General features: G+C 42.9%; 2 long non-coding RNA genes across 2 annotated transcripts in view; one reads left to right on the top strand and one right to left on the bottom strand.

Moving 5' to 3' along the window:
• Positions 1–16,519, top strand: part of LOC309532385 — a 22,156-nt gene extending 5,637 nt beyond the window's left edge. The window contains exon 2 of the long non-coding RNA XR_014219838.1: positions 16,218–16,519. This is a non-coding gene — a long non-coding RNA (uncharacterized lncRNA). The remainder of the gene's footprint in view (positions 1–16,217) is intronic.
• Positions 16,520–39,548: 23,029 nt separating this feature from the next.
• On the bottom strand, positions 39,549–51,724 carry LOC309532394. The gene is made up of 4 exons (XR_014219841.1): positions 51,666–51,724; positions 42,876–42,962; positions 42,329–42,464; positions 39,549–39,739 (listed from the first exon to the last, which is right to left on the bottom strand). It is a non-coding gene; the product is annotated as an uncharacterized lncRNA (long non-coding RNA).
• Positions 51,725–72,089: the final 20,365 nt, after the last annotated feature.

The raw sequence follows: 72,089 nt of genomic DNA, 5'->3' as shown, positions 1-72,089 counted from the left end.
TTACAGAGGAAAAAGGAACATTGACAGCTGAAATTAACAATAAAAAAATCCATCAATCCTCACACAGATGTATAAATTAACATGGATTGTCCATACGTCCAAAGAAGATTGATGGTTATAAGCTATGTATTTAAACAAGGAATGTTTGTTGTTTCAAATGGGTTAGCGAGATTTTGCTTTCAAGGCTAACTTTCTGCAGCAAGGCAAATGGCTAAGATTGTGAAATTGTGTAGTGGGAATTGGGACAACAAAACAAAAACTCTCCCTGTGTTAGGAGGGATTGAAGGAGAGTCATATTAGTACAGGCAGAATTGTAGGATTCCGTGACCATTTCTTTGGGGCAAAAAATATGATAATTGTTTTGCTATCTTGACAGAGTGGAGAATATGTTGGGGCAGAATGACTCCACAATTTGCTATGTGAAATATGTAAGATGGCTGCCATTTTAATTCACAGTGCATTGCAGAAGTCCTAGGAAGGTGGTTTTAGTGTGTAAATAGGGGCATTTTGCGCCAAGGAATTCATTTCGTCAAGACATCAACTGAGACTTCAAGAATGGATTGCTTTGAAAGTGTATAACAATATTGCTTTTCATTTTTCAAATATCTGCAACTCTGTAGTTCAGTGTTAATTTGTTAATTTCAATCTACAAGGTGTCCCTGTGTGTGCATAAACTTGCAGCCTTAAGATGTCTGACAAAACAATGTGCAGGGGGTTGAATTTTGGGGTTATTTTTGTTTTGTTTTTGTAAAGTTGGTGGAAAATGGGAAAGAATTCTGAGGTCCAAATAGGTGGTTTTAGTCAATATGGGTCACTGCCCCTTCTCATTAAGAAAAATCCCCCTCCAGCGGCATAGCCAGGGAAATTTCAATCACACTAATATATAATGCAAGACAGAAAGGATTCAGGTGAGGATTCCGCTATTGATTTAAGATCAAGATGAGGTGAAGACATGAGGCCAAAGAAACCATGCTCTGAATTATGATGCTCACATTGTAGGAATGGTCCCCAAGAGGCTTGTTTACTGAAACAAGAATACTTAACAGTTGCTTCAGAAGGTGGTGACTCAGGGTTGTTATTCAAAATCGTTGTTTGTAATTAATTACCCTCATCTGCATCCTTTATTACATAGATACGAAATCCCAGTGTGTATTTGAGCAGAGTCTTGTTGAGATCTTTTTCATAGGTCACAGTTTGCTCACAGTCAACTCCTCTGCACACTTGTAACAAAGGCCATGATTTTTCTATTTATCCATTTGGATGGTTAATTCCCATTTGGCCTTCAGTTAACCCATGTCATGTCAAAGGTGTCTTGGGGGATTTCAAATCTGAGAATGGCTCTTGAGTTCATCAGCTCATTTGTCTCACTCATGGAACTATCGGGTATTGTGCAAAACAGATATTGTATAAAACTCCCATCATCCCCGGCCATTGGCTATGTTGCCTTGGGCTTATTCATTAACACACATGGAGGGCACCTGGATAAGGAAGGCTGGGATAGGCACACACTGTTTCTTAGTATCCTGTTCTTACCCTTTTCAGTCATTTAAAAGATGGGGCCAACCTTCTGGTTCCAGACCCTCCAAGTATCCCTATTTTCCAGGGACAGCCCCAGAAATTTGGAAATCGTCCCAGTTTCTGATTTGATCCTGGAATGTCCTGCTTTTCCTTAGGACGTCCCTATTTTCATTGGCAAAATGTTGGAGGGTATGCTAGGATGTCCCTATTTTCATCAGCCATGGGCTTATGTGACCCCCGAGCCAAGGACATAAGTAACTATACAACCTTTAGAAGACATCTGAAGGCAGCCCTGTATGGGGAAGGGTTTTTTTTTTAAAAAAAAAAAAGTTTAATGTTTTTATATACAGTGGAACCTTGGTTTTCAAACGGCTCCATTGACCAACATTTCAGAACTTAAACACTGTAAACCCAGAAGAAAATGATTCAGTTTTCAAACACTTTTTGGAAGTCTAACATGCACGTGGCTTCCATTTTGAGTTTTCTGTATTGTATTGTTTCCGTATTGAGTTTTCGGTTTTAGAACTCGAACGGTGTTCCGGGACGGATTACATTTGAAAAGCAAGGTTCCACTGTATGTTGAAAGCCACCCAGAGTGGCTAGGGCAACCTGGTCGGATGGTCAGGGCATAAATAATAAAATTATTTTTATTGAATAGGACATCCCTATTTTCATCAGAGAATGTTTGACCAGAACCAGGACATGCTGGTGCCCAGCAGGCTCAGGTGTGAGTCTAGAACAGGGTAACCAACCAGGTGGTGTTGGACTCCAACTCCCATCAGCCTCTGGCAGCATGACCAGTTGTGAGGGATGATGGGAGTTGTGGTCCATCTGTGGGGCATCAGGTTGGGGAAGGATGATCTATGCCAACAGCTGACAGTTCCATAAGTTTGAGACTGACAAATAGAAAACATGTATAGAAACAAACAAGCACACAAACCCAGGCATTTTCTCCAGACTCAGTTGCCTGGAGCTCTTGGTCCTCTGGCCAAGAAATGGGGCCTGACTGGTCTTCTCATCATTGCTAGATAAATAGGATAATCTGCTCAGAAAGCTGTCACAGATGCTCTTGCCAGAAGAATCAACATGGTCTGTCACTTATTGTCCTTTCCAAGTTTGTACTTTAATCCACCCCATTGAATCCATGAGCAGCTAGTTTCATGGTGGAAGGGCAACAAGACTGCTAGTGCCTTTTTCCTTGCAAGAGGAGGAAAAGTCCTGTGGATTTCCGTGCTCTGGTTTGATCAGCCTGCCCATCAATTTGTACTTTCCTGGCGTTCATTTCCGAAAGCTTCAAGGTTCAGTCTCTCCTCATTTGTCTTGTGTTCCCCCCCTCCTCTTGGTAGCGGAGACGCCCTTTTGATGAGCAGTTTTAAGAGGGGCCAATAAGAAACCAAACACAGCAGTACCACAGGGAAGCATTACAGATGGTCTAATGTAGTGTTCTGACACAGATTACTGTGGAATTGATTGTACTTGCTGTTTCCACCTTGGTTGGGGATTTTTACAGTGCGAATTGTTTGAGGTTTGCCAGGATTTTCCTTTCTTCTCTCAGACAAAGCTCTCAAAGTGTTTCTCGTTTGGCAAAGGGGGAGGATTTATTTTCTTTTGCTACCCTTCCACATACTAAGGTGTGCGTTTGGACTTGGGGAGACAGCTAAAGCCACTCAAAGCATATCTCCTGTAGCATTATGGAAAGCAAGAAAGCACCAGCCTACTTGAATTCAGTAATGTTTGGGGAAAGGTTTAACCCCCTGGAAGAATGCCCTCAGGGCTTCTTCTTCTAGGTTTAGTCTCTGCAAAATGCAGATGATCCCAGCAGCATTCATAATGCGTTTCTCTGAAACTCTTCGCAAAGCCACTCAGTAGTAGACCTGAGATACAGGACTCCATCATGACAGCCCTGGAGAAGTGCTGGGATCAAATCGCGCGCGCGCCCCAGGTTCTTTAGGTGTGTGCAGGCTGGATAAACAATTGTGTGTGAAGGATCCTTCATGTTTTCCTCATGCACTCTTCCTTCCTCTCAGGCAGCAAATCCTTTGTGCTTCTGCAATGTAAAACCCAAATACAGATATAAGCTGCCAAGATAATCTCAGATGGCAGCAGCAATTGCTACCTTAGAAATGTTAAAAGAGAGAGATGGATATGCTGGCAATCAATGACAGACAGACAGACAGACAGACAGACAGACAGACAGATAGATGATAGAGTGGTACCTCAGGTTACATAACATTTCAGGTTACAGACTCCACTAACCCAAAAATATTACCTCGGGTTAAGTACTTTTCTTCAGGATGAGAACAGAAATCATGCTCCAGCAGTGCGGCAGCAGCAGGAGGCCCCGTTAGCTAAAGTGGTGCTTCAGGTTAAGAACAGTTTCAGGTTAAATACAGGCCTCCGGAATGAATTAAGTACTTAACATGAGGTACCACTGTAATAGATTATTTCCCACTGCATTGATTTTATTACATCTCTCCCTAAGAAATAGCCAAGGTCCAGTCTGACCAGTTGAACATTTTCCATTCTACACACCAACCCTAGTAGTTTTCTAGAAATTTTATCTTGAATTAAGAATATGCAGACTCCACTCTGGAGAAATTTGTCTAATCTTATTAGAACTCTATGCTTCTCTCAGTATTCCTCCACTGTTTCTCCTGAGCAAGAACTTTCAAATTCAGCATCAAACTTCCCTTTCAATGAAATTTGGGGACTGTTGCTTTGCTGATTGCACAGAGAGTATGTCCATTGAACCTGGGCTCCCCAAAGGGCATCAAGTATTGAGGAGAGGCATTTGTGTGTGTTGTCCTCAGTACTGACTGACTGCCAACTTGGGATGGAAGAGAAATTCATTTCAGTCCACATTTCAAAATGAGTCAACCTAATGTTATGGGCCCAGTGTGATGGGCAGATCAGAATACTGCTATATTATTTCACACTTCTCAAAAATTTGCAATGCTTTTTTGGTTCAAAAATGCACATATCAATGCATATTTTATGGGAATAATGCATACAAAATATATATTTTAGGAAAAGATGTACACATCTGTAAAGTACGTCCCTGCTATCAGCATGCTTTAATGATTCTACAAGTCCCATCCCAGAGAAGGATATGGAGCAGGTACGCCTCAGATATTTCACTACTATTACCCAAAGACTTCCTACTTCTCTTCAAAATTTCCTCAGATGTTTTCCAAGGAGAAGTTCCATGTTCACCTTGAAATTTCATTTTGAAATCCCTCCTGAATTTCACCTTCTCTTGAATATTTTAAAAAGCTGTGTTGAGACACTGCTGTGAATCTTCTCGATGAAATATCTCCCCATCACTTTGAAATCTCTCCTATAAAATAACAAAACTGGAGAATGGCTGTAGCACAAAATTTAGCATGCACAAAATCCCAAATGCCACCTTATTAGTACTGAGTACTGAGAACTGCTGTTATTTTGAGAACATTGGAAATGTTGATCCTTGTAAGACATGTAAATTCATGCCTTTTCTCTGTTTATTGGCGCCCCACGGGGATGCTGTCAGAAGGAGCAATAGCAAGTCCTTGAATGGAATAGACTGCCTAGTAAATGGGGGTGGATGTGTGGGGTGCGGTAGGCAGAATATCCATGAGCTAAGAAGGGAGAACCAGTGAATGAAAGTATGGCATTGGTTCCTAGCAAAGAGAATCTTTCTCCCATTTAAAGTGCCAAACTTTATTCCATCTGGCACCGGTGACGGAACAGCTGTCAGTAACTGAATCTGGAAGAGAGACAAAGAAATTCTTGTATCTGGAAGGTCATTGTCATGGTAACTACATGATCCGATCTATTTTGGATCAACACACCTCTCCACAAATTAGCGATAAAGTACTCTGCTATGTCAAGGTGTCTTGCAATTTTGCACAGCTACAGATGCTGTGCTGCGTCATACTAAGGAAAATCTGTTTCTCTTTCTGACTTTTTTTTTTTGTTGAGGTGTTGTGGTACAGATGATACATTTTGGCAGTGCTTTTTTAATATAGTTGTTACAATAATTGCCACACATTTAACGTTTGGGGGAAAGTGGTGGTACTGCGTACCCTTGAGTGCCCCGGGGGGGGGGAGCACTGTGTTTTGGAATTAGTTATGATAACAGAATCATCCAATGCTTTTTTTCTGGGAGGACACAAGGGGTCGGATACCCCTAAACATTTTGTGAATCGGGAAGAAGAAACTATTTTTTTAAAAAAAAATTATTTTAAAAAATAGTTTCTTCTCTAGCACGGTGAATCGTCAGTTCTGTTGCTACCTTCAATGGCAGCCTCATTTCCTATCATGGTGTTTCCTGAGTCTCAGACAGAAGTAAGCGTTTAATGTGTGAAGCAGTGTGGCATATGGATGTGTGGTGTTTGTAAATTCACAGTTTTTGAAAGGACGGTATTTGAAGTAATGCATGTTCTTTGTACTTTTGTCCATTTACTGTATTTACTTTTCCTGATTTGAACTATTAAATGGTGATTTTCTTGAGTCAAAATGAGAGTACCCCTTAACATATTTTTTAAGGAAAAAAAGTACTGCGATCATCTAATCTTTTTTCCTATCTTGGGCTGCATCTTCCTCCTTGCATTGTTTATTCTGTTATCACCAGGTTGGGCACTGCTTTCCCTTTGGGTGAAGACAGAGACAAAGTAAAGGTCAAGGTAAAGGGACCCCTGATCATTAGGTCCAGTCGTGACCGACTCTGGGGTTGCGGCACTCATCTCGCTTTATTGGCTGAGGTAGCCGGCGTACAGCTTCCGGGCCATGTGGCCAGCATGACTAAGCCGCTTCTGGTGAACCAGAGTAGCGCACGGAAATGCTGTTTACCTTCCCGTTGGAGCGGTACCTATTTATCTACTTGCACTTTGACGTGCTTTCGAACTGCTAAGTGGGCAGGAGCTGGGACCGAGCAACGGGAGCTCACCCTGTTGCGGGGATTCGAACCGCCAACCTTCTGATCGGCATCCTAGGCTCTGTGGTGTGAGCAATTCTGCTTTCTCTCTGTCACCTGATAGCATTTTCCCATCTTCTTCATGCACCTACTGCTGCTTATTCTTCCTCTTCCTTCAAACATAGCCAAAGGAAAATCATCATCATCATCTTTCTCACAAGCCCGATTTCATTCTGATGTTTGGCACTCCTGAACTTCTCCCTGCACCAGTTGGCTACTTGCGTATACTCTTCTTTTGTGATTTCTCCTTTCTTCCATTTCTTACACATGCATGTTGGCCGTCGTGTTGTCACTCTGCTCCTATAACTTGATATTGCTGGATAGTTTTGATGAACTGCAAAAGCATTTTTAGTTTGCTTTCTGTTGCCACCCTGGAACTTTTCTTTATTAGTGCCACTTTGTTTTGTATGATTCCTTGCAAATGAAGGAAAACAACTTTTCCCCTTGTATATGTTGTTGATATAATTTTGGTTACTGAGGACAAACAAGATTCTCCAAAAACACGATTGGGTGCAGGCCTGGTCAGGACATAGGCATCCTGACTGACAAAGGTGACCTGTGTGCTTGCTTGCTTGCTTGCTTAACAGCTGTTGGGAACTTCAAGGTCCCTGCTCTCCCTTCTTATGGTCTTTGTACTGGCCCTGGAGACTCCAATAAAGAGCATTCCATGTCAAGAAGGAGGGCAAGTGGGCACCCTATCAAATGACAGGGCAGGAGCTACACGGAGCAGGGCCTTTTCACTGGTGGTGCCCATTGTATGCCTCGCTCTTCCCAGACCTGTTTTCCTTTGGCCTGTATTTTGGAGCTTTATAATTTAGGAAGACTTTGGAAGAATTGGTTGACAAGTCTTATCAGTCATATGAGCAGATTTTATTTGATTCTATTCTGGGCTTCTAGTGCACCAGGGTTTACACTAGTGTAATAGAGTTGGCCAGGATGCCAGAAGGGATACAGTTTACGACTTTCTACATTATCTGCACAGCAGGGCGCGTTCAGTCAACAGGGCAAAGGCTGAGCTGAAGCGACCCCTGCTGGTTGCCTGCTTTCAGCAATAGGGGTTGCTGTTTGGTAGTACCCAATTGGTTAGCTGTCAGATTCTAGAGCTCCCTATTAGTGGCTCTTAGGTAATTCACAAAATATAGAGTCCATTCATAAAACACAGTGTTCATTCATAAAGCAGTAACATAAATCTCCATTGGTACATATTGGGTGTATATTTCAGTTGTTGAACGTACAGGTTTATGGCCATGCTGTAGTGTAGGGTAGGGAAGAGGTGACAAAACTGATTTCCAATAAGTGCCCCCTCTTTATTTCCATAACAAGTCCTTGAGTCTGTACTCTGAATAGTGGCATGAGGGACCCAGAAGGTGCAGGGCTTGTCAGTCCAACCCCTGCACAGTCTAATCAGGGCTGACCTTAAGGCAATTGGAGCAATTTGGCCAAATTGGGCCCCGCGTGCCACTCCTAAGGGGGCCCTCACACCAGGGCAATCTAGATGGATTTTATTTATATCTATAAGATTTTGCAGACTTTGGCTTTGAACTGGGGCCCTACAAAAAAAAAAAAAAATCAAGTTGTGCCCCACTGCTTCAGATTGGGCCCCACTGGCTAGCCCCGAGTCTCATAGTTGTTGGATCTGAGTTGTCCTGCCCTCACATGAAGTCTTGGGTTTGCAATTTTGGGAGAGGGGAGACTGCGGCACTGGGGAGAGGGCAGGCTGGTGAGGCCCCCTAGATTTAGAGACCCTAGGCTTCAGCCTACTTAGCCTATAAATAAATCTGGCACTGATTCCTTAAAGTGTCTCCCATCCCCACATAAACCTTTTGCCATTTACAGATAGCGTGGACAATTTGAGGAAGCCATATTAGTTGAGCCTCCACCTTTCAGATCTCATTATGATCTGTGGAGACAAGGTACACACAAACCTGCTCACCTGCTTCCATACATGCTTGCCTGAAAAGGGCTAACATCTATAGACTAGATATTCTGAAGATTGTTTAGATTAATCATCTATATCCTATATGTAACTTAATATAGATTGTAGCGTACTGTATTCCACACATGCACCCAGGATATTTCAGTGCTGACAGTAGGTTGTTAGGCAGGGTTTGGCGGGAGAGAGGGAAAGAGAAAGCTAATTTAATGTGACAGCAACAAGAAATCCTTCTTAGTTCAACAAGCTTTTTCACCAAAAGAATCCAGAATTCTTCAATTAGACGCGGCCACTCGGTGTAACAACAATTTTGCTCAGTAGTAATGGTAATGATTTCATCTGATCTACTTCAGATAATTATGTCTTTCTTCCATGTTATCTTTTTTTTTCCAGTGTAAAACACCGCCGAGTTCTTTTCTAAAGGAACAAGAACATCTGACGGTTTGTACAATCTTTTCAGTACAAGAGAAGAATTTATTTGCGTTTTCATTTGGGTAAAACTACCACTGCTGGTGGAACAACTCACTGTGTCAAGTTCCTGAGCAATAACTGAAAGCTTGAGTTTGCCACAGCTTCTGTTCTTAAAAGGGGACATGTTCATTTATCAGAGGACATGTTCACATATGTAATAGTTAAGAATAAGAATCTGTCTCTAAGGTGCCCTCAGCAGTGCTGTATGGCAAATTCACGCGGGTTCCAATGCATGCGCGTCTCTGCCCTTGTATGTCTAATAAGGTAGAATCTGTCACACACATTCTTCTGTTTTGTGAATTTTATAGTGAAGAACGAGTTCAACTTATTTTTCCACTTCTATCAAAATTTATACCCCTTCAATATTATTTGGAATCCTCCCCTGAAATTCTTCGAAAATACCTCCTGGAAGATTCCTCAAGCTCAATATCATATGAGGTGGCTAAATTTTGCACTTTAGTAATTAGGAAGCGTAAATCTCTTCTGTTGAATGGCACACTGCGAAGTTCCCTTGTGTAACCTTTTTTCTTTTCTGAGGTTGTTGCTGATTTCTTGTTGTCTGATCTTGTGGTGTTTAGTGTCACTGGCTTTGGCCGCAATAAACTTGACTTGAGAGTGCTTGAGAATCTGTCTCTAGTGCTGAATTGTACAGTAAGGACAAAAGCAGGTAAATTACTGGGGGTTCACTAGCACCAAAAGGGCATCAACAACTGGTGGGGACCCTGCCAATTCTCTGCTCTGTAGAATTACACTCGAGCAGGGCTGTGAAATAGAACACAGGATGGAGCTATGCAGAATTGCCATTGGCTCCCATTGACTTCTACTAGGAAAAGTTGCAAGGCAAATGGGCTACATTTGGGGGCATAGTTGGGGCAAATCCCAGTCTCGACCTTTGACACTTGGTGGCCCGGCCTCAACTGACAAGGATTTCCACATGCATGTTTGTGTATGTGCGTGTTCTGTTCCCACACTCTGTCCTGCAGAATTGTGCCCATTTCGCTGGCTGAAGTAAACAGTGTGGGGTTTGGGACTTCACACTTTGTCTTTTGTTCCTTTCAGGTGGCACTACTGCAATAGGTTTTTAATGGAACTGCTACAGGACAACGATAACTGTGACTTGAAAGATGAATGGGAACCCTTTCCAAAGTATTTGAAGACACAACAAAGTGAACTGGACTCCTTGGCTGGCTTTGAATAAACATTCACAAACTTTTTATTGATAATAATCAGCTAAATAGTTTGAGGATCTATACAACTTTGTAACATGCAGAAAACAGCATTCTCAGAGAAACCAAAGACTGAGACTGAGAAAAGCTGGTGGGTGGGGGGGTTGTGTGGGAGGGTGGGAGGAGGAAGGAAAAATGGGGGGGGGGAATAAGGATGATATGTTTCTGGATAATATGTTTTGTTTTAATTTTGAATTTTTTTTAAAAAAAATGGAACTGCCTCTGGAACATGCTTTCCAAATATCAGCAGAATTTTATTTTATTTTTTAAAAAGGCATGTTTTTAACACTGTTCTGCTGTGATCTGCTTTGAGCATATTTATATGGAAAAACAGCATATAAATTTAAATAATAACTAAATAAGCATTTAACAGTACTTTGGGCTTTAGTGTTTTCCCTGAAAAAACAAATCACTTGCTGGAAACTACTGGGCAGGATTCCAACTAATGAGTCCCATCAGCATAAGCCCTGTGTGAGGGCTTCCATTTATGCAATGGGACTTCCACCCTGATGCTCCCATCATCCCCCCTAAATTGGCTCGAGAGGTGTTGGGAGAACTGCTGAAACAATGCATGAAGGGAGGAGAAGCGGTATCCTTTCATCTGGCAAGCCACAATGCTTTCCCTATCTCAGTGTGATGTAGAATCATTGTTGCCCTTTGTTCCAAGAGTATCCAGTCCTCTGGGGTTGGCTTCTTGTCTTTGCCACATAGTGGGGGAAGGGAAATCAGGATGGGGGCATGGGAAACCAACACTGAATCTATTTAGTGAAACTCAGTATCAGTCAATTTATTTATTTTTTATATATAATTTTATTAAGTTTTCTGTTTTACAATTTAAAATGCTCATTTTACATCCTTAAGATATCAATGACGTCCCTTCTACTCTTCCCATGATTCATTTAACATATAATAAATTCCTGCATATTTTATAAAAACTATACCATTCCATTATTGCATCCATCAAAACTTGTTTACACCGTTGAATTTATCTTAATGCTGCCAGCATTTTCAACTGTACGCAATTATTTCCCATATATTCAACAAAAGTTTTCCAATCATCTTTAAATGTATGCTCTTCTTGTTCTCTTATTCTGTATGTTAAGTCTGCGAGTTGTGCATATTCTGTCAGCTTAAGTTGCTATTCCTCTTTTGTTGGTACCTTCCTCGTTTTCCATTTTGGGTCTAACGAAACATGGACCACAGTAGTAGCATACATAAATAACCTTTTTTCGACACCTGGGAATTTCAGTCTGAATTACCCCCAACAGAAAAGACTCTGGTTTCAATATCAGTCAGTTTAAATCTTAAACCTGGGATCCCCAGTGATTGGTTTCGGTTTCCTGCTGGGTGTGCAATTGGTGGCAAACCTAGATTTGCTTCTGTGTAATGTGCTAAATGGACCTTGAAAAGAGCCACCAGTGTAGATTATATAAACAAGAGGAAGAACACTCTCCCTAGTCTTTGAGTTTATTGAATAAAAGCAACAACAGGTTGAAGATAGAGAGGCCATCTTCTTTTATATCGTTTGAAGATGTACCTGCCCTAGGGAGATCTTCCAGTTAATTCTCACATCCCTGTTGTGAAGATGGAATGCCATCCATTGCAATCACATTAACACCCTGCTGTCCACTGCTGCTCAGAACAGGTCTGATTTACATGGCTTTAAAATGCCAGAAGCATCCGTCCAGCCCATCAACTCTAAAGCCTGACTTTGATATCACCAGTGGAGTTTGAAGCACTTCAGATTGTACGGAAAGTGCCCTTGTACAGACAGGACCATTCTTTCTGCAACTTCAACTTCTTTAATTGGGCCTTTGACTTCAAGGACTAGTACAGAACATTATCTGGCGGCAATACTTGTGTGATATTGAAACCTATTGCATGCTCCTCCTTAGAAGAAATAACTACAAGCACCTCAAGTACAGTTTAAAAAGTTGACCTGTCTGGGGTTCTGCAGCAGGGTTTCAAGAGACCATGAGTTGTGATATGACGGGTAAACCAAAGGCTGGGTCATTTGAGATGCATATTCGTCAATAAAGAGAAGAGCATAAAAAGAACCTTATGATATCAGTGCCGAAAGTATGCAGCTTTATTGAGGCAGCACCGGGTGTTGAAATTTTGCACCCCCTAACAATCTTGCCCCCAGGACAACCGCCTCTGTGGCCCCCCATACTATGCCACTGTTTCTAGACAGTTGTAGTGTTGTTGTTTTTTTAAAAAAACATGTTTTAAAAAGGCAGCCCTCAGACCACCTTTATAAATCAGTTAAGGTACAGATTCCTGAAGGGGAACTATCTTTCAACCCACCCATCATTCCAGGATCAGGTGAGTTTGGAATATGGACCCCAACATTACACAAGCATCCCTATTCATATAGTAAATTTGTTTTAGACCTGTGAACAAGACATTAGCATCAATTGTTATTCCAAGTCACTGATGATCCCTTAAGCAAAGCAAACTGATTGCATGTCATTGTTGGGTTTCTGTATTAGGCAAGCATTTGATTTTGAGCCAGGAAAGCGCAGCAATAATTTCATTTGGTGTGCAAGTTCTTGCCTCTCATTGCTTGATTTCAACTTGCTACGTTCCTTCATGATACAACAGCTTCTAAATGCTTCATGTTGAGCACAATATTTGCACAAATTGTTCTGGGCAATAATGTTGACAAGATATTCACTCTTATGCTCAGGTATTTCTGCATAGTTACATCCAGTCTATTGCCACACAATCCATGCTCTTTTCCTCAGTTTACTCCAAAAATCCCTTGTTGGTGGGAGAATATCATTTTCATACAATTTTTTCCCCATTGCTGTTCTTTTAATAAATCCGTAGCCTCTGCTTTGTCATTAGAATGGATGTTACTCTCACAATGATCTGATGCTTCCCAAACTTGGGTCTCTAACTATTTTGGGACTACAACTCCCATCATCCCTAGCCAGCAGGACCAGTGGTCAGGGATGATGGTACCTGCAGTTCAAAAACAGCTGGAGACCCAAGTTTGGGAAAGACTGGGCTAGGGGATGCCCAGAACAATCCCATGTCTACCTGGAAGTAGATCTGTTGATTTTGGGTTCTCTCAGTTTCTCATTTCCCCCTCAACCTTCCATTCTCCACATTGCCACTTCAATTTGTGATTTTCATTTAAAAAGCGCTCATGGGTTTGTAGTGCAAATTTCTCCTAAGATGCACATTTGTGCATATAGTGTTGCATAATATGCGTCTTTTTCAAAACAATTTATCCAATATGGGCAAAATTGCATGCACACATGTCCATATTGGGAGAATTTTCTGGTGAATTTTCATGAGGATTAATGGCTTTTCAAACGGACATGGAAACATGGAGAACTGGACTTAACATGAGAAGAATGAGAAGTTGAAATGGACAGATTCCCCCATCTCTGGCTGTGAATGGCAGGGGCAGAGCAGCTATCACTTTCTGCTTTGATATGGGCTTGTGATTTCTGACCTGGTTGCAGCTGCTTCAGCCAGTGACAGCCATTTACATGGCAGCCATGATAGACAGTAACCTTGTCAGTTTGCCTTTCTTAGTGCAGAAAGTATTGATCTGATGTGTAGAGCTCTTTCCTATTCTACTTAATTCAAGAGGGTTCTGGAAGCTTCTCTGCGTGAAAGAAACAAGCAGAAGGTTCGTGATGTTTGGGTTATTCCTTCAGAGAAGCTGAGTACAGCTGGTTTAAACTGGTTTTCTTATCTCTTTCAGTCAAGGTCATGCTGACTATAAAAATAGGGCCAGAAGGAGCCTGGGTTTCACTTTCTCTTTCTATCTCTTTCCCTTCTGGTGTGGTGTTTTGTACATAGAATGCCAGTGTGGTGTAGTGGTTAAGAGCGGTAGATCCGTAATCTGGGGAACCGGGTTCGTGTCTCCGCTCCTCCACATGCAGCTGCTGGGTGACCTTGGGCTAGTCACACTTCTCTGAAGTCTCTCAGCCCCCCTCACATCACAGAGTGTTTGTTGTGGGGGAGGAAGGGAAAGGAGAATGTTAGCCGCTTTGAGACTCCTTAAAGGGAGTGAAAGGCGGGATATCAAATCCAAACTCTTCTTCTTCTTCTTAATGTTAAGGTTTAGACTTATTATAAAGCATTGTAAGTTTTAACTTAAGTGCTGCAACTTGATTTCTTATGGACAGTGCCAATCCTGAATATATTGGATTTGTGACCATTATGCTCATTTGCCTTCAGTCGCAGTAAAACTCTGCTGGATGGAATACAATTCATTCTGGTCTATTTTGGGGGGATCCTGCAATGTGTTTAAGTTTTTACTCTGCTAACTTTACACTGGAATCTGCTCTGGATCAATATTGAGTAGAATTTCATTGGCAATCCTGACCCCAGGTATACCTGCCATGATTTCAGAGTCGAATTGCAGAAATTGTTTTATTGCTTTTAATTTATTGGGTCTGTTGTCTGTTGTATTTTATTTTATCTTATCTGATTGTATGCACAGCACCTGCAGATTTGGGCCGTGAAGCAGTGTGTGTGTGTGTGTACACACAAACAAAAACACACACACACACAGAGAGAGAGAGAGAGAGAGAGAGAGAGAGAGTTCCATAGTCATGCAAACACTGCTAAGCTGAATGTGGATCGAGCCCAGAGTTGTTTTCCTCATGCTTGGTTATGTTGAAATGACTTCTTGACTAGGCCAACTTGGAGGAAATTCAGAAAACGATAATAAGCCTTGGGGTATGCATATTGATTCTTCAGGCTAAATCCTAATAGTTAGCAGATATCAAAGTCGGCAAAGGAAAAGGAAAAGGAAAACCCAAACAAAATAGTATGTCAGGCTGTGCTGGCTGTTGTGTTAATAAACATCTCAAATGCAACTGTCAGATACACCATTGATTTTGGAAGCTTTGATGGATGTTTCATTAGAAGGAATGTTACGTGCTAGGAAGGATAATCTTATTCTTTTAGATTAGTGTGGTTAAATAATAATGCAGAATTTGACAATGTAGTTATTTGGAGGCTGACCAAGGATTCCGGGGTTTGACCATAGACCTTCCAAGGCTGGGGACTTAGCCAAGTGAGTGACGATTACTGATGCATACTCAAGGCAGAAGGGAATAAGGGTGTGCAGCATCAATTCCTGCTATTGGCAGGCAGTATGAAGTCTCAGGTATGTCTCAAGTATGAAGGGACGCAGGTGGCGCTGTGGGTAAAAGCCTCAGCACCTAGGGCTTGCCGATCGAAAGGTTGGCGGTTCGAATCCTGCGGCGGGGTGCGCTCCCGTCGTTCGGTCCCAGCGCCTGCCAACCTAGCAGTTCGAAAGCACCCCCGGGTGCAAGTAGATAAATAGGGACCGCTTACAAGCGGGAAGGTAAACGGCGTTTCCGTGTGCGGCTCTGGTTCGCCAGTGCAGCGATGTCACGCTGGCCACGTGACCCGGAAGTGTCTTTGGACAGCGCTGGCCCCCGGCCTCTTGAGTGAGATGGGCGCACAACCCTAGAGTCTGGCAAGACTGGCCCGTACAGGCAGGGGTACCTTTACCTTTACCTTTATGAAGTCTCAGGATTGGTTAGGTATGGCGTGATTGCAAGTATGCTGTCTTTCTCTCTTTGTGGCACTCAGCAATGCCTTCTAGGGACCTACCAGAATGTCAAATTCACCTTATCTCCTCCTGGGGGAGGGCGACTTTAATTCCCCAAAAGGAACATGGAAAGGTGAAAAAACACGTTAGCACAAGACTTTGATGTTCCCTTAGGCCAGGCTGGTGCTATTGAAAGCAATAACCAAATCTAGATGGCGAACACACTAGGTTAGGAACTGGCAGCTAAAGTCCAAAGAACAGAAAGCCAAAGGTGTTGCTTTATTTACCACAAAGACAGAAAGACAGGGATGTTGTTGTTGTTTATTTTACACCCATCTTATTTAAGAGATAAAATAAAACTGAGATTCAAAATAACAAGGAGAAGAAAAAAACGCAGTATCAAGAAGGCACAGAGAAATGCCCCAGAATTATCTCTTGCTTTCAAACTCGGATGAGCCAGTATCTTCTCCAATAACTCAACAACTTACTCCCTCTAGACAAAACTATATATCCTGTTTTGCCATTGATGCATAATCCCATATTTGATTATGTCATTCTTTATATCAGGCCTGACCTATCCTGAGAATACATCCTTGCCTGCCGATACCACAAACTGATGGTCTCCATGTGGTCACAACAGCCAGCTGAATCACAGAGAAGGATACGGGAGACATTTTGCAGTAAGATTCCTGATAAGTTTCAGCCGGCAATGTAAAGATAAGGCAGCAGCAAAGTAATCTTCGCTAACATATCATATGCCTTCTTCAGGAGGAGTTGCAACTCTGGAATGATAATTGTGACCCAAATAAATGTGCAAGAATTATCAATCATTAAAAGCTGCTGGAGGGAAAAATCCAGCCTTGAAAATTCTTAAGTCTTTTTTTACTGCTTGGGAATTTAGTATAATTGGCAATTTGTTCTATGAACTTTGTTTACTGATGTCTGAGGATTTGCATATGTTGGTGTTCTGTATGAATCACTGCTTTCCGCATAGCTTCCCACAGATAACTTGAGGTTCATCTTCAACTGGAGGGTTGTTTTCTTCATATTTTATTTCCCAGACCAGCCATTTCTCTCAGTACAGAAGACAAAGTTCTTAGATGAGAACTTCTGACTCAGATGTTTGTGGGTTGAGGTAGAGATAGTACATGCACAAAAAAGCCAATTGCTTTCCTTCATTGTTTTGGACAGGGCTATTTCAGCTCAGCCCTAATTTCTATCTGCCTCATCTGCCCTCAGTATTTTTTTCTTTTGTCACTTTCTATGCACAACTACTTGCATGGTTAATCAGTAATTCCCCCCTGCCCCCAAGAGGATTGGTTACATGGTTTCGGCCTGTATATGTTGGATTTATGCATGAAGGCCAAATCTGGACATACCAGCCTTCTGTGGTTGCTAGAGCCAATGCCTGTGTGTGAAGGGGGATTTGTCCTAACTCTCACATTTCATTGTCAGTTCCAATACAGCATTCATTTATATGTATATGAAATGCAGTTATTTCCCTGGCAACAGTAGAGTTTGAAAATGGCCTCTGATGGCTGACAGGATAATGGCATCACCATTCAGCTTGCTGGCCAATCTGCAGTTACGTAACTGAGTTTTTATTGTTATTATTATCTTCTGCCTTTCCCCACGTAGTTCTTCCCCAAAGTATTGCCAGACCTTTAAGGTGGGCATGTTGAAATCTTCTCAAGAGGAGGATAGAAGCAGAGAGTCTTCTTCCACCAGGTAATATCACTAGGCTGGGCTTCCACTATGTCTCTTCTCACTTTCCTGATCAACCTGTTGTTGCCTTTTGTGGGCCACAAAAATCGTGCCTTAATATTTGGGGGTAAGATGTTGGCAGTCCTTATTTTGAGGCCTCTTAGTTAGAACCAGTCCAGTAAGTGGTCCTGGCTGTCAGCTTCCTCCTCTTCAATCTCATTTTGGCTTGTGTAAAACTCAGCAGGGAACAGGATGGGGATCAAACTAGAATGAGCTGGCCCCACCTGTCATTATCGTTGGCTGCCTTGCTTTCCGCCCTTTTAGTCTCATTGGGACTGAGGGATTCTCTTTTTCCCTGCACAACTCTCTAGGAAATCTGGAAGGTAGATGGATTGGTGGAGATCAGGAGGCAGAGAACAGCATCCAGGGAGAGGAATTACTAGATCTGAGTTGAAGGTGAAGCCATCAGAGATGTGCTTGGTCTACTGCAATGTGCTCTACATGGGGCTACCTTTGAAGGTGACCCAGAAACTACAACTAATCCAGAATGTGGCATCTAGACTGATGACTGGGAGTGGCGACTGAGATGATCTAACACCAGTTCCAAAAAACCTATATTGGCTTCCTATATTGGTTTCCGAGCACAATTCAAAGTGTTGGTGCTGATGTTTAAAGCCCTAAATGGCCTCAGCCCAGTACACCTGAAGGAGCGTCTCCACCCCCATTTTTCTGCCTGGACACTGAGGTCCAGCACCAAGTGCCTTCTGGCCGTTCCCTCACTGCAAGAAGTGCAGGCAGGGAACCAGGCAGAGGCCTTCTTGGTAGTGGCACCCACCCTGTGGAACACCCTCCCACCAGAGTTAAAGGAAATAAACAACGAGCTGACTTTTAGAAGTCATCTGAAGGCAGCCCTGTTCAGGGAAGTTTTTAATGTCTGATGTTTTATCACATTATCATCATCATCATCATCATCATCATTAATTCTGTTGGGAGCCATCCAGAGTGGCTGGGAAAACCCAGCCAAATGGGCAGGGTATAAATAATAAATTATCATCATCATCTGATGTCTTTGATCATCTCCCATGCCAAAGGTGGAAAGAGAAGGAAAAGGGTGGATGATCTGTGAACTTCACGTTGTTTTCATACTTCTCCCATCAGCATCAGCCAACATGGACAATGGTCAGGACTTATAGGAGTTGCAGTTCATCAATTTTTGGAGGTCCACAGGTTAGCCAATCCTTGTATACACAGACCCTACTTATATTCCTGCTGCCAAATTGTTTTTGTACATGACAATGAAACTGTTGCACACTTGTAAAACGTAACATAGGGCTGGTGTGGCTTATAAGATCTATTTCAAATTCTGGTTTTAGGCTAACAGCAGAGAAGCATAAATAATAATAGTTAATTAATACTTCCCACATGTGATTTGCAGAAAATCTACAGCTTGGGGATTTGCTGATTTATACTGTAGTCTTCTGTTCCTGCTTTGTAACATCTGCTAATGTATCCTTTGGCATAATGTACTATGTACTTCCATACAAGCCCCACTGAGATGAATGTGTGCTTGCTAAACTCTCACTGATTTTTTTGGAACTGGCATGGGAGAAGATTCCAGTGGATGGCATTCACAATATTGACTAGCTTCACCTTCAACTCATTTATATTTCAGGTCCCTAAAACTGAATTGTTAAGTTTGGATAACAACCTTGAAAACTCTGCAGTTATTATTCCGCATATACTCTGAACGGCCATGCTTTCCGGGGCAGATATGAAGAGAAATGCAAATTGCTATCAATATTTTAGTATTATTAAATTTTCTGGGGCTCTCTACAAGGGGGATTTTAAAATTGCATTGTATGCATATGAGTCTCCCACTCTTGAAAACTCTCGCTGCCTTTGTCCTGCAGTTATTTCCCAGCTCTGAGCTGTATTATTGTTCTATATCAATATGATGACAGTGCTGTCAGATTGGAGAATATGATCTCACTATTCAAACGACTGTCATGGCAGGAAAGCTAAGCTAAATTGCCCAGTGAATATTCCAGACTTGATATCCTGGGGAAGCAGGGCAATGTTTTGCATAGGACTGTGTTAATTTTTAAAACCTTGCTGGTGTAATTTTTTGTGCTGTGGTGATCCAAATTCTGAAGGGATCCCATACCTTAGCTCTGGCTACAGTTTCACATGGTTGTACTTTACTTCCCAGAAAAATATCCTAAATCACAGCAAACATTAAAGGACAATATTCAAATCCTTATTGCTACTACTGTGCATATACCCTCCTTCTAAAAGTGGGAAGGATGAGAGTGCAATTCTAGAGACTGATTCTAGAGCTCTGATTGGGCTTGGATGGTTCCAACACTTGTTAACTTTTCAGTGTCAATTGAAAAGCTGGCTTTTTCAGAAATCATTCTCTGTTGCCTAAAGGTAAAGGTACCCCTGCCTGTACGGGCCAGTCGTGTCCGACTCTAGGGTTGTACGCTCATCTCACTTAAGAGGCCAGGGGCCAGCGCTGTCCGGAGACACTTCCGGGTCACGTGGCCAGCATGACGAAGCTGCTCTGGCGAGCCGGCACCAGCGCAGCACACGGAAATGCTGTTTACCTTCCCGCTATAAAGCGGTCCCTATTTATCTACTTGCACTTAAGAGTGCTTTCGAACTGCTAGGAGCTGGGACCGAAAGACAGGAGCTCACCCCGCCGCGGGGATTCGAACTGCCGACCATGCGATCGGCAAGTCCTAGGCACTGATGTTTTACCACAGTGCCACCCGCGTCCCTCTGTTGCCTAGCGGGACATATTTAATTGTTGCTTTTCATTAGGATTATGGAATGTGTTTATTGGGCAGCTGTATGTTTTATTGATGCTATTTTTTATGAATTACAAGTCACACCTGCAACAAAACTGTTGAGTGCCCCTGTTTAAACAAGGTCCTCCAGTGTAGACTATACTAAGCTAGATATATAATAGGCTTTCTTAGTGTAAGACATAAGATGCTGTAAATAAGCTACAACCACGGAAAGTTTTGTACCTGTGAAGGTTTGCAAATAATGGGCAGAGGTAATGAAAACCGAAGATAGTCTTCTTTGTTTGGGTATGTAAGGTGGTGGTTCCCAAACTTGGGTCTCCAGCTGTTTTTGGACAACAGTTCCCATCATCTCTGACCACTGATCTTGCTCACCAGGGATGATGGGAGTTGTAGTCCAAAAACACCTGGAGACCCAGGTTTGGGAAACATTGATTCAAGGTATTCTTACAGCACAAAAATAATTTTCCTGTGGGGCACTAGTGTGCCCAACACATTTCGAGTGTTACTGAGTTAAGGGTTCAGAACTCCTGCAATAGTAAGTTTAATGTAGAATTATTCATGTAGCTATACCCGGATATATCAAAACTGCATAGCTTTTTCAGATACGTATTAGCTCTTCAGAGTAATTGACAATGTTGGAGCCATACTCAAGAGCACCATCTACTTAAAGAACAATTCTTACAAGATTTTTTGCTCCTCTTCAGGGTTCTTCATTACAGCAACAGTTGCTTCTCTGGTAACGCTTCCAAATTATTGTTTTCTAGCAGTACGTTATGGGGAATCAAATATAATACATGTTAGAGGAGAGCAGAGAAGTAAGAAAATCCCTGCACAGCTTGTCTCTTGTGAAACACTGAAACAATGAAGCTGAATGGTAACACAAAGAGTTGGAGGTTGAATGCAGTTGAAAACACAATTTGGGGTTGTGTAGGCCTTGACTTTCATTCTACTTATTCTTCATGATAGGAATCTTAGTATTTGGGGCCATAATATCCAAAAATACTGACGATTAGATCACAGGATAATTCAAGTTAAATAACAAAGCTGTGCAAAAGCACCTTCTTTTTCTACAAAGGGCCTGTCCAGAGAGCAGAGCTTCTGAAGAAGAATCCAAGTGGATGGGTGCCTTAAAAACAACAACAACAATGGCAATGCAGCAACTGGCCTAAACCAAATGGCACCCCAAGGTGGTATCCCTCCATTTGTTCAACTTTTGGATATCTTTGGATATCATCTTTGTGGTATTGTTATATTGATGTTTTGATCTCATTGCCCTTGTGAACAATTTTTAGCATTATTTTGATTGAAAAGTGGAGTTGGCTGAGTGTGTGCATGTACTGCGGGGGGGTTAGAGGAAGGGAAAACCCTGTCGCATGAACATAAGTCTCTTCATAATATGTTGGATTGCTGCTGTTGTTGTGTGTTTTGGGGCCCAATTTGGCCAAAGGATGCATATAAATTCCAGCTGTGTCATCTTGTGCATGTCTACTCAAAAGGAAGCCCCACAGAGTTCAATAGGACTTAACTCCTAGGTAAGTGATTGCAGCTTTAGCAAAAAAAAAAAAAAAATCGATTGTTTGGCAATGAAGAGTGGGTAAGTAACATTTTAAAATAAAATTAATAAAGAATTAAATGAAATTTCAAAAGGAGCACAGAAACATATTCTGTGAAGTTTCACCAGTTCTACCAAATGCATTTGCTTCTGTTTGTCAGAACTGGGCCTTATTCCCAGTTGAGCACGTGGGGAGCTCAATCCTATGAGCTCAATTACAAGGCAAACCAGTACACAGATCATTTGACTCAGAGCTCATGTCCTAGAGGATGATCATGACATCCCTGAAACAGCTTCTTCTGCTGCTGCTGCTTCTTCTTCTTCTTCTTCTTCTTCTTCTTCTTCTTCTTCTTCTTCTTCTTCTTCTTCTTCTGCTGCTTCTGCTTCTGCTTCTGCTTCTGCTTCTGCTTCTGCTTCTGCTTCTGCTTCTGCTTCTGCTTCATTTGCCACAGATCTTTCAAGGTCCAATGACCAGTTGTCAATAAACACTGAATATGGCTGATCTGTAGAAACAACTTTACAGTGTGAAAACAGAGACAATGTATGTACCTTGCAACCCCCCAAAAAATCTTAATAAGAATATATATATTTTTAAAGATGAAATTCCTCTGGATGTTACCCACTGATTTGTACACAGCATTGCAGTAGAACACGGCTGGAGTCCATCCTGCCAGTCAATCATTAACTGTAGGCAAGTAAAACTATATTGCACCAATAAATTAGGGTATAAAGCATTTAATGAAAATGTCTGAATAATATACATAAAGGCTCGCTGTGGTAATTGCATAGATCCTGGAGGTTAATTACAAATAAATTATTAGATGTCCCTTGAGCTTTCCTGACTATTGCAGGAGGACTCTGTGGTGAAATCGAAAGGGCGATCTACCATCATAAATGGGTGTTATAAACGAATGCATAAATTAATTGGTCTGTTTAAGAATCCTATTAAAAAGAGATGGTCATCTTTGGGCAATCGAGAAGCCTTTGGAAATGATGGCAGGTTAACTGGGATTATGTGTTGATGCTACTTAACTATTTGCACAGTGCTACAATCCTCACAGAAGCATAGAACTAGGAGGAACCTTCAACGTCTGCTGATCTAGTCCTCTTTGCCACACAGGATCTGCAACACTGGGTGGGACTTCAGCTTCAATGGTTGGTGGCTCCTCCACCTCTTGGCACTGCCACCAGTGGGAGGTTGCATTTGACATGTAAATTATACTCAGTATTGATCCAGAGCAGATTCCAATGTTTAGTTAGCAGAGTAAAAACTTAAACACGTTGCAGGATTCCCAAAAGACAGACGAGAGGCAATTGTATTTCATCCAGCAGAGCTTTACTGCTACTGAAGGCAAATGAGCATCATGGTCACAAATCCAATACATTCGGGATTGGCACTGTCCACAAGAAATCCAGTTGCAGCAGACTTATCTTAAACTTAACAAGAACTTATAATAAGTCTAAGCCTTAACACTATATACAGAACACCACACCAGGAGGAGGAGAGATAGAAAGAGAAAGTGAAACCCAGGTTCCTTCTGGCCTTCCTCATGACCTTGACAGAAAAAGATAAGAGAACCAGTTTAACCCAGCTGTACTCAGCTTCTCTGAAGGAATAACCCAAACATCATGAACCTTCTGCTTGTTTCTTTCACACAGAGAAGCTTCCAGAACCCTGTTGAGTTAATTAGAATAAGAAAGATCTCTACACATCAGATCAATGCTAAGAGATGCAAGCTGACAGCTTTGATCCTCATTCTCCTCAGTGGCAGGAGAAGGAACAGATTGCTGGAGTTGCACTGAGGCATCTGATCAAGAAAATCAGGAGTGCATATCTGGAATATAGTTGCAGATGCACGCTTATAAGAGAGGGTCCCTTTGATTTCACCAGACCTTAGTGATATGTAAGCACAGATCAGATTGTGCAGCCTATGACCTAGGCATTCCCTCAAGAGGCAGCAAATACTTTCCTGATTGGTATGCATGAGCATTGCTAAGCAGATCCTTAATAAACGATGGGTCCAAATCACAGTCAATCTCTGCATACTAACCGTGGGGACTTTGATGTGTTCAGAAATGCTGTTGAGCAGCTGAAACTTAAATAGGAGCTGCTAACAGGCTGTAGCATCTGAAAGGTTGCCAGCAGCAATCCTTAGTACATCTTATCTTCCCTGACTAATTTGTATGCCAACGTTTATTTTTACCCCCCATTTAAAGCATTCCCGGTTTTGGAAAGTTGTTTTTGTTCTGGTAATGGGTTGCTACTGCTCTCTGGCTGCTCAGCTTGTTTGAGTGATGTTCAGGCTTGTGGTTTATTATTTTCTTTAAGGAGAACAGCCTGGAAATTCTCACCAGGCTATGATGCAGCAGAAACTGGCAATTGCGCCTTGCAAACAAACGGAACCAATTCATCTTAATAGAGGGTTGGAGAGGGGAGATCTGAGAGATGCTGCTGTAGACATGCAACTTGATGAAATATGGCACTGTATATGAGAATATCTGGCTGACAGTTGGGCAGCTAATCCCTAAAAAAATTTTTTTTGAGTTTTATTGAAGATACATGTCAAGAAGCAATGTTAACACAAGGAGGTGGGGGGTTAACCAAGGACTGAAGAATCCGAAACAAAGCTTAAACATGTTTGGTGCATAACCCAGGATACAAGTACGAAGCTGCAAGAAAAGTTGATGGCAGTGGAGAAACTTCACCTGTCAGGAATTTGCAGCTGGACCCATACAAATGTCCTGAATATGAGAGATTAGAGTGGATTAAACTGTCAGATTCCAAGTTTCCATTTTGTGTGATGGTGTAGTCATGCCCCACCCTGTCGGCTGATTCTTCTTGTTTCCATTCCAGTTGCATCAGAATGGAAGCCTCTTTTTGTACAATGTGGCACTCACTGTTGTTAGACAAGAGCGGTCAAGCCCTGAAGCATTGTCACTCCTTGTTTACAACTCTCCTGTTGGTACAGGACAAGTCGAACATTCCAATCTCCTGCCGTTTCACCAATCCCAACGATGAGGTTCGCTGGACCTTTCATCCATTTGTGTGGGAAACATGAAGTTCAGAAGCTGTGTGAAAGCGTTCAGAGATTGTGGGCCAGCTCTTGCTCTCAGGACCAACCTGCTGGGAATCGCTTCCTCTTGCAGTAGGACTTGCAGTGACCTGTGGAGTTTTGGGAACCTGGTGGGACAGAAAGAGGACAGGTGGGGGGGATGGAAATTGAAAGAGCAAAAATGGACAGAGCAGTGGAAGTAGGATGAAGTCCTCTGCAGTCCATCAGTTCTTCATCATGTGCTAATGGAGAGGGAAGGAGAGAGAGAGGGAGAGAGATTATGTAATGCTGCAATCTTCACTCACGTTTGGTTCAGGCTTTCTCACTTTTGGTTCTGGCCCTTCCTGCCACTAATTTGCCGTACCTGCCAACATTTATCCAATTAAAATAGGGACGTCAATTATTATTTTATTGTTATTATTACCCTGCCCATCTGACTGGCTTGTCCCAGCCACTCTGGGCACCTTGCAAATTCCAACGTATATAAAAACATGAAACATTAAAAAAACTTCCCTATACAGGGCTGCCTTCAGGTGTCTTCTAAAGGTTGCATCTCCTTGGCTCAGTGGTCGCATAACTACATACCCTCCAACATTTATCCGATGAAAATAGCGGCATCCTAAGGAAAGCCGGACATTCTGGGATCAAATCAGAAACTGGGATGGCATCTGTAAATCTTCTTTTTTTTAATATTTTATTTTTATTTTTATTTAAGAAAGATACACTCTTTACATCGTTATTCAGATATATACACACATAAAAGTTTCCATCATAGGAAGAAGTAAGAAAAAAAAGAGAAAAAGAGAAAAGAAAAACAAAAAAGAAAGAAAGAAAGAAAGATAACATACAATAATACAAATGCAATACTTCCGTCCGACTCGGTTTTGGAATTACATAATCTTACATTAATTTGCAGTATTACTAAAACGTTATACGTCAATGCTTTTAATTATCGTCGATTGATAAATTATTTATTCCCTGGCTGCTTTCAAAATAAATTAGAAATTTGTTCCATTCGTCTTTAAATTTAACTGTTTTGTTTTGTCTTATTTTTTGGGTTAATCTCGCTAGTTCAATATATTGGTATAACCTCATTTGCCACTCTCCAACCGTGGGTAAATCAGGGGTTTTCCATTTTTGTGCAATTTGAATTCTCGCCGCTGCCATGGCATATTGAACGAAGGTTTGATCTATTTTCTTTATTTCTTTACCAATCATTCCTAAAAGAAACAACTCAGGGGTTTTAGGGAAATTATATCTCAAATTTTTTTTTCAATTCATCATGTATTTGCTTCCAGAATTCCTTCACCACATCACAGGTCCACCAAATATGGAAAAAGGTCCCGACCTTGTCCCTACATCTCCAACAGGTGTTATCAACATTATTATACATCTTTCCTAGCTTTACTGGGGTCAAATACCAGCGATATATCATTTTCTCTAGATTTTTGCGAAGGGCTACGCATGCTGTGAATTTTACACCTTTTGTCCACAATATCTGCCAGTTTTTATACTCTATGTTGTGACCAAGGTCTTTTTCCCATTTTACCAACGCTCCCTTCACCAGATCTTCCTTAGTGTCCCATTCCAATAATTGTTTGTACATTTTGGAGAGAAGTTTTTCATTACTCTCCAAAATTTCCACCTGAAACCTTGATTTTTTTCCACTAAAACCCACTCTCTTATGTTCGCCCCATAAAGCATTAATCTGATGAAAAAGCAGCCACTCTTTTATTCTGTCTTTCAGCTGCTCATAGGGCTTCACCTTCCATCCTGCTTCTGTCTTCACTAAGAGGTCCTCATATGTACATCTTTCATCAGCCATATTTATTTTCTTGCTTTTAATAATATCAGTTGGAGACAGCCACCCTGGGATGCCTTTTTCGATCAATTTTTTATACCTCTTCCACACCTCTAGTAATGGGCCTCTAATTATATGGTTGGAGAAGCCTCTATGAACTTCCCCTTTCTCTTGCCAAAGGTAGGCGTGCCACCCGAATCTAATATTAAAGCCCTCCAAATCCAATAAATCTGTATTTTGGAGGGTGGCCCACTCCTTTATCCAACATAGGCAGGATGCTTCATAATAGAGCCTGATATTCGGGGCTGCAAAACCACACCTCTCTCTTGAATCTGTCAGGTATTTAAACTTTATTCTGGCTCTCTTACCCTGCCAGATGTACTTGGTCAGGGTTTTTTGCCAGTTCTTAAGGAGGGAGGTACCTTTAATAATCGGAATATTTTGAAACAGAAATAATAGTCTCGGAAGGATACACATCTTAATAGCAGACATTCTCCCTGTCCATGATAGTTTCAGTCTGTGCCAGGTGTCCATATCTTTTTTGATATCCTGCCAGGCCTTACTATAATTGTCCTCGACCAAATTTATGTTTTTTGGTGAGAGCCAAATTCCCAAATATTTGACTTTGTTCACAATTTTAATACCACTTTTTTCTTCTAGTTGGGTTTTATCCTGTTCAGTCATATTCTTTATTAGAATCTTTGTTTTTATCCTGTTTAATCTAAAGCCCGACAGTCTACCAAATTCCTCTAGAAGTTCTATTACCCTACTTGTACTGTCCACTGGATTCTCCACGGACAGGACCAAGTCATCGGCGTAGGCTTTAAGCTTAAATTCTTTCTTTCCAATTTTTATCCCCCTCACATTTACCGCCTCTCTTATTCTATTTGCAATTACTTCCAATATTATTATAAATAACAAGGGGGACAAAGGACAGCCCTGCCTTGTACCTTTCTTGATCTTAAAGGGTTTAGTCAAATTATCATTTATGATCAGCCTGGCCTGCTGCTCTGAATATATTGCCCTGATACCTTTCATGTAGGGACCTTCAATACCTGCCTTCTCCAGACATTGTAATAAAAATTCCCAGGAGACATTATCAAAAGCCTTTTCGGCGTCTATAAAGATTAATGCTGCAGGGACGTCTATTCTCATATCTAGATATTCAATGATGTTTAGTATGTGGCGAACATTTTCTTTCTGGTGTCTGTTAGGGAGAAATCCTGCTTGGTCTTTGTGTATATACTTTGTTAAGAGCTTCTTAAGTCTACCAGCCATGATATCGGCAAAGATCTTATAATCGTTATTAAGTAAAGAGATTGGTCTATAATTTTTTACATCTGTTTTTTCTTTCTCTGATTTTGGGATCAAGGTTATATAAGCCATTTTCCACGACTCCGGGATCTTCCCTCCCTGGAGGATGTTATTGATCACGTCTTTAAGCACTGGGGCTAAGTACTCCCCTAACGTTTTGTAATATTTTGCAGATAAGCCATCTGGACCTGGGGTTTTCCCCATCTTCATCCTACCGATGGCCTCCTTTATCTCATTTACTGTGATCTCCTTATTCAGATGTATCCTGTCCTCCTCTGTTATATATCTCCTCTCATTTTGATCCAGGTAGTTCTTAATTTCAACACTGTTTTCTCTTCCTCTTTCATACAACTTTTCAAAAGGATTGGGTAAACCTGTTTTCTATCTCCTCTGGGTCTTCTATGATATTATCCTCTATTATTATTTTATTTATCACATTTTCTTTCTTTCTTTTTCTTAACTGCCAAGCTAATAGTTTCCCCATTTTATTTGCCAATTTGAAATATCTTTGCTTTGTAAATTTAATTTTCCATTCTATCTCCTGATTTAGTATTGCCGAATATTGAGATTGAAGCACCCTAGAGGCTCGGATGGCATCATCATCTGTTGGGTTTATGACCAATTTTCTCTCGTAGTTTCTCAGTTGAGAGAGGATATCCTCTTTCTTACGTTCCCTTACCTTTCTTCTGTAGCTGTTTTGTTGTATTAGCAGCCCCCTCAGCACCGCCTTACTGGCGTCCCAAACCACATCTATAGGGGTTTCTTTATTCAAATTTAAATCTAAATATTCTTTTAGGGTACCTTTAATTTTTTCCCTCACCTCTTCATTATCAAATAGGTTCTCACTCATCCTCCACTTGTATTGTCCCTTCACTTCATTTTTTATTTCCATGTCTAGGGCACAATGATCAGATATTGTCCTGGGATAAATTTTACAACTCTTCACCCTCAGCGAGAGTATTCTTGTCATCCAGATCTGGTCGATTCTACCCCAGCTCTGATGGGGTTCAGAGTAGTGAGTAAATTGTTTAAGGGAGGGATTTTTGTGCCTCCAGATATCAATTAGATCTAAATTTCCTTCCATATCGTCAAAAGATTTCGGCAATTTCCCCCTAGCCAATTTCCCCTTCTTTTCACTCCTATCCAGATCCGGCACCGGGACGCCATTCATATCTCCAAGCAGGACTAGTTTGTGGACTTCCAGCTCTAATAACATGCTTTCTAGTTTCTCAAAAAACTCTGCTCTGTTTGAATTCGGTGCATATACCGTCACAACATTGATTTTTTTTCCCCGGAAATTTAATTGAACCCCTAGGATTCTTCCTTCCTCTGTATCTGTAAATCTTCTGGTAATCTACAGGTATGACTCCCTGACCTGCAAGCTAAAGTGGCAAAATTAATAATACGCTGTGGATTGCAAAAGTTTATCCAGTATATGGAAATATGGAAATTTATATCTGTCTCCACAAAAGAGTAACCTTGAAACCAGCCCTTCATTGCCAACAGCGTTGTGATGAACAGACTTCACAGAAGGGACTATTACTCCTAGTATGTCACCGGTGGCCAGATCTACTTATTTTGATTTATAGCTCATTTCCTTTGAAAGAACCAGGCTAGTTGACAGTAATTTGAAATTGGACATCCATTTCAGGTGTGTAGAAATAACCTTTCCTGGGCTGTACTATTTCAGACTGGAGGGGAGGGGTCACATGTTGGAATGTACCCTACCAAAATAAGAAAAAGTGCCCCCACACTCTCTCTGCATTCCCCTTTCTCAGGCAGGAAAAATGGGCATCACTTGTTATACACTGCAAAGTTTAACGGATTTGCAATGAGGTGAAATTCCCTATAGTGCTGAGGTATTGGAGTTTGGACTATTGGATTATTTCTTCTTGAATCACAACTTCTTTTCTGGACATACTCCCCTTGTTCCTTCAGCGATTAGCTCCCTAGCTATAGTCCCTCATAGCCCTCAATTTGCTGTGCTGAGGAAGACGTGTCTGTGCCATACCTTCCATGCAGCAGAGGAAAATTGGGGCATGCGTTTTTCAGGTCTGTGTTCCCACATGAGTCACGTTCATCTTTTGGGGCTGCGCTCTCACGGGAGTCAAAAAAAGGACATCCTGGTATCCAATCAGAAGCATTCCAGACCCTCCATCTCCCAGAATCCGGCGAGCCTTAAAAGTAGGAGAGCAAAGAGCTTGAAGATAGAGGGCATTTAGCAGCACCCATAGAGGAGGTGATGATGACAACAAGTGAGGAAATGGGAAAGAAGGGAGTGGAGATTTACTTGGGACAACGCCATTATCTTAGAGTCTGGGTTCTATAGCCTCTCTCTGTAAAGTTTGGAATAAAAAAGGACTGCAAGAAAGTTTTCCTTGTCTTTATATTTTCCTGGGCAACCAGCTGGGAGCCACTGCCAGCATCCTGACACCTGTCAGGCAGATATCTGTTCTAGTTCTGTTACCTGAAACGCCATGGGCTGTAACCAAAGAAGTTGCACCATTAACACAAGGAGTTCCACCTGCACCAGAGGATTTTCTCTGACACATGCTCCCCAAGTGGTTGAGGGAACCCCCAGAAGAGATTCTGGGAGGCCCGTTGAAAAAGGAGGTGAACTCACATTGCACAGACAGAATTCCTTGTGCTAACAAGGTGACTTGGTGGGATACAATCCCATCACTGATCTGTGGTCTCTCCCAAGCAGTTCCAGCCATTAACTGAGCAGTAATAAACCAAATACATATTATCAACTAGGTTCCCCTTCTCTTGCATGGATGTTGTTATTATGGAGACGACTAAACTGACACCTTGTTATTTCCCAATTATTTTCAGTCAGCTGCTTCCCTACCAACTTTATTAATCATTCTGTGGTTTGATCACACGGAGAGTAAACACGGTGATTGGCGTCACCGTACAAATGTCATGAGATTCATTATTGATCTTTATTTTATTTTAAAATATGAACTAGTATCTTTGGGGAAACTTCGCATTTGCTACTTTCTCAGCACCTCCAGGCAATCAGAAGAAATAATGGGGGCAGTTTTCCCCCTTTATCTCTCTGAATTCACTTCTAATATGTCTAGAAATAATTGCAACAGTTAGCAAACACTAGGTCTGAGCAAAATCGGGGTGCTACTTTCTTTTTCCTTTTGTCAGTCTTGAAAATCAGTTTCTTTTTAATTTTTTGCTTATTTATGTCTCTCTTTATCAAACATGTATGCATTTGAATGACATCTATACATCTATCTATCTATCTATCTATCTATCTATCTATCTATCTATCATCTATCTATCTATCTATCTATTTACATTTGAATCCCACATTTTCTTCAAGGAGCTCATGTGTTCCTCATTGTACATTTATGATAGACAAGATTTAAACATACATGTTTCCCAGTTGTCGGTGTTTATACTACATTTTTTATATATATTTGCATTGAGAGAGCCTTTAAACCTCTTTGGTTGACCAGCAACATTACACTTTCCATTTTTAAGTTCGGAATAGAGTAGTTGCTTTGGAAGATGATAATCAGGCATCTGAACAACATGACCAGTCCAACGAAGTTGATGCTGTAGAATCATCACTTTGACACTGGTGATCTTTGCTTCTTTCAGTACACCACTGGCATTAGTTCGCCTGTCTTCCCAAGTGATGTGTAAAAATTTTCAGAAACACCATTGACGGAATCTTCCAAGAAACCAAAAAGGTATCAGGAGCATTATGGGAAATGCATTGCTCAAAAAGAACCTCAAGCTTGTAAATGTGAATTGATTATTTCATAAGGAGGTATGTGGAATTCAAACTTAGTGCATTTCATTATGAACTGACCTGACTTGCACCCAGGTCTAATGTGCAAGCTGAAACTTATTAGGACTTAGCTATACAGCTGCAAATATAATGTTGTGTTTGTTTTAAGTGCATTACACAAATGTGACAAATGGCACCTAGATGGCAAAGGTGAGCTCATGGCAAATTCAATATATTTTTCAAAATGCTTTTCTAAAAACGCATGTTCGCAGCATTTTATATATATATATGTGTGTGTGTCTAGATTCCACCTGAGTTATCCACCACAATCCACGCTTGTCTGAATGCAGTGCTTTATTCTCAGCAGTTTAAAAACTGTTTATAAAATCTCACTTTGACAGAAAACTCATTTAGAAATGTGCATGTTGTTGCCAGCAACCGTCTTAGAAATTGGTCTGGCGCCCACAAACTCATGATGATACTAATATTTAACTAAATGCCAATATTTAACTAATAAAACACCACATCTACCTAACCAAATTAAGGTCTCGATTGCAATAGCAAACTCAAAGCAGGAAGAAAACATTCAGTTTGGGGAGGAAGAGAGAAGGAGTCTGTCTGTTAAAAGTCCAACATGTCTCTGCCTGTAACTAGCTGTTTTGCTGGTGGTCAAACTGCCCCAGCTGTGCTGAAATGGCACCCTTAACCCCAAGCAAATTTAGGGCAGACCTAGTTAGTATTATGACTAGAGCACCTGTAATATGGAAATTTCCTGGAAATGGCAGTGCTGAATGCAGTCGTGCTTTGCTATTGATGTGTGTGTGGAGGCGTAAGTGCAGGCCCAGCAAATGAGCAATAACAGAGGGAGAGTTTCAGGGGGGGAAATGCCACACAGAAGTATTCCAAGAGAAGCAACCTTCAGTGAGGAGCATTAATTGACAGTGCTGAAGTAAATTATCCTGCTACTTTGTGACCTACCAATTTCTCTGAAAGGAGCGTGACATTTACTTGCCAAGAAGTTGAAATAATTCATTGCTTCCCCACTGCCTGTTGAAACCTCAATGGGGTTTTCTTTCTTTATGCTCAGCTCCTTAGCACTAGTGATTTTGTTGCCGATTTGGGCCTCATATTCAGTGTGGTGTTCTTCCCCGATTATACTCGGCAAAAGGGACTGAAACATGACAGAAAACAACCAGTCTTGAAAGTGTTCCTCTATAACAAGTTTTAGGACTTCAGCATGGACTCAGCTCCATCGCTGCAAATAAAACATTTTAAATGTGTTGTGAAGTGTAATATACAAATGTGACACCAGATGGCGAAAGTGAGCTATGCAAAATTCAACGTATTTTTCAAACTTTTTTAAAAAAAGCATTTTCACTGCATTGTGGGGGTTTTTATGTGTGTAGATCCCATGAATGGTGACACTTTCATCACAAACTCAGCACATTTAGCTAGGTTGTGTGAAACTCCTGAATAATTTCAAAGGAAGCAAAAAGTAGGAGAAATTTCTCAGGTACCACCTCCACTTCTCTCCTTGGGACCCATGGGGGCAGAATATTAATGCTGGTTGCTACTGAAGCTATGCTGTAAGTGACTTTTGCTTCTTCTTCTTCTTTTTGATCAAACAAACAAGAAAGGTTTTCTTAACAAAAAAATCTGTAAAACTAAGTGAGTCAGGAAATGTGTTATTTCAGGTAGAAGTTAACTTATTTACTTTAACTAACTATAAGATGCCACAGGCTTAAACACAGTGTCACAGTCACAGTTTCTCTTAACCTCTCTTTACTCAGAATCAGTTGTTATACTTCAGTTGCTGTCACTTAGTTATGACAGTTAAATATTTTTAACACCATACAGCTTCCTTCACAGATTAATACCCTGGTTCATGAGTTCAGTTACCCACTCTCTTTTTTTAATTAAAAAAAATCGGCAAAGCAATAATTATAAATAAATAAGAACATGAATGTGCACTCCACCACAGAGACCATTCCATTGTAATTACCTAACCTCCCAAAATTTCAAGACCTCTTGCGATGGTTTGACCCCTTTCCATTTTAACAGTACAAAGTCTACAAACACCCTCCATATCTCCTCAGTCTTTTGCTTCTGACTAGATGTTCTGTTGAGAATCTGGGCTTAGCAAAGAAGCCCGACCAGGCACTTTGGAATTTGCTGGGCCATTTCCTGGGAACTGAGGCCTTCCTGCATTGCAGCTTGCCACAGCTAGTAGCCTATTATACTCCGTGCTTCATCTGCAGTGTTCAACACAGTGTGAATAGCCTATAGGGGCTGAGTTTCCGGAGAGGAGAAGGTCTGCAGGCTGCTCTTCAGGCCTTTGTTTCTCTCTAAGTGGTTGATCATGTCAGAAAGCCATCAGCTCTGAAGTGTGCTTATGTAGAGACAGTCTACTGAGGGTGGGAGCAGTTGGCACAAATATACATCTACAATACATGTTGTTCACTGAAAGAAAATTATATGAAAATGATAGATAGGTGGTATCTGACAGCTGTCAAGTTAGCAAAAATGTATAGAACAAGTTCAAATATTTGCTGGAAATGTAAAGAAAAAGAAGGTACCCTTTATCATATGTGGTGGATGTGTAAAGTAACTAAAAATTTCTGGGAGATGATATATAATGAAATGGGGGGTGTTTAAAATAACCTTTGTTTAAAAAAACAGAAGCTCTCTTACTAGGAATTATAGGTACCAAGATGCCAAAGGAACGGAAAATATTATTTATGTATGCGACAACAGCCGCAAGGATGCTACTAGCCCAGAGATGGAACTACCCCAACCAGAGAAGAATGTCAAACCCAGTTGATGGACTATGCCGAAATGGCAAAATTAACTGGGAAGTTGTCTTATTGAAGACAAGAACTTCAATAAGGAATGGGAAAAAAATTATAATTTATTTACGAGACCACTGCAAGCAGGTTAAAACATTAGCAGGATTTCAACCACGTTTGTAAAGTAACGGAGAGTATGGATAATTTAGAAGGAATACCATTGGGACCCATGGAAGGGATGGGGTGAAGTCAGGAGATTCAGAGTAATCTCGATGTTTGAATTTGGAACTGTTTTTTTGTTGTATGTTTATATTTTTAAAAAATCTAATTTAAAAAATATACCAAAAAAGAATATGCGCCTATGATACATCCCAAAGGCACACTTCTCTCCCCTATAGGAGCAGAAGAAAGCTGCCCATGCATTTTTAAAAGGAAAGGAAAGGGGGAAAGACCGTTCTGCACTCGCTATCACATTCCCTGCGGAATTTCACAACTGAAAAATGTGAACAACCCAACCATATTTTCCATTAGCCCGGTGTGGAAGACATCCCTCCCGTCAAAGAAATGAGAAAGATTCCCTTTATTTAATAATATTCTTAATAGCTGTGAAACGCAAGTACATTAAGCCAGATTTTGATGAAATTAAGCTTGCCTGCCGACACTGATAGGAATAAGAGAATAACCCTGTCTCGGTTCAGCAGCCTTTTGTGAAATACAAATTAATTTACCTTTGTCACTCTCCATTCATGGGGTGATGTATGTGTTCCTTCTTTAAGGCTAATTAAACATCCAGAGGTCCTTTTTCATTGCTGTTCAAAGCCTGTACACAGTATCGGGGCAAAGTTGACAGCTCATGTGTTTCGTACTTGCTGTTGTTTCTCCCTTCGTTAAGATTATTTTGCTTGGGCGTAAGGTTGATAAAAAATATGTTTACTCCTTAATTGGGATGAGGACCCACAATAATGCAATATGAAATATCCAGCACAGAGTCAGACGAACCACTTAGCCTCACTGATTGATGCTGAGCTATATAGTTTTATTGATTTTAACTTTTGTATGTTTTTAAGAATAGTTGTACAACCGTACCTTGTTTTACGGCTTGGATCTGTTCTGGAGCCCCAGCTGCTAGACACAAAGGATGCAGGGCAAAGCACCACGTCTGCACACGCTCGCGGAGCGGTTTGCGCTTCTATCAGTCCATGATAGAAAGTGTTCTCTCATACTGTATTACGGTGTGGTACACTACAGAGGGTGGTGAAGACAGCACACGATATCATGGGCTGTCCCCTGCTTCAGGTTACAGACTCTGCTAACCCAGAAATAGTACCTTGGGTTAAGAACTTTGCTTCAGGATGAGAACAGAAATTGTGTAGCGGCAGTAGAAGGCCCTATTAGCTAAAGTGGTACCTCAGGTTAAGAACAGTTTCAGGTTAAGAACGGACCTCCAGAATGAATTCAGTTCTTAACCCGAGGTACCACTGTATTTTTAAAGCCATGACCTGCTTTTACTCTTCACTCACATCAAGATGTCACATTGGTAAGCCATTTTGTTGCTCAGTTCCATCTGCCAGCTCTTTTTCGCCATAGCTTTCTTGTTGCCTTAGCTCAGGAAAGCGGGAACTGCAGCCCTTCAGACGTTCTTCAATTCCAGTACCCATCAGCCTTGGCCATTGGCCATGGTGACAGGGGTTGATGAGAGCTGGTGTCCAACAATGTCCAGAAGCCACACAGGCTCCAAAACCCTGTACCTACCTTGCTGTGTCTTCAGCGCTGACTTCTTGAAACCAGGACCACACACAAATCTATGATTCTATCACAAAATGCAATGTTTGCTTCACCCAGGTTGCAAACACACCATGCATTTCAAGTGCATTTTCCACACACATCTTAAGAATCATGGTCCCCGAAAATATTGGATACACACCCCAAAGCTACCTACTCTGCCTTTAGCTAGCTGACGTTCAAGTCAGCAGCTACAACAGAAGTGTCATCAGCCTTATTAACTGTAGCAATGTTGAACGCTTAAAGCTTTGCACATTTAAATTTGTTTCCCTGTTGAACCCAGTGCCCTTTATTGGATTTGTAGATTTGCTGGTTATTTTAGGGTTGCCCGTGAAGGGCTGAACAAGTGCTATTGATTTTGGTTCAGGAATGAAAGATCCTTTGAAGCATTTGCCTTCTGGGAACTGCCCAATACCATAGGGTGAGCTATGGCAGATCAAAACCAGTTAATAGCTACAAGTGAGGGAAAGAATGTGCCGGCTAGAAAAGTGAAGCTTTAAAAGTGAACTAATCAATAGCCAGCTGATGGCTTCTTTGAATCTCTCTGCTCTTTGTTCACCTTAAAAATGCATGGGGTTATTTCCCATTATTTTGGCTTTGTCGCCATTGAAGGACACTTTCAAAGCAGAGGATGCTCAGAAGTGAAGAGCAAGATGGGGTCGTGTTTTGTATTTCATCATGCTGTTTGTAGATGCTGTTTCCTAAGGCTTCATCCCAGGAAGTGGGTCTGACAAGGCACAGGATGCAGCAACGTTCCTGAGGTTCTATGGACCTGGTCTGGTCAAATTCCAGACCAGCTCCAGAGACAACTGGACGTTGGCCAAGGTAACATCTTCAACTGCCCCATGGGACTACCAGTGATGGGCAACAGAAATGCCACATTTCCACAGTCTTTCAGTTCACGTTGTTTCACATTCTCTGCAATACTCTAATGTAGCATGATCCGGTGGGAAATTTACAGGTGGCAGGCAGCTTACAGTTAAAATTAAGCGAAGAAGGGGAAATATAGGGGATGATAGTCTGATCCTGAGCACCGTCACTCACAAGCCTTCACTCAGTAGTTTCCCGAGTATGTTGAGTGCTAGACTTGGGTCGGAGCCTACATGTGAAACTACAGGCTCAGCTACACTTCCCTAAAAAAATTATTAAAAAATATGATTTTCAGTTATATACATTTCAATAGTTTTACAATCATCCTAACATTTCAAAACTCGACTTCCTTCCACCTCTTTCTGCAGTTCCTTAAATTTATTTTTTGACATTTCCTGCATATTCTAAATTAACTTATTCTTTTATTCATCTGCTTTAAATATATGCTCTTAGGAAACTGCAGCTTATTACAATAATCCTGCTAATGCCCTTATCTGTTTGCAGTTTGTTTGTAAATATTCAATAAATCATTTTCATTCTTTTATAAAAAGTTTGTTATCTTGATTTCTTATTTTTCCATTATGTTTTGCTACTGCATATTCTATAAGTTTTTGTATCCATTATTCTTTCATTGGGACTTCTTCTTCTTTCCATTTTTTGGGCAAATAACATTCTTGCCACTGTAGTGCCATACATGAATAAATTTCTGTACTGCTTAGGTAGTTCTACCCCTATAATTCCTAAAAGGCTCGTCCACACTTGTTCCATGCCTAGAAAGCACAAGTTTTCTGTTTGACCCATATTGTGTCCTGGCGGCTTTCCCTTTGCCCTGTTCCTTTCTCAGGGAAAATCTGCTCTTTAGCAATAAATCAGAACCAATGGCTATCTGTGGGAAACCTGATCCCTGTTTGCTCCAATTGAGCATTAAAGGGCAGTTTTTCTCAGGGGAAAGGAGCAGCTCAAGTCCAAAATAAGCCCTATCTTGGAAGCTTAATTATACAGCCTTAATCTAAATCATGCAAGATAGCAGGATGTAAATGTAATAAAACAGGGGTGGGGGGGACAGGAGTAAATTGTCATCCCTCACCCTTAACAAATCTTCCTCGTCTTATCAAAGATCTTTTTCGCTTTTTGTAAGTTGCTCAGAGGTTTCACCCAAGCAAGAATTCCTTTTGCCTCTGCAATTTGGTTGTGCCCAAAATTGCTGGGTACATATTGACATGAAAACCTTCCCTCCATCCTTCAAGACAAGAGCAGCTAAAAAAAAAGGTCACCTGTGGGCCATATTGATGGTCAGTCACACCTCCCAAAGTCACAAGTCAGTGCTGGGTGTGGCAAATATATATGCACATGCATGCATGCACGAACAACCCATACAACACACATAGGCATTTACTACAAATAGGCAGTAGCATAGGAAGGGGGGGTGTGGTGGGTGCGGATCGCCCCGGGTGTCATCCCTGAAGGGGGTGACAAAATGGCTATGGGCTATATGTTGCGGTGGCTCGGGCACCTGCAGGCTCCACGCTGCCCAAAACGGCAGCGTGGGGCTTCCATATGCCCGCCACCTCTCCCTCAGCCACCCTACAGCTGGGGGGTGGGGTGGCGAGGCTCGATGCAGCGCACCCTGCCCCAGCTCGCCCAGCCCAATGGGTGGCTTGCCAGGCACCTGAGTTATGCCACTGCATGTGGGGGGGGGGAGAGGAACCAGCTACAGATTGCAAACAACAAGAGCAAAGCATAGCAAACAGGTCTGCAACCAACTACCCCTGTAAGAAGGCTTCAGCTGGGCAATTTGGAATGGGCAGCAAGCAGAAGGGTGTCGTGGTCCCGGGCCCAGTTTTGAGAGGGGGTGCAGGCAGGTGCCTCCTCAGGAGGCTCCTTCATTGGAGCCTGACTCCATGCCAGAAGGAGCTGTGCTGCAGCTGCCGTGCTTGTGCCTGGTGCAGCTCCGTGGGGCCCGGGTCAGGCCTGACCTGGGGAAAAAGAGCAGGTGAGTGGGTAGCAGCACTGCTGCCCACCCTCCTTGGCTGTGAGGGACCTATAGCTTCCCTGCCCCTCTCCTAACCCTGAACTGTGACCCGCGGAGGGTGCCTTCTGTGCCCCCCCCTTGGCGGCATGCCCTGCATGCCTGCCCCAGGCAGCGTGGGCATACGCTCCGCTGCTGCAAATAACACACACACACACACGCTTACCTGACATGCAGGCACCCAACACTCTCTACCAGTCTTTCTCTCTCACACACATACATGAAGTCACACACTCATGCAAACACTCTCGCATGCAAGCACACATGCAAATATAAACTCACCACCAGCATTTCTTGCACTATCTTCTCCAGCACTGGAAATGCTGCCTTTCACTCGTAATTCTTTAGGCGACAGCATCTGCAAAATCCATAGGAGCAATTCAGTTTTCCATTCCATTATTTGCTGTGAGCAGCACGCTTTCGTGGAAAATCCATCTCTTGGTATGAATTTCAGCGGATTTAATTTGTATTGGAGTTCTGTCCTCTCTTTTTTGTCTCTGAATGCTCCCTTCAGCTCAAAGCCCTGAATAATTATGTGCACGCATGTTTTACTCGCAGTTGCACGCATAGTGGATTTGTAGTTCAAAGGCCACCCAAACAGTTATTTGTTCTTGCCCAGGAACATGTCACTCATGATCTGGAAGTGGATTAGGCATTAAAGGGTTAACCATCAAGACAGAGCAGGCATGAATTGGTGCAACAGAACACGAATATCATGGGTAGGCAGACAGCTTGGCATGAAAAGGTCTAAAATATCAGAAGAATGAAGGCCTCCCTGCAATACATGTTCATCCATATAAACATAAATATAATCACCAAAAGCTTGGCAGCTTTGGGGATGGCTAACTGTGTTTCCAGAGCAGAATTTGAATGAGTGAAACTGCTCTTTCTTTTCTTTTCTTTTCTTTTTGTTTTGGTATAATTTCATTCCCCTGCCCCACATTTTGGAAGCAAATTTAAAATAAAGATCTCTGTGTTGTTGTTTTATTAAAAAAGTGCACATTTCCTCAGGTGTACTGTGGTTTATAGGGACGCGGGTGGTGCTGTGGGTAATACCTCAGTGCCTAGGACTTGCTGATCGTAAGGTCGGCGGTTCGAATCCCCGTGGCGGGGTGAGCTCCCGTCATTCGGTCCCAGCTCCTGCCCACCTAGCAGTTCGAAAGCACTCTTAAGTGCAAGTAGATAAATAGGGACTGCTTTATAGCGGGAAGGAAAACGGTGTTTCCGTGTGCTGCGCTGGTGCTAGCTCGCTAGAGCAGCTTCGTCATGCTGGCCACGTGACCCGGAAGTGTCTTTGGACGGCGCCGGCTCCCGGCCTCTTAAGTGAGATGGGTACGCAAGCCCAGAGTCGGACACGACTGGCCCGTACGGGCAGGGGTACCTTTACCTTTACCTTACTGTGGTTTATTGCTCTGTTGTAAACTGGACTTTAAATACACTATATATTTTTTCCTTTTGGGGTCTAGAACAGATGATATATCACTCCCAGTCTATCCCAACATGTGTGTGTGTGTGTGTGTGTGTGAGAGAGAGAGAGAGAGAGAGAGAGAGAGAGGAAGAACAGTAGTACAGTCGTACCTTGGATCCCAAATGCCTTGCAAGTCGAATGTTTTGGCTCCTGAACGCCTCAAACCTGGGAGTGTGTGTTCCGGTTTGCGAACGTTATTTGGAACCCGAACATCTGACGTGGCTTCCATGGATTCCGATTGGCTGCCGGAGCTTCCTGCAGCCAATCAGAAGCCGCACCTTGGTTTTCGAACATTTTGGAAGTTGAACGGACTTCTGGAACGGGTTCCGTTTGACTTCCAAGATACCACTGTATCTATTTGGATTGGTGGGGCAGAGGACAGGGAGGCCAGCACAGGACAGAGCTACAACCCATGACAGCCAGAGTTAGCTAAGTCTAGTGTTGTCCCACCTTCCTCCCTGTTACATTCTACAGGGACTACAAGGAGCAAGCTCACAGCCAATGTCATCCCCTGGACAGATTGTAAACAGGAAGGCGGGCAGATGAGTGCTGTCTGTGAGCAGGGTGAGAGTGGTGGAGCACTTCCCCATTCACTCAAATAGACCAGCCTCCACTCTGTGTGTTTGCGTGCATGTACATGCAGTTCATCTCCTTCTGTTTCCCAAATCCAGGGTACCGGATCCACCTCTTCTGGTCTCATACGTGCAAGCAGGGGTGGAATATGCAAATTCCACTTACACATCTACATTTAAGTGCACTTAGGCAGCAAATGTGGGGCTGATTTCTTAATTTAATGGGGAAAACCATCATGCCATTTTCAGCTCAGCACACTGAACCTAAGATGAGCCCTGCTGAATCAGGGCGGTGGACCGTCTAGTCTAGTATCTCGTTCTCACAGTGGCCAACCAGGTGCCTGTGGAAAGCTAGAAAGCAGGACCTGAGGACAACAGCACTCTCTTCACCTGCGGTTTCCAGCAAGTGTTATCAGAGGCAGGAATTTATCAAATTCTCATTGAAGGCCTCCAAATTGGTGCCCACCACCAGGTCTTGTGGCTGTGAGTTTTACATGTTGGCTGTGCACTGCCTGAAGAAGTACTAAGCTGTATGTGCACATATATTTGGACTGTCTAAAGGTAAGATAAAGATAAAGGACCCCTGGACCGTTAAGTCCAGTCAAAGGCAACTATGGGGTTGCGGCACTCATGTCACTTTTAGGCCAAGGGAGCCAGCATTTGTCCACAGACAGCTTTCCAGCTCATGTGGCCAGCAGGACTAAACCGCTTCTGGTGCAACGGAACACAGTGATGGAAACCAGAGCGCATGGAAATGCTGTTTACCTTCCCACCACAGCAGAACCTATTTATCTACTTGCACTTTAACATGCTTTCGAACTGCTGGGTTGGCAGGAGGTGGGACAGAACAATGGAAGCTCACCCTGTCACAGGGATTCGAATCACCAATCTTCAGATCGGCAAGCCCAAGAGGCTCAGTGGCTTAGACCACAGCGCCACACATGTTTACCTTTGGACTGTCTATCCCAGTGGGTAGGAATCACATTTCTCCACATTTGGACTGAATCAGGAAAGAGGCATGCCATCCTACCCAGCCCTCTTATTTCCCCCCATCTTATGGGAAACTTCCTATTTATCACTTGAGTGGTCCCATATTTCAATTTAGAAAAATACCCTGGCTTGTTCCCCACCCCCACTCATTTTTCCAGTAAAGGGTGGACTAGAATGAACTGTAACTACTTTTCACCTCCCAGACGAAAAATGTCTCCATACAATCCTTGACTGCAATCTACGGTCTGCTTGCTGCTGCCCTCCTTCAACGCCACTTCCACAGTTGCTTTAGGTGACTCCTTGTGTGTGCAAAAACCTTGACGGACCCCAACCTGTATGATAAACATCCAGTTTGATCATATTTTGATCACTCAACCTTTTTTCTGCCGGTGCTTATGATTCTAATTCATTTTGCGCAGCTCTGTACAAAAGAGGGGCTAAAAATAAAAAAAAACCAGCCCAAGAGCAACTTGCACAATAAATGTCCTTTCTGTGCCATTTGATTTTTTTTGTTTTTTTTTACTCCTGCCAGTACAAAGGTAATTCAAATCCTCCTTGATCGCTATTCTAGGGTGGATTTTTAAAAAGGCATTTAAAAAAAAAAAAATCCACTCTCCTGAAGCTTTCCAGACCTGCCACCTTATCCTGCCCCGGAGTGCAGCTGTAATTTCCTGTAATATTTCTAACCATATATCTTTCACTTCACTACAAATTGCCTCGGCTATTGAAGTCACCCTGCATACCTTGTTTCTTCCTCTCTGCCATAGACTCCCTTTCCTCCTACAGTATATTTCCATGCTCGAATCTGTCATTGCAGCGAGCTCTGTGCCCTGGGAGTTAAGCAGTTCTGTCAGTTTGCTGATTAGATCAAGTCTCTCATACTCCTGTTTGCTACACGCTTCTTTTGAAATGCACATGCTCTGAGTCTTTTCCGATAAATGCCCATCGCATTCATAGAGGAGGGAAAACAACAACCCAGAAAGGACATCATTGGATGTGTCACTTCCCACTCCCCCCACTGCGGGTCTTCATCCTTAATCCTTTCGACTTGCTACCTGTTGCTCATTATTTATTTCTGCTTCAGTAGCACTTATCCATCACAAACAGAAGTTGGTTCATTGTTTTGTTTTTAGTCTTCTAAATCCCTTTGTTCTGATATCACATTCCATGTACAGTGGTACCTCGGGTTAAGTACTTAATTCATTCCGGAGGTCCATTCTTTTTTTTTTTTTAAAAAAAAGATGTTTATTGAGAATTTTAAAATTACAAAAAAAAAAACAAAGAAAAAAGAGGGGGGGAAACAAGAAAAAAACAAATAACAATTAAACAATACAAATCGATAAAAGTCAAAAGTAAAAAGCAAAAACAAAACACATAGTACATCAAAATCAGAAAGCAAAAATAAACCACAAAGATTTAAAAACAGATCCAATATTCCCAAATCCTTAACTGTCATTACCTTATTTCATCGACCTCCTCACACCTCCCTTTTTTGTATTCTAGTTGTTGATTGTCACAGCAAATCCTTTCCATTTTTCATAATATTCTGTCATTAAATTGCCTTAATCTATTTTAACCTTATCTTACCATAAAAAACCCTAAAACTTAAAACTTAAATCTTATTTATACCAATTTCTCATAACCATAGCATATTTTTACATAGTTCTTTTTAACATTTCTGCTAAAGCCAAATAATTTCGTTCCAACATTTTTCTAATACTCATTAATTTTAGAAAACATTCCTAAATAGAATTTTTTAAAACTTTCTTCCAATCTTCATCCAACGTCTCTTCCTCCTGGTCTCGGGTTTTGTCAGTCCTTTCTATCCCATCTATCTAGTTCATTAACCTGGTAACCTTATGTCCGAGGCCCTTAAGTCTCTTCCATGTCCCTTCCGCAGATCTTCTTCATATTTATACCTGTACTTTACTTTGTCTTCTGCTCCTTTCACTCATGGAGACTCCAGCTTGACAATATTTTTGTCCCTTCTCGACAGATCAGCCCCTTTTCCATAGTCCACACTGAACTCCATGTGGTATTTAAAAGCATGTTTCAAGGTCCCTCCAAAGTTGAGGACCCCCACAACTCCAAACTCCTCCTGGCCCAACGCCAGACTTGAAAAGACAAAACATCCCTGCATACGGGGGTCTATCCAGCCCCCCATCTCCAAGCCAAACAAGACTCTATCTCTCCAAATCTGGCTTTTTCCAGGTTCATTCATCAGATCCAACAACTCATGTTCCTGCTGGGCCGCAGTTCCCTCCATCTCTGCCTCCCGGGGTCCAGCCACAGCCTCCTCCCTCATCTGATCTGTCAGAGCACACTCCTGAATTGATTCCTGAGTGGGTTCTATATAGATACCCACTACCTGTCCAAAATTTCTGATCGCAACAGTCATCAAATCCGTCTTCTCATGTAACTGTTCCAATAAAGCACTTGTCTTGCAGAAAGCACGCGCCAGAGCCTCCGAGTACATTGTTGTGCAAGGTCAAAGTCTGATCCCACGATCTTAATCTATTGCAGCTGCAAAGCTCCCCAGTTCAGATTTAATAACAGTTTCACAAGCTCCCTCTAGGGGAAGAACTTCTATTTGTATCCATCTCTCTCTCTCTTTTTTTTAAAAGCAGATTTAACAACAAAGTTTCCTTTTTCAGATATTTTGTCAATATTTTATTCCTTTTAACTGCGAAGGAGAACAATGGAATCACTATGTTTCTCTTCTTTTAACTGTCTGTCAAAAAATAGTCAATGAACTCTGAAAACGTCTGTCCTGACACCCCGCTGCCAGGTTCAAGACGGTGGAAAATTGCTTTTCTTTACACACTCTTCTGCAGGTTTAAACAGTCCAGAAAAAAAATCCCCCCTCTTCTCCTGCTTCCAAAGGGGGTTCAGTAATTTTAGATGTTGAAAGTTGATCCTTTACAAACGGTTTACTAAACTCTAGCTTGCCATGTCTTTGCTTTAATCTTTCTACAAAAAGTGGAAGGCTGACTTCCTGTTTAGACCTTCCCGCTTCAGTGCCAAATTAAAGGAATTTCTTAGTCCAATTTTCCGTTCTACTCACGGGTCGTTGTTTAGAGTCCAATTGTTCAAATTTAACCTACTCACGGGTAGTTGTTTTTGTAGCCAGATTGTCACAGGAAAAAGGTAGTGCTCTCCGGTAACGGCTGTGCGGCTTTGCTCCACAGAAGAAGCAGTTGACTCTCAGCACCGCGCCGCTTGCCCCGCTTCGCTCCGGAGCCCGTAATTGGGTTCCTTTACAAATTGGGGGGGGCGCGAAAGGTGCCCGCCAAGTCCCACAGTCACAGGCTTCACCCGCCTGTGATTTTTTAAAGGGTCCTCGCTTCACCGTAGCGGAACAGACCCGATTTCCGTAGAGCCAGTCCCTCCAGATCAGAGGGAGTCCGCCATTACCGATGGCGCCACCCCGGAAGTGGCCCCTGAGGTCCATTCTTAACCTGAAACTGTTCTTAACCTGAAGCACCACTTTAGCTAATGGGGCCTCCTGCTGCTGCCGCACTGCCAGAGCACGATTTCTGTTCTCATACTGAAGCAAAGTTCTTAACCTGAAGCACTATTTCTGGGTTAAGCGGAGTCTGTAACCTGAAGCGTATGTAACCTGAAGCGTATGTAACCCGAGGTACCACTGTATATCGACCCAAAACTGGGGAGCTGAGGGGTATCGGGTGGGGAGTCCACAGCTGCAACCCTTACTCAGCTCTGGCAAAAGGAGTTGTCATGGAATTCTTCTCAATATTGATCCACGACAGATTCCAATGTACAGTTAGCAGAGTAAAAACTTAAACATGTTGCAGGATTCCCCCAAAATAGACCAGAGGTAATTAATATTTCATCCAGAAGAGCTTTACTGTGACTGAAGGCAAATGAGCATCAATGGTCACAAATCCAATACATTCAGGGTTGGCATCGTCCATAAGAAATCCAGTTGTAGCAGACTTAACTTAAACTTACAATAACTTACAGTAAGTCTAAATCTTGACACTAAGCATACTATCTACAGAACACCACAACAGAAGGAGGAGAGATAGAAAGAGAAAGGGAAACCCAGGATCCTTCTGGCCTTACTTTTGTAGTCAGCATGACCTTGACAGAAGAGATAACAGAACCAGTTTAAGCCAGCTGTACTCAGCTTCCCAGAAGGAATAACCCAAACATCATGAACCTTCTGCTTGTTTCTTTCACACAGAGAAGCTTCCAGAACCCTCTTGAATTAATTATAATAGGAAAGATCTCTACACATCAGATCAATACTTTCTGTACTAAGAAATGCAAACTGTCAGTAGTAACCAAGGAATGTTCCTTACACCAATTGACGATGAAGAGCCATGTGATACTTCCTACAATTGTTTCATAGTCAAGCTTGCTTTACAAGTTTAAGCAACCATCAGGAATTGTACTTGCCCATTTGATGTTTTTCCCTTGAGTTAAATGCTGGGCATTTTGTTAGAATAAATTAGAAATTCTGGATGGAGATACATTGGGGAGGGGAATCATGCGGTCCCACACCCTGTTTCATTAGGTTGCATCCCCCTGATGTGTTAAAATCCACCAGATAGGCATATGAGAAAAATGTGGAATAGGGGACTTGTACCCATATCTTGTGTCAACTGTGCTATGCATTTAAAGTAGTATCGTACCACTTTAAACAGTCCCCACCCCAAATCTTGGGGGCTTTAGTTTACAAAGGCTGTTAAGAGTTGTTAGGGGCCCCCTATTTCCCTCAGGGAGTACAATTCTCAGAGTGATTGATTATTTGACCGCTCTGGGTTTCTGACGTTTGTTAATGAAACTTGCTTGTATCATTGTGGAAAGAGCTTCTCAAGAATATTGGTTGTTATTTAATGACTATCTAATCTCCCTCCCCGCCAATGTAATTATGAAATCCTGAATACGGAGATAAATGGAAGGAAAACCAGCCATTATACAGCCACTGTTCCCCCCTTCCTATCCAAAATTTGCTTGCGGTGGCGGAGTAGCCCAACTCACAAACAATTCAGAAATTCAACAAAAATTAATTTCCTCCTTCCTCCAGCTGTCTCTATCTCAGGAACATAGTAGTAATCTTACAGGATCCCCTCATTTTTCCTATCAAAATAAACACATTTGGTTGCTGGTCAGCTGAGATCCTTTCCTGCCACTGTGTTGCACTGTTTCCTTCCTCAAAAGTTGTGCTCCGGTGCCTTATTCATTAATTAAATGAGAAAATGAAGTGGACTTCCATTTGTTGCAGCTCTTGGCAGATAATCTACTGCATGGTTGCACCAGTGACAAAACCATGAAACTTTGCTCTTACGGGTTTGTGAACTCCATGACCCTTATGCCGACACTTACTCTCTGGAAATCATGCTCTCTCGTGATTTCTTTTTAAAGAGAGCACCTTCTGGAGGAACTGCCTCTCTTAACCTGCACTCACTGGGAAAGGGACCTTAATTTCTAATACTCTGAAAATTCAGTTTCTGCATGGACAAAGTGTCGCTAGAAACTATCCCCCACCACTCTCCTACTACCTAGGCTAGACTACCTAGCCTAGTCTCATGGGGTTGTTGTAATAAAATGGGGCTGCTTTTGGTGGCAGATGTGCCTCTTAAGGAATGCCTAGTACTGGCCTACAGTACTCCTAGGCCATTGTAGCTAGTTAAATCTCCCCCTCCCACACTTGCACAAATTCCAGCCTTACGTCCAGATTTTGCTAGTCTTGCTGCCAGAAATGCATGCAAATACGTATTTGCATAATTGAATTATTTCAACAAAAAGGATAGTAACAGAATTTTTTTGGCAAGGGTGTGGTGGGCAGAGAACAAGCAGAGAGAGTGTGCGGAACATAGCAATTTCCCATTTTCTGCACATATAATCATGGCGCATTTTAAAAGTAACAACACTCATTTTAGCACACTTCCTGGCTGGGGGGAGGGGAAAACAGGCAGGGAAAGGCCCCTTTAGCCACCTACTGTTCTGAAATGATCACTCAATGTCAGGTTCTATTGGTCAGCAGTTTGAATATGTGTGACAGGGTGAGCTCCCATTTCTCTGTCCCAGCTCCTGCCAACCTAGCAGTTTGAAAGCACACCAGTGTGAGTAGATAAATAGGTACTGCTGTGGCGGGAAGGTAAACAGTGTTTCCGTGCGCTCTGGTTTCTGTCACGGTGTCTGTTGCTCCAGAAGTAGTCAAATGCCGGCTCCCTTGGCCTGACGCGAGAAGAGCACCACACCCCATAGTCAGGTTTGACTAGACTTAACTGTCCAGGGGTCCTTTACCTTTTCCTTACCTCTATCAACTATCTGGAAAGGCTGTAATATGTTTTTTTTCCCTGTTTGGGGTCACAGAGAACTTTGAATCAGCTTCCAACACAAACACAGGGGTTTTTTCTATGCTTGCCCTTTGAGAAAGTTTTGTTCTAATCCTGCCAGCCTGTGCCACTCTTCCTATACCCGTGGGGATCGTTTTACTATTGCTTATTTAAGTGAAACAAAGTCAACTCTTGAAATGCTTTCACAGGAACCTTACCCCCACCCCCGGTTGTTCAAAAAACAACCCATTATAGGAAACTCATTTCCCCCTTTATTTAAAACCTAAATAAGTACCTCTGGTGCCTCCCTTGAAATGAATTAGTTATCTTGTTCATCTGCCACATCCTGGGGCTAAATAATTAATCATAGCCAGGTGCAGTTTGTTGGACTTGTTGTTCTCGAGAAATACAATAGCGAATAAAAGACAGAGAAAAGCTGTTCAGGGAGAGTACTTCAGCAAAGCAATGAACAAGAAGGATAGTTCATCTGTGCGGGTTTAAAAAAAAAAAGTGATGGTGGGTAAGTGCCAGTGTTTGCAGAAATATCTGGCTTTATAAAGTTAGCTTCTGCCAGGAGAAATTTCTCCATCGTTTACTTCATTTCAAAATATAGCAGATGCCTTTTTATTGTGCATTCATGATGATTTCTGCCCATGATTGTATCAAGTTGGTTATACGCAATTCTGCTTTCCATACTATTTCCACCAGCAAAAGTTTCTTTGTTTCCAATTAGGGGATGCCCCACAACGTCCTGAAACTTTTTATACCACTAAGGTTCTGGGTTAATTTTTGCCTCGCTTTTGTTGCACTACATGGCTTGGATGCAGTATTTGACATTTGCTGCAAGAGCGCTGTCCATGGTACTAAACTCACACTTGTCCCTTCAGTGTTCTTACTTTGCCAGCCTGCCTGTCTAAGGAACCAGGAACCACCAGCCCATTCTGGCATGGACTATCACCCTTCCCTGGTAGTGGGTGTCCCCACTAATTGTGACAGAAGGAATTCTTATTTATAAATGTTCTTCAAAAAAACCCAGAACAAAACTGCTTTCCCCAAAGAAAAAACAAAGCTTAATTTCTTGCTGTAATTTTGTTAAGCATTGCTTTTCTGCAGAAGTATAGAGATCTGCTGGAATACAGTATACACACACATGTACACACACACACACACACATGCATCTTTTTGTAAAACACCACTGTCCACAGAAGGAGAACACTACTCCTTTGAGAGGTTAGCAAGGGAATAAATAGTGTTTTTTTTTCTTCTGAAGGTCTTTTGGATGGCCTTTGTGGGGTGGGGGGATCATTTAAAATAATTTTGATCTTTTTAGCAGTGCTGATATGCTTTTCCAGAAACATAGCATTAAACAGAATCTCAAAAGGAATTTTGAGATTCCTTTTATGAGATGAGATTTTATTTTGCCAGAGAATTAGGACCTTCCTTTCTTAAATTCCCCTTCCTTGCCAGCAATAAAGCTGGAAAAACGCATGACACATCATAGAATGGGGAGAATAGCAATAGAACAGAATGGAACCAGAGCGATCTGCATGTATTACCCTAACTCCCCTGTATTTGTTTTACAGCCTCTGAGTTTACAACCCTCATTTAAGTCTGGAACTCCAAAACCCCAAATCAATTGCTATTGAGTAGGATAATATAGTGATGATGGATTTGCCAATGTCTGATTTCTACTTTGCCCCACATCCTTTTATTGATCTGTTTATGTATGCTGAGGAAGGGAGAGATTTCATGTTTTTTAAAGGCCTACACTGCAGTTCTACAGACCATGAATTCACAAACTACACCTTGAATAGTAATACTACCCCAGAGTAAGACGCTTGAGAGGAATCCAGGTCATTTTTTTAGAAAAAAAGAAAAAAAGATGCACATAGCACGTAAACCACAGTATATTGAGCAGATGATGATGATTATGACATTTATTTGTTTAGGATGGACTTCCTCACCATCTGCTTTTAATTGGAGGTGGCAGAGATTGAACCTGAAAGCCCTAATGCACTCAACATATCTGCTCTGCCACAGAACCAGAGTCCCTCTCTCAACAAATAGATTTCTACTCCCAGGGTACCTTCCAAATGAGATAATATTCCAGGACTAAGACTAAGGACTAAGATAACAAGACAAATTTCCTGTTGGGAAAAAATGGAGGATGTGTTCCAGTTTCATCTCAAAGTGGTGATGTGGGGGGTGGGGGAGAGAAATTACCAGGTCCAGCTTGGTAAATTGTCTCTAGTGAAAAAGTCACCTAAGTCATGTTGACAGAAGAAGAAGAAACACACACACAAAACCCCAACTTAATATTTCCCAATAAGCGATTCAGATTTAGTTGCAGGGCAATTGCCATTCAGTGTAAACAGAATACTGGTTTTCTCACGCATGGTATGACTTGAAATGACAATCTGGAGAGCTCTTGCTAAGCACCACCATAACTATAGTTATAGCTTGAGCAGAAACGGTTGTTCTAAATCTGCAGCATGCCTACAATTGGATCCTGGTAAATTAATTTGAAATGCAGCGGGTAGGTAGATTGTTTCAATGTGGGCAATGGGACCAGCCCTGTAGTTATCTGTGGAGTGAGTGACTTAAAGAGTATTTTTGAAGACAGATGCCTTAAACACTGCTTGCTCCATCACCAGGAAGTTAATTAAACATCTCCAAAAGCTTTGAAACCAAGTATCTTTTCTGCTGCCACTCATACCCACAGTACAGTGGTACCTTGGGTTACATACGCTTCAGGTTACAGACGCTTCAGGTTACAGACTCCACTAACCCAGAAATAGTACCTCAGGTTAAGAACTTTACTTCAGGAAAAGAACAGAAATTGTGCTCCGGCGGTGTGGCAGCAGCGGGAGGCCCCATTAGCTAAAGTGCTATCTCAGGTTAAGAACAGTTTCAGGTTAAGAACAGACCTCCAGAATGAATTAAGTTCTTAACCCGAGGTACCACTGTACATAGCATCACTTATGCTTACCCTTAAATTTTAAAAGCAAGACACATTTTGAAGATGTGGTTCAGTCAGCTTACCACCAAGTGCTCCTGCTCAGGGCTACCAACAGACATTTTAAAATATGAGGGCGCCCAGTGCTTTTTTTTCTTATAAAATGTTTACGGGTACTCTCTTTTTTACTCCAGAAAAATCACAATTTTATAGTTCAAATCGGGAAAAATAAATAGTTAATGGACAAAAGTACAAAAACCATGCATTACCTCATATTACGCAGCTGACAGCTCACAGTAACTTCCACATTGGCATGAGGTTGTGAGCACTAACATCTTCCTGATTCCTCTGCTTGCTGTTGGTGTCTGTCGCCAGATGTCGTCCTTTCAAAAACCATGAATTTACAAACACTGAAGGCTTAAACAAACTCAAAGGGAGGGCCTACCAATTTTACAAACATTAAGTTGGCTACAGTGTTTCAATGCAATGAAGCTCTTGTTAGATTCAGTATTAAATTCATCACCGTGCTAGATTCCAACTCCTACTTCACACATTAAACACTCGCTTCCGTCTGAGACTCAGGAAACATGTGACAGGAAATGAGGCCGCCATTGGGGGTAGCAATGGAACTGACAATTCACCGTGCTAGAGAAGAAACTAAAAAATTTAAAAAATGTAATTTCTTCTCCCATTAGATTCACAAAATGTCCCCCCAGAAAAAAAAGCACTGAGGGTGCCATTCATATAAGGCAGCCTTCTCCAACCTGCTGCCCTCCAAATGTTTTGGCGCAAAACACACATCAGCCGCAGCCAGCAATCTAAATGGTCCTAGATGTTGGGAGACATAATACAACAGCCTTTGGATGGCACCAAGGTGGGGAACGTTGATGCAAGGCAAGTGTCGGGAACCGTTGTCTTTCCAGGATGTTGCTGAACTACAACTCCCATCACCATAGACCATTGCCTATACTTGCAGGTGCTGATGGGAGCTGTAGTTCAGCAACAGCTGGAGGGCCAAAGTTCCCCATTCAAAAATTTTGCAAGTCTATTTAAAACTCTTTGCTTCCCTTGCATTTTCCTCCAATATACTCAAATTTGTCTCATGGCAACTCTATCCCTGCCCTTAATCAAGAAGAATCCAGCTATGCACTTAGTTTCTCCCAAAAATTGTTGGTTTGTAGCACTCTTTATTAGTGCTGAGTTGAAACAAAAGGCATATTTGCAATATACAGTCATACCTTGGAAGTCAAATGGAATCCATTCCAGAAGTCCATTCGACTTCCAAAACGTTCGGAAACCTGCACCCAATTGGAAGCTACGGAAGTTGCATCGGACTTTTGGGTTCCAAAGAATGTTCACAAGCTGGAACACTCACTTCTGGGTTTAATTCAAGAGGGTTCTGGAAGCTTCTCTGCATGAAAGAAAAAGCAGGTGGTTCATGATGTTTGGGTTATTCCTTCTGGGAAGCTGAGTACAGCTGGCTTAAACTGGTTCTGTTATCTCTTCTGTCAAGGTCATGCTGACTATAAAAGTAAGGCCAGAAGGAAACTGGGTTTCCCTTTCTCTTTCTATCTCTCCTCCTTCTGGTGTGGTGTTCTGTACATAGTATGCTTAGTGCTGAGGTTTAGACTTATTATAAGTTATTGTAAGTTTAAGTTAAGTCTGCTGCAACTGGATTTCTTATGGACAGTGCCAACCCTGAATGTATTGGATTTGTGACCATGATGCTCATTTGCCTTCATTTGCAGTAAAGCTCTGCTGGATGAAATATTAATTGCCTCTGGTCTTTTTGGGGCGTCGGGAAGGAATCCTGCAATGTGTTTAAGTTTTTACTCTGCTAACTATACATTGGAATCTGCTCTGGATCAATATTGAGAAGAATTCTATGACAAGACAAAGAGGGAGAAAGCCGACAGCCTGGACCATCTTTTGGATTGGTTGTAATTACAAAGGCAGACAAGTTGTGGTTGGCTGAGGGCAGACTGAGGTTGGTGCAGCAGTGCCCCATTGGCCCTAATGGACAAGCCTCCATTCGATGTCACGAACAATTTTAAAATTCTATTATTTTTCAATGTTTTAAGATTATTTTATATGTGCCCACTTGTAAATGACTTCTGATGTCCTCCCCACACCCAACACGTTCACATTTTCTGATTATGTGGGGTGTGATGACTCGAATGGTCTTTGGGCAAGGGGGCACAGCACAACTATGAATCTCCTTTAATTTAACAACTTGCTACCTTCGCTGGTATTTTCATTTAATTGGTATTTTCCATATTATTTCAAACCAATTGCCTAGAACTTTGAAAGTTGAAGACTGGGAGAGTTAAGTGGGTACTCCTAATATGGAAAACAAACTCAAAGCTACACTTTGGTATATAATTAGTTTAACCTTCTGCTACTGATGAGCAAATGTGTCTTGTAAAACACATTTTATAACCATTGGAAGGGGAAGGGGAATTTGGTATTTTCTTTTTTAGTGAGAAATGCACATTATAGCATACATTGTAGTTATTTATTTCACACACACACAATAGAGAGAGAAATAATAATAATAATAATAATAATAATAATAATAATAATAATAATAATAATTTATTTATATCCTGCCCATCTGGCTGGGTTTCCCAGCCACTTTGGGTGGCTTCCAACAAAATATTTAAAATACATTAAAACATCAGACATTAAAAACTTCCCTAAACAGGACCGCCTTCAGATGTCTTCTAAAAGTCAGATAGTTGTTTATTTCCTTGACATCTGATGGGAGGGCATTCTACGTGGTGGGAGCCATTACCGAGAAGGCCCTCTGCCTGGTTCTCTGTAACATCCCTTCTCGCAGTGAGGGAACTGCCAGAAGGCCCTCATAGCTGGACCTCAGTGTCTGGGCTGGATGATGGGGGTGGAGAAACTCCTTTAGGTATACTGGGTCAAGGCCATTCAGGGCTTTAAAGGTCAGCACCAACACTTTGAATTGTTCTCGGAAACGTACTGGGAGCCAATGTAGGTCTTTTAAGATTGGTGTTATGTGGTCTTGGCAGGCACTCCTAGTCACCAATCTAGCTGCCGCATTCTGGATTAGTTGTAGTTTCTAGGTCAGCTTCAAAGGTAGCCCCATGTAGAGCGCATTGCAGTAGTCCAAGTGGAAGATAACAAGAGCATGCCACTAATCTTGCGAGACAGTCCGCGGGCAGGTAGGGTCTCAGCCTGCATAGTGGATGGAGCTGGTAAACAGCTGCCCTGGACAAAGAATTGACCAGCACCTCTATGGACAGCTGCGACTCCAAAATGACTCCCAGGCTGCACACCTGGTTATTCAGGGGCACAGTTACCACATTTAGGAACAGGGAGTCCTTCACACCAGCCCGCCCCCTGTCCCCTAAGAACAGAACTTCTGTCTTGTCAGGATTCAACCTCAATCTGTTAGCCACCACCCATCCTCCAACCACCTCCAGGCACTCACAAAGGACCTTCAGCGCCTTCACTGGTTCCAATTTGAAAGAGAGGTAGAGCTGGGTATCATCCGCATACTGATGAACACCCAGCCCAAACCCCCTGATGGTCTCTCCTAGCGGCTTCATGTAGATGTTAAAAAGCATGGGGGAGAGGACGGAACCCTAAGGCACCCCACAAGTGAGAGCCCCGGGGTCTGAACACTCATCCCCCAATATCACTTTCCGGACACAGCCCAGGAGGAAGGAGTGGAACCACTGTATAACAGTGCCCCCAGCTCCCAGCTCCTCTAGACAGTCCAGAAGGATGTCATGGTTGATGGTATCAAAGGCCCACCAGCTGTGAGTGCTGACAGCCACTCCCTGGAAGGCCCTTTCCATCTGGCTTTGGGGGCAGGGCCCAGGTTCAGCCTGCCCTACTTCTGCTACTCCTGGGAGGCTGGAGATACACGTACTGGCTGTGAGTGCTGACGGATGCACAAACAAACAAACAAACAAACAAACAAACAAACAAACAAACACACTGCTTGGTTGTAAAAACAAACAGACAAACAAAGCAGTTTTGTAAAAATCCTCAAAGCAGGTAAAACCACAAAACTGCTTGGGCTGTTGTGATTTGTGAGGGCTTGTTAATGTGTAGCTATGCTGGTCCCGAGGGTTAACCGTGCGACGAGGTCTGGGTCCAGTCCGAGGTTGAGGGTGCAGTATGGAGGCTGTCCGTCAAAGCTGAAGTGGGGTCCAAGGCAGGGAGTTGGGTGAGGTCAGGAACTCCGGCAGAAGAGCAGGAACAGGCTACCAACAATGTTGCTCCCACAACCTGGTCTGAAAGCTGGCTGGCTTTTATCTGCCCCGAGGCATAGGGTGGTCCCGGTCCACAGGTGACTTGCCTCTCCTGGCCTGGAGGCGAGCACTCCTCCTGCAGGAACTTAGTTCCCTCTGCCTCTCTGCCCTGAGCCTCTGCAGCTCAGGAGAGACTGGAGGGTTACTGGACCCAGAGGCAACCTCAGATTCCCCTGACGGGGCTGAGAGTGGAGCACCTGCAGGCAATGTGTCCTCCATCACCTCAGGAGCCAGAGCAGACTCAGCTGGTGCCTGCACCCGAGGATCCAGCACAGGTGAGGACCCTTCAGGCTCAAGCCCCAGCCCCAGCTCAGCTGGTTCTGGAGGCGGGGACTCCTGTGCAGGCTGGGATGCCTCAGGTTCAACCTCCGAGTCCAAATCCCAGGCCATCACAGTAGCATTCCTTAATAGATTGTTAGAATGTAAGAATGGCCAACAATTATGTGGTTTGGACAAAGAATTTGCACTGTACTCTGCCTCCAAGTCCCTCCTAAGTTCACTTTGCAACATTTGCAAATCACATTTGTTTGTGTGTTTTTTAATAAGGTCCTCTGAAAACTCACCAGCATTTTAGTGTGCATTTCTCTACACATTTTGGAATGTACTTTCATCTTCACATTTTTTTACAAGCAATTTCCCTTAATATAATGCAGCTAACTACAGTGGTACCTCGGGTTACGCTACCTTCGGGTAACGTAATTTTGGGGTGTGAACATGGCAAACCCAGAACTGTATCTATCTACCCGGAAGCGCTCTATTGCGCTACATGCGTGCGCAGAAGCAGCACCTCTAGATACAGACTTTTCAGGATATGTACAGACCCCCAGGATGAATTAAGTTCGTATCCAGAGGGTCCACTGCAATACGTGCATCTTTACACATACCCCACCCCATACACAGGTTTATTGTTGTTAGATCAGTGCGCTACAAAATTTGGGAACGTCTGAATTTTGAAGGATAGCTGCATTTCAGCTCATAGACTCTTTTGGCAAGTCAAATTAGGTAAGTTCACATGAAAAGGTGAACTGAATGAAAATTCTCTCCTGTCCCTACTTCCACTCTAAGTAAATCTTGGCTGTGAGATGTTATATATTCCTGCTATGAAGCTTCCATTTCATCCAACAGTGTATGCACACATATCCAACAGGGGGTACTCATGTCGTATTGATCCAGATGACTTCCACATAGGTTCTTTGTCCCTTAAAATCAGCTGTTCTTCATGCTTCAAAGTCCCAATGCCTATATCCACTGTTTCTCAAACTTGGGTCCTCAATTGTTGGACTACAACTCCCATCATCCCTAGCTAGCAGGACCAGTGGTCAGGCATGATGGGAGTTGTAGCCCAACAACAGTTGGGGACCCAAGTTTGAGAAACACTGCATATATCACACGTTTATGAGTTTCCATATTGTGAAACTTGCACCCATAACATTTATTAAGCTACAGATGGTGTGGAGCATATCTAGAAGATGCCGCTGCTCCCACAAGTCCTCTTCCTTGATCTGGTAATACAGAACTCAAGTTTTTCCTCTAAAACACCAAGCTTTGTGGCAGCGGTAATTAACACATCTCATTTTCAAGCCTTGAATTTAAAGGCGAGAGAGCAGCTTAACCTTTGCAGATTTAAAAGGTGCATCGCAAAAACAACTCTTGTTTATACCTGCACAGGACCGGATGAAGAAATCGTATTTGCAACTGAATTTGACAGACAGCTTCAATCTGGCTATTTGTCTTCTGTCTGGAAGCCCTAATCCTGAATGTTGTCAAGTGCTTTTCTGAAAGGTTTTTCTTTTTCATCATTCTCTACATCAACATTGCCAAGCCATTGCCCCATTCAGTAGGCGTCCCCTGCGAACAAGTGTGTTGAAAGCAGATAAGGAGACGAGAATTGAATCTCCTGCTTAAATTCCAGCTTGAATCCTTCCTATATATTTTGAAGTGAACCAGAACAGTACAGTCGACAACCCTTGTACCTGCTCCGCCACCTAAATAAATCTGAATCGAGGATTTCACCATACATGGGTTAAGTGAATAGGAAGTTTTCTTGGACTGTTATCTGAGGGTCTATTCTAAGGACATTTTGTATTAGAGACTGTTGGGGAAGAAAAATCTTACCCAGAGGGTGGTGCCCTTGGCCATTCGTCAATCTGCCAGTGGCTGTTGTGGGATCATGACATTTTCTTACTGAAGCAAGTGAAAGGTAGAGCACCATGATATATGACTTCTTGCATTTGCAGAGAAACATGGCAACATGATTTCCTAGAACCAGGTTTCCACTGAGGATTCCATTTTGTCCATATTAACATTTGCCTTTGTGGTTCCACATTTTGCATCCACAAATACCAATCCATACATCCACACTCTCCAAATGTTCCTTTTGCTAAAATAAGATACAGCTTGTGCTGCTCAAATTATTGCAGACCCATGCAGCTTTGTGTATTCCTAGCAGCACTGAATCTAGGAATCCTCCACAGGTAAATGCTCTAATGCTTCTTATTAATTTAATACATGCTGCAACCCTGCGCATATGGAATTTCTATATAACCCACTTATGTAGATTGCTATTAAAGTAGTATCAAAATTGTATTAATTAATAAATAAATGCTACCTTGGTTGTGAGTCCTGTTGAATTCAAGAGGACTTACTTCTGAGTAGACATCTATAGGACTGAACTGCTGATCTTGTCCAAGGGCTTGGTAGGAAATCATACAGAGAATGTTTCATGTCTCTGTCTCCCTACCCTTCACCCCACTATGACTTTTAGTCTAGGCAGGTAGGTGTCATTGTGAAGGCTGCCACTGCAACCACTGATCATGTGTTTGGGAAACATGCAGTGCTATTTTTCTAGAAAAAGATGTGCTGGAACTCACTATGAACATGTCCTTTGTTCTCTTAGAATGGCAATGCCACCCACTAGAAAGGTGCTGGAACCCAGCTGAGAGGTGGGTATTTAAAGGTAAAGGTAAAGGACCCCTGGATGGTTAAGTCCAGTCAAAGGTGACTATGGGGCTGGGGCGCTCATCTCACTTTCAGGCCGAGGGAGCTGGCATTTGTCCACAAAGGCAGCTTTCTGGGTCATGTGGTCAGCATGACTAAACCGCTTTTTTGGAGGTTCTAGCAGGGGAGCACAGCTATTGTATACCCTTGACCGAAGAACGGTACACTCCTTCTATCTCGGATGGTCGTCCTCTTCCACCGAGCGCGCAGCTTCGGGAGGGACGCACATGGAGTGGTGAGGGAGGAAGGGGACACCCGCCTAGCCAGCCAGATGAGCCGAATCAACCCTGGAGATCAATGGGGTGACAGATGTCGCAGCCAGATCGCCCTCTCTTCTTTCTTTTTTTTGTATTTTTTCCTTTTATATAGTTCTTTCTTCGGTCTATACTCTTAACTTTGTATCTGAAAAATTTAATAAAAATAAACCGCTTTTGGTACAATGGAACACTGGGATGGAAAACAGAGTGCACAGAAATGCCATTTACCTTCCCGCTACAGCAGTACCTATTTATCTACTTGCACTAGTGTGCTTTCGAACTGCTAGGTTGGCAGGACCTGGGACAGAGCAACAGGAGCTTACCTCATTGCGGGGATTCGAACTGCCGACCTTCTGATTGGCAAGGCCAAGAGGCTCAGTGGTTTAGACCACAGCGCCACCTGTGTCCCTGAAGCTGGCAGTAGCAGTGGGCAGAGACAGTCATTGTCTGGTATCCCAAAGACACAGCAGTGGCATGTGAGTTCTGATCACATTTTCCCATCAAACTGAACCCAAACTATTCTATGACTCCCTAACATTTTTGGCTGGTTTTGGAGAGGCAGCCTACAACAACTGAAGGAGAGCATCAGCATGAGATCACAATAGCCAGTCCTTGGAGCTGGCAGCATCAGCACGATGTCACCATGTCCAGTCTCTGCCCCTCAGTCAAGCAGTGTCAGAATGAGATCACAATGGCTAGTCCCTCCCCTTAAAGCAGTAATCATAATCATGAAATCACAATGCCCAGTCTGCCTCCTTCAAGCAGGCTGCATCACCAGGAGGCCACAATGTTCAGTCAAGCAGTACAAGGTTGCTATGGGAGTCCCTCTCTTTCAAGTAGAAGGGGATATATTGTGCTCTGAAGTCATCAATCTCCTTGAAGCTGGCAGTAAAATGGTAAAAGGTAAAGGACCCCTGGATGGTTAAGTCAAGTCAAAGGTGATTCTGGGGTTGCAGTGTTCATCTTTCTTTCAGGCCAAGGGAGCCGGCATTTGTCTACAGATAGCTTTCCAGGTCATGTGACCAGCATGACTAAACCGCTTCTGGCACAATGGAACAGCGTGATGGAAACCACAGCACACGGAAACACTGTTTACCTTCCCACCACAGCAGTACCTTTTTATCTACTTGCACTGGTGTGCTTTCAAACTGCTAGGTTGGCAGAAGCTGGGATGGAGCAATGGGAACTCACCTTGTCACATGGATTCAAACCACCGACCTTCTGATCAGCAAGCCCAAGAGGCTCAGTGGTTTAGACCACAGCGCCACCAGTGTCCATGAAGCTGGCAGTAACAGTGGGCAGAGGCAGTCATTGTCTGGCATCCCAAAGACACAGCAGTTGCATGTGAGTTATGATTATCTTTTCCCATCAAACTGAGCCCAAACTATTCCATGATTCCCTAACTTTTTTGGCTGATTTTGGAGAGCCATCTCCTGATGATCTCTGCTGACTCTCCACAGAGAGGAGGAGGCGTGTCCTGCCTATTAACTTATTCTGCCCAGCAACATATCTGTGTGTGTGAGAGAGAGTCAGTCAGTCAGTGTATCGGAGAGAGTGAGAGTGTTAGAGATCCTAGAGATTAGATTGCTGCTAAGAGCAGCTGCAGACTCTCAGTATAGCATTGATTTATGCTCAGAATACTTAGCTCTGTATATAGTTTTGTACCATAGTTGTAGATATAGAATAAAAGGAAGATATTTTCAGAGCTGCTCTCCGAGTGGTTTATACTCTGCAAGACTCTGCAAAACTCTGCTGCGCAACGACTGAATTATTGAGACAGTGAATCCGGTGCTCTCAGCTCTAAGCTGTGAGTCCACAGCACTGTGACCTGTTCCTGTGAGAAAGGAGGTCTCTGGCGGTGCTACCCAGCTCACCTAGCCCAGTCGGGGTTGAGGTGCAAGAGTCCAGTTGGTGCACTGGCTCTAGGGCGATGCTGACATCGGTTATGGGCCCAGTCGTTGTTCCAGTCGTCTGACCTGGCGTTGTTCCAGTCATCCAAGGCGTCCCAGTCGTCCCAGTCGCCAGAGGTTTCTGTTGCTGTTTGCTGGACGGTGGAACGGACGCTGCATGCTGGACTGATTTGTGGTGCCCAGAAGCAGAGCTGTTTTGGAGCAGAGTGTTCAAGCTGCCGCTGTTGCTGTTGCTGCTGCTTGATTTATGGAGGTATGTTGCTGACTGCCAAAGGAAGAAGATAGCATCCCTGTTTGCCTGTTAATTGCGCTCTGAGTGGGAGAGAGAGTGGCTGAAGGAGTCAAGGCTTTATCTGTGTTGCACGAGGGAAGTGTCTTGCTCTAAGTAATAGCAGACATGGCCTGTGCACATTCTGGCCAGATGGCTCTGTCCTTTCCCCTCCTCACGCCTGAAAACTATGGAGTTTGGCAAGTAAAGATGAAAGCGCTTTTACAGAGGGAAAAGCTATTTCACACGATAGAAGATGACCCTCCAGATAAGGATGATGATGATTGGGCTGAGTGGCATGCTGCAGATATGAAAGCCCGAGGGACAATTATTTTGAGTGTTTCAGACCACTTGCTGGTGAACTTAGAGGGTCAAGAGACTGCACAAGCTGTTTGGCATAAGTTGAGAGATATGCATCTGAGACAAAATGCTGGTTCCAGTGTGATTTTCTTTAAGAAGCTGTGCAGGCTGCAGTTGGAGAAAGGTGGTGATTTGCCTAGCCATCTATCTCAATTAAAGCGTCTCAGACAGGACCTTGTTCAGCGAGACCTGGCTATTTCAGAGGCTGTGTTTGCAATGCTGATGATCAATAGCCTAGATGAGTCTTATGATGGAGTAGCTGCCCAGATTTCCACAATGCCTTCTGACCGGCTAACAGAAGATTATGTCTCTAGCGTGCTTCTGAATGAGTGGGATCGGAGACAGGCTGTTAGAGAAAGCCGGGACAATGGTGCTGTTAAAAATGTGCTTGAAAATGTGCCTGAGTCTTCAGCAGGGGAAAGTGAAAGTGAAACTGCTGCTGTTAAAGCTTTGAAATTGAAGCGGTGCTTTTCGTGTGGAGCACAAGGCCATTTGAGTTTCCAGTGCAAGAAGTCTTCAAAGAAGAAGGGAAACTTCAGAAGCAGAGGGGGAGGAGGAAGAAATCCCCAAGCACCTGCTACTTCAAAGGCCTTGATCTCTCGCTGTTCCAGTCAACGTGGGCGGAGTTTCTTCGTGGTCGACTCTGGCTGTTCAAACCACATGGCCAAAGATAAGAATCTCTTTGTTCAGCTTGAGAAGCAAGAGAAAGAAATTCATCAAGCAGATGGGACAGTTCTCACAAGTGTGGCTCAAGGAACTGTGTTCTTAAAGAGCCTGAATGCAACTATTAAAAATGTCCTGTATGCACCTGATATTCAGGACAATTTGTTGAGTGTTTCCCAGCTTGATCATCAAGGGTTTAAGGTGGTGTTTGCTAAATCTCGCTGTGAAATTCTTAGAGATGGCAAGCTCATTCTGTATGCAAAATGTGCAAATGGATTGTACCAATTGCCTTTTGTTTCAGGTACAGGCACTGCAGAAGCAACTGAGAAAGAGTGTTGCAATTTGTCTGTGGATAAGAATGAGAAGTTGCATGACCAATGTATTCATTATTATCACCGTATTTATGCTCATCTGAATTTCCAGGCTGTGGCAAAAATGCCTGATATGGTTCAGGGTATGAGGTTGAAAGAATGTCCCTACCACATGAAATGTGTTTCTTGTGCTGAGAGTAAGGCAAGGCAAGCTCCCAAAGGTACAGAGTCTGGGAGAGAGGCCAAGAAACCATATGAAGTCATTCATGCAGACTTAGTGGGGCCTCTAGCGCTCTCTAGAGGCAATTCAAGGTTTTTCATGGTTCTGATAGACTCCTATTCAAAATATGTTTGGGTCTATGTGCTGCAGAAAAAGCCTGAAGCCTTTACCAAGTTTCGCCAGTTTTGTAAATGGCTCAGAAATGTACATAATGAGAATGTACGTTTTTTTTTTTCACAGACAAGGGTGGAGAGTTTTGTTCAGAAGAGTTTGAGAGTTTTCTTTCTGAACAGGGCATTGAGCATAGGACGGCCACGCCCAGATCACCCTGGCAGAATGGTTTATGTGAGAGAGTAAACCAGACTCTGCAGCAAGGAATCAGAACGCTGTTACATGATTCGGGGCTGCCCAATCCTTTTTGGGCCGAAGCTCTTTCGTTTTTCTGTCATGTGTATAACAGGAGATACCAGTCTAGTGTAAATTGCACCCCATATGAGATGCTTCACGGAAGAAAGCTATGTGTAAAGCATTTTAAAATTTTTGGTTCGGAGGTTTGGGTGCACACCTCGCAGGGTGACAAACTGAGCAAGCGTGGAGAACATGGTATTTTCCTAGGATATGAGAAAGGGTCTTATCGTGTTCTGATCACAGACATGAAAACCATAAGGCTGACCAGGAGTATTGATGACAATCCACAATGGGACAAAGTTGGCATTTTTCAGTGCCATCCCATTTGTGATGATGGTGCAAAAGGGGCAAAGAAAGTTAAGAGAGAGGCAAGTGTTATTGGTGGTGATAATCCTGATGCCAATGTAGTTCCAGATGATGGCACAGATTATCAGAGCCCAAAAGCCTCGGGTGAGTCTGACGCTGACTCAGACTTAGCAGCTTCATATACTTTAGCTCCCCATTCTCCCAAAGAGGAGGAAGCACCAGAACAAGAGAATCAGAGAGTTTTGCGCAGATCCGAGAGAACAACCAAGGGTGTACCACCGAAAAGGTTTTCTGAAGAGTTTGCAAAGACTGCGGTCACGAGCAACTCTGGTGGGGTTTTCAAACCTAGCATGAAGTGTGCTGAGAGTAGTAGCACAAAACGCTTTATTTATTTCCTTACCTGATATTTAAAGGAAAGCGTGTATTTCAGTTCTGAAAATGGTTTGTTCAAATCTGCTTAATTAAAGATGTCAATTTGTATCTAAAAGGAAGAAATATGTGTGAAGAGTTTTCTAGAAGCTGCTTATTCAATGGTATTGTAAAAGTGTGTTATATGCTGGGAAGAGAGATACCTGCAAATATGTTAACCAAGGTTGTAAGCAGAGAACAACTTTTGGAGTGTTTATGTAAATTGCAGTTATGTTAAAGATTCTTGAAATGGTCGGATGAAATGGGGGAGGATGAGGAGATTTCACCCCTCCCATACCCAAGACTCTCCTGACCATCTCCTGATGATCTCTGCTGACTCTCCACAGAGAGGAGGAGGCGTGTCCTGCCTATTAACTTATTCTGCCCAGCAACATATCTGTGTGTGTGAGAGAGAGTCAGTCAGTCAGTGTATCGGAGAGAGTGAGAGTGTTAGAGATCCTAGAGATTAGATTGCTGCTAAGAGCAGCTGCAGACTCTCAGTATAGCATTGATTTATGCTCAGAATACTTAGCTCTGTATATAGTTTTGTACCATAGTTGTAGATATAGAATAAAAGGAAGATATTTTCAGAGCTGCTCTCCGAGTGGTTTATACTCTGCAAGACTCTGCAAAACTCTGCTGCGCAACGACTGAATTATTGAGACAGTGAATCCGGTGCTCTCAGCTCTAAGCTGTGAGTCCACAGCACTGTTACCTGTTCCTGTGAGAAAGGAGGTCTCTGGCGGTGCTACCCAGCTCGCCTAGCCCAGTCGGGGTTGAGGTGCAAGAGTCCAGTTGGTGCACTGGCTCTAGGGCGATGCTGACAGACTACAACAACTGAAGGAGAGCATCAGCATGAGATCACAATAGCCAGTCCTTGGAGCTGGCAGCATCAGCATAATGTCACCATGTCCAGTCTCTGCTATTCAGTCAAGCAGTGTCAGAATGAGATCACAATGGCTAGTCCCTCCCCTTAAAGCAGTAATCATAATCATGAAGTCACAATGCCCAGTCTGCCTCCTTCAAGCAGGATGCATCACCAGGAGGCCACAATGTTCAGTCAAGCAGTACAAGGTTGCTATGGCAGTCCCTCTCTTTCAAGGCTTGCTAGAGAGGTTAAAAGCAACAAAAAAGGCTTTTATGGGTATGTTCGTAGCAAAAGGAAGAACAAAGAAACAATGGGGTCACTCAGAGGAGAAGATGGTGAAATGCAAACAGGGGACACAGAAAGGGCTGAACTACTCAATGCCTTCTTTGCCTCAGTCTTCTCCGATAAAGAAAACAATGCCCGACCTGAAGAATTTGGAGCAAATGATTCAGCAAAGGAAACACAGCCCAGAATAACTAAGGAGATAGTACAAGAATATTTGGCTAGTTTAGATGTATTCAAGTCTCCAGGGCCAGATGAACTGCATCCAAGAGTATTAAAAGAACTGGCAGATGTGATCTCAGAACCACTGGCAGTCATCTTTGAGAATTCCTGGAGAACAGGCGAAGTCCCGGCAGACTGGAGGAGGGCAAATGTTGTCCCTATTTTCAAAAAGGGGAAAAGAGAGGACCCAAATAATTACCGCCCAGTCAGTCTGACATCAATAGCAGGGAAGATTCTGGAGCAGATCATTAAGCAAACAGTCTGTGAGCACCTAGAAAGGAATGCTGTGATCACCAATAGTCAGCATGGATTTCTGAAAAATAAGTCATGTCAGACTAACCTGATCTCGTTTTTTGACAGAATTACAAGCCTGGTAGATGAAGGGAACGCAGTGGATGTAGCCTACCTTGATTTCAGCAAGGCATTTGACAAGGTGCCCCATGATATTCTTGTAAAGAAGCTGGTAAAATGCGGTCTTGACTATGCTACCACTCAGTGGATTTGTAACTGGCTGACTGACCGAACCCAAAGGGTGCTCATCAATGGTTCCTCTTCATCCTGGAGAAGAGTGACTAGTGGAGTGCCACAGGGTTCTGTCTTGGGCCCGGTCTTATTCAACATCTTTATCAACGACTTGGATGATGGACTCAAGGGCATCCTGATCAAATTTGCAGATGACACCAAACTGGGAGGGGTGGCTAACACCCCAGAGGACAGGGTCACACTTCAAAACGACCTTGACAGATTAGAGAACTGGGCAAAAATAAACAAGATGAATTTTAACAGGGAGAAATGTAAAGTATTGCACTTGGGCAAAAAAAATGAGAGGCACAAATACAAGATGGGTGACACCTGGCTTGAGAGCAGTACATGTGAAAAGGATCTAGGAGTCTTGGTTGACCACAAACTTGACATGAGCCAACAGTGTGACGCGGCAGCTAAAAAAGCCAATGCAATTCTGGGCTGCATCAATAGGAGTATAGCATCTAGATCAAGGGAAGTAATAGTGCCACTGTATTCTGCTCTGGTCAGACCACACCTGGAGTACTGTGTCCAGTTCTGGGCACCACAATTCAAGAAGGACACTGACAAACTGGAACGTGTCCAGAGGAGGGCAACCAAAATGGTCAAAGGCCTGGAAACGATGCCTTATGAGGAACGGCTAAGGGAGCTGGGCATGTTTAGCCTGGAGAAGAGGAGGTTAAGGGGTGATATGATAGCCATGTTCAAATATATAAAAGGATGTCACATAGAGGAGGGAGAAAGGTTGTTTTCTGCTGCTCCGGAGAAGCGGACACGGAGCAATGGATCCAAACTACAAGAAAGAAGATTCCACCTAAACATTAGGAAGAACTTCCTGACAGTAAGAGCTGTTCGACAGTGGAATTTGCTGCCAAGGAGTGTGGTGGAGTCTCCTACTTTGGAGGTCTTTAAGCAGAGGCTTGACAACCATATGTCAGGAGTGCTCTGATGGTGTTTCCTGCTTGACAGGGGGTTGGACTCGATGGCCCTTGTGGTCTCTTCCAACTCTATGATTCTATGATTCTATGATTCTAAGTAGGAGGGGATATATTGTGTTCTGCAGCCATCAATCTCCTTGAAGCTGGCAGTAAAAAGGTAAAAGCTAAGGGACCCCTGGACGGTTAAGTCCAGTCAAATGTGACTATGGAGTGCAGTGCTTATCTTGCTTTCAGGCCAAGGGAGCTGGTTTGTCCACAGACAGCTTTCTGGGTCATGCAGCCAGCATGAATAAACCGCTTCTGGTGCAACAGGACACTGTGACGGAAACCAGAGCCCACGAAAATGCTGTTTACCTTCCCTCCACAGCAGTACCTTTTTATCTACTTGCACTGGTGTGCTTTCAAACTGCTAGGTTGGCAGAAGCTGGGATGGAGCAATGGGAACTCACCACGTCACATGGATTCAAACCACCGACCTTCTGATCAGCAAGCCCAAGAGGCTCAGTGGTTTAGACCACAGCGCCACCCGTGTCCCTGAAGCTGGCAGTAACAGTGGGCAGAGGCAGTCATTGTCTGGCATCCCAAAGACATAGCAGTTGCATTTGAGTTCTGATCATCTTTTCTCATCAAACTGACCCCAAACTATTCCCTGATTCCCTAACATTTCTGGCCGATTTTGGAGAGGCAGCCTACAACAACTGAAGGGGAGCATCAGCATGAGATCACAATAGCCAGTCCTTGGAGCTGGCAGCATCAGCATGATGTCACCATGTCCAATCAACCTATTTATCTCCTTGTACTGGAGTGCTTTTGAACTGTTAGGTTGGCAGAAGCTAGTACAGAGCAAAGGGAGGTCACCCCGTCATGGGGATCTGAACCTATTTTTTTACTGGTGGGCTACAGTTTCTCTGACCCCTGACCATTGTGCATGTTGAATGAGAGTGATGGAAACTGTACCCTTGCAATCCTGAAGGGCACAACATTGGCTACCCCTACTCTAGCAACAAGAAGACTTGGGCACTAATTGATGGAGAGCCAGGGAAAGCCAGAAGACAAAGAAGACTTGCAGTTAAACAGATAGAAGCACAACTCTAGGTGTCTGCAACAGGATCCATAAGGGAGATCCTTCATTCCGTGGCATTCCAGATCTCTAAAACCCCAAACATGTGGTCCAATAGCTCATTCCCACAATTCCTTTTACTTATTTGTTGTAGCAGGTGTATGATTGGACTTCTTCATGCTTAGAACTTCCTTCCCCTGCTTTCGCAGCCAATCAAGTGCAGAAATTGTTTTGGAAATTGCCATGACATCACAACACATTAAGAAAAACATTAGGGGGTGAAAGGAAGAGGTCCGAGGTTGTAGGCAGCCCTGTCTATGGTAATATGCAGGTTGAGTTGGGGTGAGCATGGGTTCATTGCAATGTCACAAAGTGCTTCATGCAGTGTGGAATATTTGTCCTCTTCTGTGCCTGAACAAGTCACATCTGTGGTGTGCACTGCACCTACCATTCAGAAAAGCTGAATACAGCTAATAGCAGCATGGACCTCCTTATGGAATTGCTGGATTGAGAGGGAATGGGGAACTACCCCTCTCCCAAAATCAAAATTCTATTCGCAATGCAAATCAGGACAACAGGGAAAATGTATTTCCTTTTCGTTATTAATGACGGTGGAGCAATCCTGATTGTGTAGTCAGTTTCTGCAGCCTTTTTCTAGGCACCAGCTGAGCTTTGCATTCCCAGTGGATAGAATAATGAGTTACACTCAGTGTGCAGGGTTTTGAAATCTCTGAATAAGGAAAAAAACAAATTACTTGGCGTGTTATGAAAGCTAAATTTATTTGGTGTATCTGGAGCTATCAAAGAACTACCGGTAGTTTTAAGAAGTACTTTAACCAGTGTAATATTCATGCTGTTTGCACATCTTCACAAGCACATATTGAACAACTAGGATGTTCAAGAAAAATACAGTCGTCTCACGATACCCATACCAGGGCTATTACTCACCTTCTCTGTGTGGGTGTTGGTACAAATTCATTCCCCATATCTGGAGAAGGGTGATAGCCCACATTTAGTGAAAATCCAGCATTCTCTCATATTTATGTTTACTTAAAGTGAAACATAATAGGCAGTTTGATGAAAATGTTTGGGGCAAGTGTAGGATGTGGAAGGCAACACCCATATTTAGATCTGTAGGGGTGTGTTCTCCAACACATGTCTGGTGCCTAAGAACTGGAGCCACTCACTTTGCAGACTAAAGCCACGTGGGGCAACTTTGCCTGGCAGCAGTGCCAGATTTAGGGTGTTGTGACTGGTTTCCCTGCAAAGGGTGCCAAACGGGGGGGGGGGGGCAAAATTGAGAAGATCCATAATTGAGAAGGTCCATTTGGGGGCACCAAACTTCAGACTTGCACAGGGTGCCGTATTACAAAATATTACCAAGTCCATCCCTGCCGGCACACAGAGCCCAGAGAACGGCAAAGTTGGGCAGAATCCCACCTCCATGTTAGGGCTCTCACTGGATCCCAAGAGAGGAAAACCTCCCTCATGGTCCTTGTAAGAGAGGGAGGGGGCAGAAGCTTTAAAAGGCCTCTCCTATGAGGGTTCATGGCCATCTTGCCCTGGAAGCCTTCTTCCCCACCACCAACAAGGAGTTAAAGCCTTCACTAAGCAACTTGGGTAGCTTGTTGACAGGGCGGGAAATGATTTTTTCCTCTCAATCTTAATATGCACAAGGTTGGGGGGGGGGTTGTCTATATATTTGCTTCAGTGAAATTATGGTTTACGTTTGCTAGGCATTGATAACATTTGCCTGAAGGAGAAGAAAAACGTTTTAATGTATGTGACAAGAGGCACAAGGACACTACTAGTCCAGAGATGGAAAGAAGAAGGAGTTCCTACCAGAGAGGAATAGCAAACCAAACTGTTGGATCATGTCAAAATGTCAAAACTGAGTGGAAAGCTCAGGAACCAAGAAGACAAAAACTTCAAGAAAATTCATAATTTATTTAGGAGCCCGTTATAAGCAGATGAAAACATTAGCAGGATTCTAATAAAACTTGTGATGCAAGAAACACTATGGACAATATGTTCATCTTCAAAAAATAGATTACAAAATAATATACAGTTGAAAATGTTGACAATAGGACCCAGGTGGGAAGTCTCGGGATTCAGAGGAATCTCCATATGTGGATATATGGTATTGGTTTAACTCTATATTTGTAAAATCAAATAAAAATGATTTTTTAAAGAGAACATTTGTGTGTATGGGGGCAGAAATGGCAAGGAGCCAGAGGAGAGGATTTGCCATGACATGCTCTAAGCTCAGGTTGGGGTCTCTGCCTGGCTGAAATCCTCACCCCAGTCATTCAGCAAGACCCTGGATGCTTGGCTTGCACCGCAACAGGGTTCAATGCTGGGTTACTCCCATGGATGGGACTTGGTGCTTCCCAGATTCCACCCACCAGCAAGGGCTGAATGAAATGAAGAGATGATCCTTGCCCTACTGCCATGCCATCCCTGCCTTCCCTGCTGCAGTCTGTAAAGTTTGGGCTTGATTTTCTACCCCACACTGAGGATGGATCTACACACGGGGGGAGAGAGGTATAAATAAGTCAAAAATTAAATCGTTATAGCAAAAGAAAAAAATGCTATGTGAAAATCGCATAGAAATTTTTTTTTGCTCTCCGGCACCATCTGGTGTTGCATGTTTATAACGCTTTCAAAGTGCTGTTTTTTTTACTAATGTAGCTGAGTCCCCGCTGCCCTGTCCCTATTATTCTGCTGCTCCCATGGGTCACTTAGCAGGGCAAATCACTATCCATATTTGAACCCTGGGATGATTGGGGCTACCTTTTAGACATCTTGTTAGTGTTAACACACATATATCAACGCTGTCTTCATTTTTCATTTCCATCCTTTTGGTCACCTGGAGTTAAATCTTTTGCAGGGGGGGGGAAGGAGGGGAGTAATGATTTGTCAGCCTGGTGCTCATGTCCATAAATATTTGCATGTGGATACTAAGCCACTACATAGTGTGCCTCATCGATCATTTCACCTGCTGCCACTAGTGATATTCAGTTTGAGTTGTTGACCACATATCATAGTACAATGGTCTTTTTTAAAGTGTATCTTTAGTCTAAAGAACAAACATTCTCTTGAATCAGGACAGGACTGGCTGTTGCAGTGTATATTAATATGGATTGTTTGATTGTTGCACCTATATCCCACCTTTCCTATGAGGAGTTCATGGTCCCCCTTCCTTGTGACTTAGGCTAGGCTGAGAGATTGACTTGGCCAAATGTCACCTACTGAGTTTCAATGTAAGTGGGGATAATAATAATAAAGTTTTATTTATATCCCGCCCTTCCCAGCTGAAGCTGGGCTCAGAGCAGCTAACAACAATAAAAGTAACAGTTTACATAAAATCACAGTCAATTAATTGAAATACATTCTAAAATCAATTCATTTTAAATCAATTCATGATCAAATTAATGGCAACCATTGGGCTAGCGTTCTATGAGGATTACCAAAGGAGGGGGTCAGACTGTGCCTTGGCCAAAGGCCTGGTGGAACAGCTCTGTCTTGCAGGCCCTGCGGAAAGATGTCAAGTCCCACAGGACCCTAGTCTCTTGTGACAGAGCGTTCCACCAGATTGGAGCCACAGCTGAAAAAGCCCTGGCTCTAGTTGAAGCCAGCCTAACCTCTCTGTGGCCTGGGACCTTCAGGATGTTTTTGTTTGAAGACCGTAAGTTCCTCTGTGGGACATACCAGGAGAGGCAGTCCCGTAGGTACAAGGGTCCTAGGTCGTATAGGGCTTTAAATGTTAAAAGCAGTACCTTAAACCTGATCCTGTACTCCACTGGGAGCCAGTGCAGCTGGTATAGCACAGGGTGAATTTGATCCCACGGCGAGGACCCCATAAGGAGTCTCGCCGTGGCATTCTGCACCTGCTGGAGTTTCTGGGTCAGTCTCAAGGGCAGCCCCACGTAGAGTGAGTTACAATAATCCAGTTTGGAGGTGACCGTCGCGTGGATCACAGTGGCTAGGTCAAGTCTGGGTCTCTCCAGTCGTAGGGCAGAGTTCTAAGCACTAAACCATGTTGACTATAGAATCAGATGGAAATTAGCCGCCGTGCAATAGTGGATGGTGGGCCTCTGTCAGGGGCTGGACTGAGGAGGAATGTTGGGAACTGCCGCCCCCTTTTCCTGCACCTTCCCAAGAAGTGGAGGATAGTATAGATTTAGAACAGTGGCTTGCAGAAGGTCATAGTTCAGAGGTGGCAGAGGGGAGAAGCTAGGAAATATTGGGAGAGCAGCAGGAAGAAGATGACGAGGGGAGAGACAGCTAACAGACTCAGTGTTTCTCGAAAGCATTCCTGACCGCCCTCCCCCAGGACCAGGTGTGCCTTGAGAGTAGTAGAATAGAAATCTCAAGGGCAGAAAGCACAGATCAGCCGACGGA

This window comes from Podarcis vaucheri (genome assembly GCF_965113315.1).
Source record: "Podarcis vaucheri genome assembly, chromosome: 5".
In the NCBI taxonomy this organism is placed as follows: domain Eukaryota; kingdom Metazoa; phylum Chordata; class Lepidosauria; order Squamata; family Lacertidae; genus Podarcis; species Podarcis vaucheri.
The sequence above is the reverse complement of the archived record's forward strand: the minus strand, read 5'-3'. Positions and strand labels throughout refer to the sequence as shown.